Source organism: Marmota marmota, unplaced genomic scaffold (genome assembly GCF_001458135.2).
Source record: "Marmota marmota marmota unplaced genomic scaffold, marMar, whole genome shotgun sequence".
NCBI classification, from domain to species: domain Eukaryota; kingdom Metazoa; phylum Chordata; class Mammalia; order Rodentia; family Sciuridae; genus Marmota; species Marmota marmota.
In genome coordinates, this window is record NW_026000026.1 from 17,044,236 (window position 1) to 17,116,324 (window position 72,089).

A 72,089-nucleotide genomic window follows, 5' to 3' on the forward strand; every position below is an offset into this window, starting at 1 on the left:
CTGGAACGCTCACTTGCTTCCCAACTAATTATACCAACCAGGTCTGACTACTGATAACTTCTAGAAAGTTCTAAATAGATCCCCCTTGTTTCTGAGAAAGATCTCATTTTTCAGCCACATATATTCTTTACTATTATAAACTATGTCTCCTCTTGACTCCTTTCCCCTCCGGGCTGGATTTCTTCCATTCCTTCCACTGTTCTCCACGTAACAAAAGCACTTGTCCTATCCCAGGCCCTGCCATATTTATGTCCTGTAGGCTCCCAGCTGTGGGAATGATATCCCAGGTGTGATCCGACCAGCCCAGAGCAAAGGTGGCTTCCATTATCTTCTTCCAGAGAGCATCTTCAGGCCAGGAGCCCAACATCCACCACCTCCCAACCCATAGAAGCTGTCAACTAAAACAACCTTGATCACATCATTCATTCATTCAATAATGTTCCCTTGCATACTTACCATGAGTTGGACACTGTTCTAGATCCTGAGTGTAGACCTATAGATTCTAGAGCAAGAGCCAGCAAGCTATTCTAAATCTGGCCTGCGGCCCATTTTGGTAAATAAAGTTTTGTTAGAACACAGCCATGCTCATTGGCTTGCATACCTCTGGTCTGTTTTTACACAGAGTTGAGGTTGAGACTGCATGGCCCCTTGAGGCTAAAAATGTTTATTATCTCTCTCTCTTAATGGAAAAAGATTGCTGACCCCCAGTCTAGAGCACCAACTTGCATGCTTGATGGAGATAGAGCAGTGATGGAATGAAGCTCCTGCTCTCCTAGGGTTTGTATTCTAGAAACCCTACTATGTACTCAGGCAATGTGTGAGAGACTGAAGTTTCTGTGATGAGCAGTTCTAGCATCTTCCCTCATAGAATATTCCAGAGGGACTATGATGTGCCATGTTTCTGCAGATCCCTGATACAGACTTGAACCAGACAGATAAAATTCTTACCCCCGTGGACTTCCCAGTCTGGTAGGGTTAGGCAATAAATAAACAAAACAGCAAAAAGACACCTTTGGATGATAATAAATGCTATGAGAAAGATGAGCAGGAGACACTTCCATCCTCGTAGCGCAGCTGTTTTGGATACACATGGAGGCCTTGATACCAATGTAATCCTGTTAAATTCCATCTGGTTGGGCTGGGCTTTGAGTTCCTGGCTACTGAGATGTGAACAGGAACAGATTTCATCCATCATTCCAGCATGATATCCCCAGGGGACGGGCCCAAAGTCACCCCGGCCCCAGGGAGCTGGTACCTACAGATGCCCGATGCATCTTGTATATCCTCTTATCTCTTCCTTTCAAAGGGAGAGCAGAGAGACGGGCGTGTGGGCCTAACATTTTAAAGGAATCTTTACTGCTTCATTTAACTCAACTATTTTCCACCTAAGTTCCCCTGCTCAAGTATTCCTCCTAATTACCATTCTTCCTTTTACAGTGTGTTGTGTACTGGTACACAGAAGTAAGCTCATGGTGAGCAAGAGCCCCTGGGGTGGTGGGGAGAATAAGACCTGGCTATTAGGGGGCTCGGTGAAGCGGCAGCTTCTGCATCTTCCTGGCAGGGGGGAGAAACGGTCCAGAAACTGCACCATACCAGACCAGATCCAGCTCAGTAGGACCTGGCTCTGAGCTGGCTTAGTAGGATTGGGAAATACCATTGGCTTTTCAGGGGGTTGTGGAAGCTCCATCCAAAAGCCTGGGATGTTCTGGAAATTTTAAGTTACTCTGTGGATTAAGACACCACCAACTGTGCCACCGGGATCTGATTTCCTTACTCAGACTTTGTGCAGGGATATGTAAGGGATATTTCTTGTAAGGAATGTTTACAGCACTTAGGTGTGGAGAGCACGTGTGCCTGGGGGAGAACATGCACTCAGAAAAACAAATGATTGAATGCCCGGACACTGCCTGCTCTTATTCATTCATTCATTCATTTCATCTTCCAGCGGACATTGTCCAAGGGTCAGTGATGTCCTAGACTACTTTGCAAGATGAACAAGATGAGAAGGGACAGGACTTGTCCAAGAATGAGATGCAGGGTAAAGGTGAGGGAGGGGTGAAGGGTTGCTGGCTTGCATTCCTCGGAAGGATGGAGTTGTCATTCATTGAGACTGGAAACCAAGGATAGGTTGGATTGGGAAGGGTTGGATCAGGAGTTGGGTTGGGAGCACGGTGCTCAGAGCTGTGGGTGGATATCCCAGTACAGATGTTCACTGGGCAGTTGGGGCTCAGGTGGAAGCCTGGAGAAGCCTTGTGAGTCTGAGGCTATTGCGTGGGGCTACCTGATCATTTCTTTTCCCAGAGTAGGTCTGATTCTCAAAGGAAACCAGAGAGAGGTTGCTGGAGCCCTAGGGCAATCAGCACAGACTAGCTGTCAGAAGGCCATTGTTTGATTGGAAATCAAGAACAGTAATCAGCCTTGGGCTTCTGCCATCTGATGGACCACATTTTATCCTTCTATGTATACATCGATTTATGTAAAAATAAAGATATAGATACAGATATAGGTATAGCTCTCCAACATACTTAGTAGCCAGGCTCTGTCCCAAATGCCTCACAAATGTCAACTCGTATCCTTAGTGTGACCCCATGTTCAGCCATATTATTCATGTTACAGATAAGGAAAATGAGCAGATTGCTTTGCTCATGCTATCACAGCTATTAAGTGACAAAACTGGAATTCAAACCTGGGCAGTCTGGCTCTTAACTGCTGTCCTTTTGCTGGCCTCTGGCAACAGTGCTTCCCTGAACAGGCCTGGAGCAATAACCATAGCCTCCATTTCTAGAGCTGGAAGGGTTCCCAGGAGGATGCATGTCTTCTCTGCCAAGGCCACAGTCAGTCCCTTCCCTGGGGCTCCTGCCGTGTGCCCCTCTCCTCAGACAGGAACCAGCCCTGGCTTCCAGACTTTGATCCCCATCTTCTTGCTCACGTGCTGGGACCAAGGACAGTCCCAGGGCCCTGGCACAGGAGCAAGGACTGGAGTCTTGGCAACAGAAGGTTGGCTCCGACTGCTTCAGTGTGGGCCGCCTCCTCCAGCTTTATTAGCCGTCTTTTAAAATAGACTTTTCTATTTCAAACACCTCCACGCACCACTCGCTGCTCATCTTTCTGCACAGCCACTGTGTTTCCCTGTCATCGTAATACACTGCATGGAATATCACAGACAAGCCGACTTCCTGTGAAACAGCAGCCCCTTGAGACAGAGCTTCCTTTTCCTCTTTTAACGATTCCATCCTCCAGCGGGCCTTGTTCTTTCTGAAAGGCGAGTCTCCGATTACCAATGGCCCAATCATTAATTTCAACATTTTGATCACACTTTCCAGGTGAGGCAGGAAGTGTCTGCTGCTGATGGTGCATTTCCACCCTTTTGCTTTGCAAATGAAACAAGTGGGTCTCAGAGAGGGAGCTCGACTTGTCTGAGATCACAGGGTCTATAGGTGGCCCAGCTAGGGCTAAAGCATGAACCAGTTAGCACTGAGGTGTGAGGATTGAATAATCAGCCTTAATAATAATTCATTGTTGTTAAAGTTGACAAAGCTAAATCTTTAGTTCCCAGGTCTTTTATGGTTCCTGCAGCTGGTTCTCTTCTCTAAGCAGAGAGGAACTTCCTCTTCCACAGCCAGCTGTCCACTCTACCCACATCTGGAATTCCAAGTTCTCTCAACCTGTAGGAATCAAGTGCGCGCATTGATATTTGAGGCTCAGGCAAATGCAATGAGCACTTATTTGAGAGCCTCATATCAATGCCATCGTCTTTCCAGGGCTAACTAAGCGGCCAGACCCCTTCATCTCCCCAGACACCTCCTCTCCATCCTCCTACCAGTGTTTCCCTATGGGGTGGCAGGAGGGCACTAGGGTTTCCCCATCAAACAATAAAATGCCTCTCCAGTAAAGACTCAGCAATGATGAACCTCAACATTGGAAGATCAATAGAAATCATTTCATCCAACCCTCCTACTTTACAGACTGGGAAGCTGAGTCCCGGGATCGAAAAATAAGAAACAATGCCTGAATCAGCTATCTGTTGTCTCTTGTATTCTAGATCCTCAATACCAGCCTCTGGCTAAATGCTGCCTTGAGCTAGTCTTGTCTTATTGTCTTATTAAATACAAATCATCCATGGCGGGTAACAGTAAAATTGTGGGACACCAGCAGTTCACCCACCTCACCCTTCCATTACCAAGCTGTATGATTTTCAATCCTGCCTGTGAACCAGGATCCTCTGATGTGTTACAAATATTCAGATTCCAAAGCCCCACTTCGGATTAAACAGATCAACATCCCAGGGAGTAAGGCCCTGGCATCTGTGTAAAATTGACTGAAGATGCACAGGTGATTCTAACAGGAAGCAAGGGATAGGAAAGGTGGTCAAGAATCCTATCAGTGGATTTGGATCATTATGATTTAAATGGAATGTAACTAATTATATTTTTGAGCTTTAAAAGCTTGATTCTAATACAATTAAACTTGCCCTCCCAGGTGGTCTTTCCCTTTTTAGTTCTCCCTCATAAAATCCAATCTGACCCCAGATCAAATATGAAGTCCAAATCTCAAAGTGGAAGTTCTTTTGAAGGACAGTAGGTTCATTTAGAAGCTAGAAAGGCAGAAGGCAATGCATAAATAAAACAGGGGTCCCCATGAAATCTGCATCACTAGACTCTGGACTCCATCCCCCTCCCCCACATTCACCCTTGGTGCATGGCTGAATGGAGGCAAGGTTTAAGGAATCCAAGATCCTCCTGGAAACTGATAATTCCACCACAACAAAAACATGTTCTGCCTGATGAAAGAGTAGAAGCATTTCATCCTAGAACTGAAGAGGATTAATGAAAAGCAGGCATTTTCTCAGGTGTTTTAAGAAATACAAGACAATCGACGTTTAGATTTTCCCTGGAATGCAAAGAGCCGGCCACCTGTTCTGCCAGGGTGAGAAGAGAAGTAGAAACCAGCTCTGGTTGAGGGTTGAATGCTTTTCTGACTCTGTCTTCTGCTTGTTTCTTTCACATTCATCACCTGCTCCTGATTCAACCATCAGCCCAACTACATTGGTGAGTAGTTATAATCATACCCATTCAGAAAATGAGGAAAATGATCTTTGGAGGGGTCAAGAACCCTACCACCACCAAACCCCACAAGGTTAGGAGTTCACAAAGCTACATTTCAACTCATTCCCTTTTAAATGCAAGTAGGGGGAGATCAACAGAGCTCTGCTAGAACACAATGCAAATCTAAGAGAAATATAAGGGGAGCTTCCTTGATCATCTGTGTGGGAGCCATGGACATCCTTCCAGTGGGTTGTAATATTAAATTGGACCTCTCTCTGGCTATTATATCAGAAACAGGGATTTTAGTATCTCCTACTGATAGAATGGCGCTGTATTAAACATCCTTCCCATGATTTCCTTCTGCAATTATTTATCACTCTTATAGCAAATCCTCAGACTGTGGTTTCTGCTCTCCTTTGAGTTTTTTACCACCCTTCTTCCACGGGGAGCCAAGAGTTTCCCCCTTCCAATCTGCAAGTTCCATTTTCCACTCCTTGGGAAAGGCGCAAAGGGAGATATCTAACAAAAGGACAAGAGGCTGAACCCATTGTTTATGCTCCAAATTCTTGGCTACAAGTTTTGGCCATTATGCCCAGGCCTCAACTTTTTCGTTTTTTCCATTTCACAGAAGAGAGAGTTGAGGCTTTGGCCAATTAAGTAACTTGGTCAAGGTCATGAGTAAGTGTCAGAACTCAACTTGGAACCCAACACTAACCTGAAAGCCAGTGTCCTTCCCACAGCACCATGCATTTTCAAGAGCTAGGAAGGGGTGCCAAAGTGGTCTGCTTGGGATGGGAATAAAGTGGATGGGGGGCAGTTTATCTAAATATCAGAAATGGCTCAAACTAAAAGATCTCAGTGAGGGTCCTGATAGGCACACAATCTTAAGCTCAATTTGGGCAATTTAAGGACAATTTACTAAAGAGGCCATTTACAAAGATTAGGGCAAGATGTAGGAAAACCACAAAGAATAATGCAGAAACTTGGGGACGGTAACATGGGGCTGCTGGTGGCCAGCCTCGCCTATAATGAACAGGTGGAGGGACCCGTTACTGGAACCTGGAAAGAAAGCGCTGCATGGGGTGGGCTGACTTCCAGGAGCCCAGTCCCTGTGGAGACATGGAAGGCAGGTGGGGGAGTGCAGACCCCTCCTTCTCTTGCATCTCCTGCTGATGCTAGTCAGCTGAACCCAGATGGAAACCACATGGAAGGGAGCCCCCACACTGTCAGCCACCCAGGCAGAGCTTGGTAGGGAAGGGTAGAGGGGGAGAGTGGAGTCAGAGGAGCTCACAGAAGAAACCCACCCTGCTAGTTTCAAGAAGAAGCAAGAACCACAGAGATCTAGGGTCTCAGGCCTCAGGAGCTCATAAGGAGCCCCTGAGATGAGACCAGTTGCTAAGATGCTCCTTTCATGGGCTCAGCTCAGAGCGACTCTGTGGTCCTGCTTCAGCTGTCTTTAAAGACTCAATTCTTGACCAGCGTCTGCTACCTGCTCCTCCTCCTGTCCCGATCATGCTGCCTTCCAAGAACACAGTGCTCCCAGCAAAGGTTCTGAACTAGTTTCAAATCCTGCCTTCACTTCTCACCAGTTGTGTGATCTGAATGAAATGACTGAACACTTTCCTGCCCCAGTCTCCTCATTAATGAAATGGGTATAAGAATAGGGTCTCCCTTAAAGTTAATAGTAAAGTGATAATTATTATTTACTGAACAAAATACAAAATAATAATTCCTTTTAGTTTGCTACTTTTCTAAGTATTTCTTCTCGTGTAATGAGAGGAGAACTAACACGGGACTCCAAAAGTACTTATTAATTAGTAAATGTTGAATGAAAGGAGCTTAGTTAATTCTCCTAAGTTCTCTGAACCTCATTTCTTTATTCAATTATAAAATCAAGGTATCATATACTTTACCTTCCTCCCAAGGTTCATAGGGTTCATAAATGTGCTAAGTGTCAAAATCATGACAGTGAAACCTGCCATATTATTAAACAAATCAATCCATGCACGGCAGCAAGTGTCCCTTCAGTATGATATACACTCAATGAAGTTTAATGTGTTTGCCAAAGTAAAATAAAAAAAAACTGAAAAAGAGAATATGCCTCTCTTAATGGAGTGCTATGAAAAATGAATATGTCAGTGGTTAACACGGTACCTGGCACATACCAAGAGCTCAAAAATTATTAGCAATTATCATTATTATATTTAATCCTGCACAAATATTTATTAAGCTTCAGGCTGTGAATTAGAAGGAGAACCATCTGCAAAGCTCATGGGGCTCTGATAGATTCCTGCATGGGATGCGCCATTGACTCTGGCCAAATATAAGGAGATGTGCTAATGGACAAGTCTCAGGTGCCTCTCAAGAGGGAGTCCAAAGCTCCAGCCATAAATCAAAAGGAAGCCAGAGGCTGAGAATGGTGAGTTAAAGGCAGCAATTCAAACTATAGCTCAAATGATGTGAACTTGGGAGAAGCAGATAGCAAAGGATGGATCCCCAGTGCTCCTCAGCAGATATGGGTGAGGAATATGGATCAAACCCAAGAAGCACCATGGAGTTCAGACAACATTCCACCTAGAAACTTTTTGGTTTTTAGTTCTGCACCCTGGGGCCAAGCAGTCCTTCCCAGAGCAGTGAGAGAAAGTGATCCTGGGCATTTCACAGAAGCATCTTTGCAAACAGTATCAGCAGAGTCTATTTGCATAGAAGTTGCCACATTTGCATGAATCACCGAAGGAGCCAATGGAACAGAGGGAGCTAAAGCAATAAAAAGAAGTTGGCAGGACCTTAAAAGGCTAAACTGTAAGAACTGTGATCCCACAAGCTGAGAGGTCCTTGCGATCCGTTTATCAAGGTTCTGCTATAGAGAAACAGGTTGTCAATATCCCCACTGGACAAGAAAAATGCGGGGTGGGGGGGGGACACCTCTCTACCTGGAGAATCGTGTCCAGGCAGGTAGGGAGTAGGGGTGTTGTACTGTGGGTTAGCCTTTGAATCAGCCAACCAAAATAGGAGTAGAACCAGAAAGGAGCTGGGTCCAAACCACAAGGGCAACATATGGTCCAGAAGCGAATCTAAACAACATGCAGAGAAGGTACCAGACCCGAGACAGGCCAAGGACTGGAGCAATTTCTAAGCCAGAGACTAGGCCTCATGATCAATTTCCTCTAGATTCTCCAACCATGGACAGGGGCATGCTAGAAGATAAAGGGGCAGGAAGTGAACAGTGACCAGGCTGATGTGTTCTAGAATGGGCTGTTGCATGGGTTCATTTATTCCTTCAGCAAATATTTAATGTCACCTACACTGTGCCAGCTAGTGTTTTAGGCAAGGGATATACGGCCACAAAGAAAACCGACAAAATTCCCACCCTCACACAGTTTATATTCTAGTGATGAAGACAGATATGAGCCAATAAGTTAAGACTATCACTTCAAGTAAAGACAATTACTATGAAAAATAAATAAAGTGGTTTGTGGGGAGAGATTTTGGAGGAGTCAAGATGGGGAGACTCCTGGCTACCCACTTCTCCAATTGACTTGACCTGTACTCTGGGATGCGCTCTAAGGCACTGATTGAATCTCATCTTCCAGTGGGGGATTCACCTCATTTTAAAAGAAGATTTTTCTCTCGCTTTTTTCTCTCTTACCCAAGCAGCTGAAATAGCAAATAATCGGAGCCCAAGCTCTCAGTGCAGACCAACTGGCCTTCTCCTCTCCTTGCTACATTTGTGTGCCTAGCAGGGTTCTCTGCCAGGCAGGGCTTGCTCAGTCAGAACACGTCTGCCCATCTCCTGGTCTCTTCCGCCTCTTTCCTACACATAACCCCATGCAGAGAGATAAGAGGCTGAGGTCTGGGAGCAGAACAAGGTGCGTGGAGACTGAGGAGGGATTGGCAACCAGGGCAGCACTGATGGCTACTTCAATCTCACTCTGCTAGTTCAGGGTAAAAGGAGTTTCCACATGATCCATCCCAGTTCATAAGCAATTTCCTGCTTTTGCCCGGGGACCCAAGTGACATCAGTAAAATGGTGATTCTGCACCATTTTCCAGGTGTATCAGTCAGGTATCGTTGCCTGACAACCAAATCAATCCATAGCATAAAACTACAATAGGCATTTGCTCAGGTGCATGTGGTTCTGCTGATCTTGCCTGGCCTTGGCTGGGCTTGGACGGGATGGATGGGCAGATATAGTTCTGCTCCAGCATCTCCAGGGTCTCTCACCTTCCTCAGACTGGCTGACCCACCAGCATGGCCTTCCCATGATGACAGGAGAAGGACAAGAGGACAAACAAAGCATTCAAGGGAACTTATGGCTCTGGCCTGAAAATTAGCACATGGTTGTTCTGCTCCTAGTCCTCAGGAAGAAGTAAATCCCTCAGCCAAGTCTCATCTCAAAAAACAGGCACCTGCATCTACCTTTAATAGGACAACTGCTAAGGTACCTGGAAATAGGTGTGAGCACAGGGAGGGGTGGAGAAATTAAGCCAGCCATTCCCCATGCACACACCTCTCTGCAAAACATCCTGAAAAGTACAGCATGGCCACAGGAGAAAGGGACCCTCCCTTAGGCACCCACCTTGGATTTGACTGGAGTTTGCCAATAGGGAAGCAATGATTCTTTATTAGTGGCGAAAAGTCCAACACATATTGGTTACTTACTCTCTGCAAGGCATAATTATAGATGTTTTACATAAATAAATCCATCTTAACCCTCATAAAAACCATTTGAAGTGGGCTTCATGGTCTTTGCCATGTTTTTCAGATGAGTAAACTAAGTCACAAGGAGGTGAAGTAAATGGCTCAGGGTCACAGAGCTAGTGTGCACCAGCCAAGATGGGGACCCAGGCAGTTAGGCTGGAGCCTCCTAAACACCTTCTCCAAACAGAGGGGCCCGAGCTCACATGTCTCTGGTCTATTCTGTGTCCCTTCCACCATCTCAGTGGATGCTTTTGTATAGAAGAGGATTAGACATTGGGAGGGAGGGAGGAGGTCTGGGGGCGGCGCCCAACCTGACTTACAGAATTTGCCAGCTGCCGGCATCTCTAGGGTCTCCCACCTTCCTCAGGCTGACTGATTAACCAGTGTAGCCTTCTTATGATGACCACAGAAGGACAAGGCTAGTTAAGCTTGGGCCAGGGTGACAAGGGGAAGAATTAGAAAAATCCTCCCTAGGAAGCTGGAGAAGAGATGATGTTGGTAAGAGAAAAGCTGAGTGGACTCAATGGCTAGAATCAGGCCCTGGGGACAAAACAAAGACAGCTAAGCTCAGCATCCTTTGTCTCTCTAAATCAGCGGGACCTGGAGTTCCTTATCCAAGCCATACTAAGAGTGAGGGCACAGGGCAGGACCGGAGAGGGAGAGGGAGTGGGAGTAGCCTGGGGCCATCGTCCAAGTAGCCCAAGTATTTGAGTGCTAAGTAATGAGACAGGGAGTCCCCCAGAGGCATGTTGCTGGTTCATATCCAACTTGTCACTCAGTTTAGTCACTCTCCTTATTTTCTATTATGATAAACAATGACAACTGCTTAGCCAGTGAGCATTTTATGAGACATTCATTTTCAGGCTCGGGAGTTGCATTGAACACACATAACACAACACAGGAAGCAACTTATTTTAAACATAATGCTATCCGGGTTCAGAGAGGTTAGATGCCTGGTCTAATGCCATGAATCTGATTAGGAGGATTAGAATCAGCACCTCTATCTCTTACCCCTGCACCAACCTCATGTACTTCCCTGAAAGAGGGCACGCAGAATAAGCCAGGCATTGATTGATCTCTTAACAGAAGAAAGTACTGGAAGTCTGTATCAATCACTCACACTTTAGTATGATGTATTTCCAGGCTGGTCCTGAAGGTAAAGGAACACCTGGATGCACTAGGAAGGTGCAGCAAGGGCTCCCCCAAGGGGCCAAAGGGAGATGGTGAACGTCAAAATAACTTCACTCTTGTCACAATTTCTCCCTTCCTTGGAATTCAGTTGTTGAACCCAAGTTCATAGAGAGACTTGGGACAAGACAAAAGATGTAAAATGAAGAAACTCAAATGATAATTATTACTGACACATTTCCAGCTGCAAGGTGCTGTGTGAACACCTGCTCACACTCCAGGACATGGAGAGAGACAATGAAGATGTGCACAAATAAAAATGTGAAGTAGTAATGACCCCTATTAGTACAAAGACATGGCATGATGGGCAAAGAATTTCAAGAGTGGCAGAGTGTTGTTACCTCTGGGTTTGGAGGTCATGGGAAGGCCCCCTGAGAACATGACATTTGATGAGATTTGAAAGAGGTGCCATGTTCGCCCAGATCTGGTTGATGGAAGAACAGTGTCAAACAGGGACAGGACCCAAGGTGAAAAACAAAGTAAAATGAAAACATCGGTCGTAACAGTAGAATAGTAGTGGCTCATGCTCATCATGTAGCACTTATCATGTGACAGATATTGTTATAAATAATTGACACATATCATATATTTATATTCAGCAGATCTTATAAGGTTTTCCATTTTATCAACAAGGAAACTGAGGCATGAAGGTGAACTGGTTTTTCCAAGAGCAGATAGGAACCAGAAGGAGAGATGCTGGGTGGTTAATGATCAGTTCCCAGGATCCCAGCCATGAATTTCAAAAGACAAAGAACCCAGGTCTGAAATTGGAGGTAATGGGCAGCACTTTGCAGATCGAGGATCCAATTGAGCGGCAGCACAAAAATGATGATGTCATCAGATGAGAGGGCTTAACCTCTTCCCTATGGGTCCCCACTGAGGAAGACTTTGCATTGCACAGAGCACATGGGACGTCAGCACGACACCACCTACCACCTACCATCTCATCTGGGTTACAAATGACAGCTTTGAAAAAGAGATCCACATGCAGAGGGGGTGGTTTATTGATAAGCCCACTTCCTTGTCTTCTCACCCTATAAGAGTGATACAATAATCTGATCCCAAATTCAGATAGGTCAGGAAGTCAAATGGTTCATGTCAAAAGATCGTGCTGAAAGTGTCACCACCACAAAAATGACATGGTATTGGCACCCAAACAGACATATAGACCAATGAAATAGAAGACACAGAGACAAACACACATAAATATAGTTATCTATCCTAGACAAAGGTGCCATAAACATACATTGGAGAAAAGATAGGCTCTTCAACAAATGGTGCTGGGAAAACTGTAAATCCATATATAGTAGAATGAATTCTACTATATGCACAATCAACTCAAGTGGATCAAGGACCTACGCATTAGACCAGAGACCCTGCTCCTACTAGAAGAAAAAGTAGGCCCAACCCTAATTCATATCAGCTTAGGAACCAACTTCCTTGTTCAGACTCCTAAAGTGCAAGAAGTACAATCAAAACAAAAAAGCTTCTTCACTGCAAAGGAAACAATCAAGTATGTGAAGAGAGAGCCTACAGAATGGGAGAAAATCTTTACCACATGAACCTCAGAGCACTAATCTCTGGGTTATACAAAGAACCCCAAAAACTTGACACCAAAAAAAAATCTAATGAATAAATGAGCAAAGGAACTGAATAGGCACTTCACAGAAGAAGAAATACAAATGCTCAACAAATGTATAAAAAAAAATGTTCAACATCTCTAGCAATTAGAGAAAGGCAAATTAAAACTACACTGAGATTTTATATCCCTCTAGTCAGAATGGCAATCATCAAGAATAAAAGCAACAATAAACATTGGCAAGGATGTAGGGAGAAAGTTACCCTCATACATTGCTAGTGGGACTACAAATTGGTGCTACCACTATGGAAAGCAGTATGGAGATTCCTTAGAAGACTTGGAAAGGAACCACCATTGACCCAATTATTCCACCCCTTGGTATATACCCAAAGGACTTAAAATAAGCATACTACAGTGATGCAGCCACATCAATGTGGCTCAATTCACAGTAACCAAGTTATGGAACCAACCTAGGTGTCCTTCAATGGATGAATGGATAAAGAAAATGTGGCATATATACACACAATGGAATATTACTCAGCCATTGAAATTATGGCATTTGCCAGTAAATGGATAGAACTGGAAAACAGCATGCTAGTGAAACAAGCCAATCCCAAAAACCTAAGTTTAAATGTTGTCTCTGATATGTGGATGCTAACCTACAACAAGGGAGGGTGAGGACGGGAAGAATAGAAGTTCATTGGATTAGTCAAAGGGAAATGAAGGGAAGGGAGAGGGGAATAGGATGGATGGTAGAATTAATTCAACATAATTTTCCTGGCCTTGTATTTGAATACACAACCAGGGCAACTCTGCATTGTGTACAACCACAAGAAAAGGATCCTAAGTAGAATAATTATATTCCATGTATGTATAATGTGCCAAAATACATTCTACTGTCATCTATATGTAAAAACAACAAATAAAAAATAAGAAAGATGTGTTTGTTCTCCTAAAGACACCACTTTTCCTGCAGGCCTGGTCTCAGTTAAAGATGTCATCAATCAAGTCAGAGGCCGTTGTCCCCTGCCCCCCTGTTCCCAGGGTCTCTCCTGGTGTTTCCAGTCATGAATAGAGCACATGTCACATTATAGTGTTCCAGGACTTGAATAGGTATTTGGGGATAGGGAGGGAAGGAAAGAGAAGAAAAAAGAGGAGCGTGGAGGGTGTATATAAATCCAGGAGTGGGTAAACCAGAGCAGAGCAAAGGTCCAGGCTGAAAGGGAAGAAAAATATAACAAAACCTGCCCCCAAAAGCTCTTAGCTGGTGGGTAAATGGGCACATGGCAACAACTCAACACGGCACTCGGCTCAGAATACATCTGACCCCATGCAGCGGCAGCCCAGAGGCCAGCAACAGCTTCTACTGAGGAGGGCAGAAAAGCCCTTTGAGCTGAGTCCTGAAGGCAGGCTGGAGTTGGACACATAGAGGAGCCCATCAGACAAGTCTTGTCAGAGCTCTAGGTGCCACCAGGCTTCATTCTTCCCCCAAAGGCGGAATTCTAGCGCTGCTGATGGTGCCCACACCCTTCTGCTCCCTGCACCCACATGCTAGCCAGTTTTTCTGCCTTACAACATGTTCTAGCTTTGTCCCTGACCCTGGTCTCCACTGTCACCACTGCCACTTAGAGTCATCCATGCAAAGCCTCTGGGCCAAACCTTTGTTATTCCAGCATCCTAGACTCCCTTCCTCCTCGTTCTCCTCACTCCAATCTATCCATTCCCAATGACCACCACCACCACCCTCCACTCTGCCATTTCTGAGCCATTTTCAAAAAATCTACTTAGCTAATGATGACCCAAGGAATCTAAGACTCACTTCAGCTAGAACTCAAGGACCCACCAAAAGGCAACTTACAGAGGAGACTGACGTACAAAGGTCAGAGTCCTGAAGAACAGGGTCATAGCTATGCAGGCGATGGAGGCAGCATTCATCCACCCACTCAGCAATGGCATGGGCCAGTTAGTCCAAGTGAGTCTCCACACGGCATGCAGGGCCAAGAATGGCCCACAGACTAGACCCGCTGTCTCATGGAGTTTGGAGGGAGGATGTGGTGTTAATCAAATAATTATACCAACAAATAAATAGTTACAAATTGTAATATGCACACTGAGAAAAACCTGCATGATCACTGTGGTGGTGAGACAGTCAGGGATGTCCAAGGATGGGACAGCGGAGCTGAGATGCAGAACTGCACACCCAGCTCCTAATCAATAAAGGGGCTCTCTCCTGGTTCACCCCAAGTGGGACAGCCTCTCAGATGCCAGCAGAATTTGCAAAAAGTCCTCAATGTGGGTGATCCAAAATTGATAGTTACTGTTTATAACAGGTGATGAGAAGGGATAAAGCTGCAACAATCCCCTGAACCCTTAAGAGGCATTTTTCTTCAATATTTCATGGAGGCCACACCCATTCCTTCCTCAATCTTACCATCTCCTGCGCATAGAATGAAGGAACTGAGACTCAGAGCTATTGAAAAACTTATCCAAGGTCACACGGTGGGAAGTGTCATATTTATTATTTTCCATATTTTTATTGGCACATTATAGTCGTACATAATGGTGGGATTTGTTATATAATCGTACATGCACAAATATAACAATATAATATGACCAATATCATTCCCCAGTATTTTCCCTTGGGAAGCATCATATTTAAATCCAGGTTGTATGATTCCAAATTCCAGCCACACAGCCCATACTATCCCCCAACTATATTCTAAACACACAGCCAAAACTGTTCATGAACACTTGCAATTTATCCCAATTCTAAATGCACAAAAATGTAATGCTTTTAAAGATGCCCCACCTCTGAGACCAGAGGAGGAGGAGTGCGGTAGGTGCTGCCTTGGAGATGTATTTAGTCTGTGGCATGGCTCCTCTATACTTCCAGACACCTGGCAGTCCCGTCTGGGCTCTGTGGAGGATAATAGATAATACAGCTGAGGAGTCAAGGTTGAAGCTTTAGACCCTGGAAAACAGGCTTTCACTGTTTATTTCATAAGGTGTCCTTGGCTCCTCCAGGAACTAGGCCAGGGGCTGAGCAGGGATGCTGGGAACACAGTTGGTCCCCTGAGCAACCCATCAGTGTGTGTGCTTTTCTGTCGATGGTTAAAGGTGACTTCCTGAGTTCCAGTGTAGACTCTGTCTATGACCTGAGCAATTCATTTGGTCTTTCTATGCTTCAGTTTTACCACCTGGGAAATGGGAATAAGTGTCACCCAACCATCTTATCTGAGTCAGTTATTAATATGATGATGCTGGATAGCAAATGACCCCCAAATCTCAGTGACTTACCCCAATAAGGGTTTATTTATCATTCAAAGGCCTTCAGGTTGACAGGTCTACTTCAGGCTGCAGGCTAAGTTCAGGTCTTTTCCACTGTCTCTCACGTTGGGGTGAAAGGAGCCATGACCTGGAGGATGATCTTCCTATAACCAAGGAGCCCAAGAGGACTGGCCGAGCATGTGAGCATAGGTTTTGGTTGGATGTAGAATACATTGCATCTGCCCATATCCCAGTAGCCAAAATACATCACATGAACAAATTCCAAGCCTGTGAAGTGAATGTCCCACATGAAAGCCATGGGAAGATTAGGGAGCTGTTTCAGTTACTATTGATGTGTAAACCTTCATTCCAAAACTTAGCAGCACAAACCAACCTGATTCACTTGCATTTCATTGGTCAGGAATTTGGAAAAGGCTCAACACGTCAGTTCTCACTTGGGATCGTTCCTGTGACTATAGTCAGGTGGAAGCTGGGTTCCGGGCATCTGAAGGCTCCACTGGGCATGGCTGCCACTTAAGGCTGATAGTCAGCTGGGCTGTCAATCAAAATACCCAGCAGTGCAGTCTTAGGGAATCAGAGTCAGACTTCTGACATGGTGCCCCGCTTCACCCAGAGTAAACATCCCAAGAGACCCAGGCAGAAGCTACAAGACCTTTTCTGACTTTGCCTTTTAAGTTACATGGCATTAATTCCACTGCATTCTACTGCTTACAAGTAACTCAGGAAAGTTGACCCAAATTCAAGGGCAGCAGACACAAAACCCACCTCGCAAGTGTCAAAGACTTTGCAGGCGTGGGTCTAAACTATTACAAGAGGCAAATCAGGAAAATGAATAAGTAATATTATCTACCCGCTCCCTGTCAAAACTTGCTGCAGATATGTCTAAAGTACTTAGTACAGTGCATGGTGCAGAAGGCACTTAATAAATGGTAGCCATACAAGATCATAGGGTCTCTGAGTGGAGATTCCAGGTGAGCCACGTATCTAGCACATAACTCCGTCAAGGTAGCTGGTCTACCTTGCTGTGGCCAAAGGGAGCAGCAATGGGGCTATCACCTGCAGCTCACCTGCAGTGTGCCAAGCGCTGTGCAGAGACATCTTCATCCAGCGTCTGATGTAATCTCCACAGCAAGCTCGTGAGCTTGTGTCATTGTTATTATTCTTCTACTCTGAAAACTCTCACGTCCACCTGTCAAACGTTAGGCTGTTGCAGGAACACCACAGTGGGAGGGCGTACTTGGATGAGCAGCCAAGCATTCCCCCCACCACCGTCACCTCTCCTCCCTGTTCAACGGTCCGCATCATGAGAAAGCCCAAGCGACTGGCTTTTCCCTCTGTCGCAGCTGTAGTCCTACCTCATGTGTCACTCCGGTCTCTTTCATGTCACTGAGCGCTTCAGATCTCTCTGTGCATCCTGTGCCCAGGACAGAGCTTGGCCCAGAGGAACGTGGAGGCTTTCCCTTTGTGCTTCATGCCCCTCTCCACCTGGATGGGCCACATCTGTGGGCCTCCTGGACCTCTGCTTCTGGTGGGGTTTGACCAGAGGGGCATCCTGATGGAGGATCAGAGGAAGAGAGGAGGGTACAGTCAGGGCGTTTGTTACCCAGCTGCCTCTCTAAGAGGTCACGGGATCCAGCTGTGCCCCACAATGAGGGCCCACTCCCCTTCCCCAGCCTTCTCTCCATAACACTGGCCACCCAGGCTCCGTGGTTGGGACTTCCTCCTGCTGCCTTCCCGTGGACCTGGGGATCTGAGCCCAGTTTTGCCTTGAGTGTTTTAGGTTCAGTTGGCCTCCGCCGTGCTCAGGCCCTTGTAAGTAGTCTCGTGAACTCTTTCTGAATTGACCTAACTGGGGTGGGCTGGATGCAGCCCAATGACCTTGGCTGATCCAGAGCACTCAGGCAACAGTGGCCAGACACACATATTTCAGGCTGAAAGGCCCATGACCATGGACTCACCTCGACACACAGTCTAGGCCAGGAGACCCGTGACACCATGGAGGGGGGTAACCAGCCCTGTCAATGAGCCATTAAACTGTCCCTTGTTCCCACTTGGAGCTGTCAGGCTTCCATCTGAGGCTTCATTAGGGACAGAGCCTTTCTCTTCTGACATATCAGTGACAGAGAGGATTTCAATTAGAGCTGCAAGGGCCCTCGAGGCCCTGATACATCTCACGACTGACAGTCCCACAGCATCCTGAGGCCTGCCAGCCTGCCCCCCGTCCTGTCCCCCTCCCACGAGGCTGGGCGGGCACAGTGAGCCCTCCCCAGGCCTGCAGTCTTCCAGCTCACAGTCAGATGGATGCGACAGACTGCACACCAAGGGAACCTCCGGAAGCATCCCTTAGAGGGGTGCCGTTGACGCCAGGTCTCCTTATGGACACAGCCAAACCCCTCCTGCCCCTGCTCAGATCCCTCCAAAGCTCAAATGCTACCTGAGCCCTACCTGAGCTCCCCTCCCTGACCCCTAGACTGAGTCGGTGTCTCCTTTTCTACACTCCCAAAGCACCTTGCTTTCTCCCTCCTCGCCCTCATCACAAGTGGCTTCAGTCAGTCACTTGGATAATCATCTGCATTCTGTTCTCCAGTCAGATCACTCCTTGGCTCAGACTCTCAGCTGGCTTCCCATGTCACTCAAATAAAGCCAGTCTTCACAGTGGTCCCTGAGGACTACCCAATCAGGTTTCCATGAGCTCCTGCTTCTTCTTTTTCTTTTACACTACTCAGACTCCCTGGACTCTCTTCGGGGTCTGGAACACATCAAACACATCCCTGCCTCAGGGCCTTTGCATATGCTTGCTCCTTTGCCTAGACTGCTGCTACCGTAATTTTCCCTGCTTTTTCTTGGATGTTTTGGATGTGCCAGTTTTCTAGCTGTAAATTCTTTTAACTTTTGTTTATCATGGATGGTTTTTATTTCATCATCAAATCTAAAGCTTAATTTTACTTGATATAAGACTCTTGGTTGGCATCTATTTTCTTTCAGAGCTTGATATATGTTGTTCCAAGATCTTCTAGCTTTCAGGATCTGGGTTGAAAAATCTACCATTATCCTAATTGGTTCCCCCCTATATGTAATCTGATTCCTTTCTCTCGTGGCTTTTAATATTCTCTCCTTATTCTGAATGTTGGGCATTTTCATTATAATGTGGCTGGGTGTGGATCTGTTGTGATCTTGTACAATTGGCATCCTGTAGGCTTCTTGAATTTGATTTTCCAATTCATTCTTCCTGTTTGGAAGGTTTTCTGATATTATTTCACTAAAGAGATTGTTCATTCCTTTGGTTTGGAACTCATGATTTCCTCTATCCCAATAACTCTTAAATTTTTTTATGCTATCCCATAATTCTTGAATGTTCTGCTCATGGTTTCTTACCATTTTCACTGTGTGGTCTACATTCTTTTCAAGACTATATATTTTGTCTTCATTGTCAGATGTCCTGTCTTCCAAGTGGCCTACTCTGTTGGTGATGCTTTCAATTGAACTTTTAGTTTAGTTTATTGTTTTTTTCATTTCAAATATTTTTTTGGTATTTTTTTAGAACCTCTATCTCCCTTTTGAAGTGACTTCTACTTCCTGTATTTGTTTATGTAGCTCCTTGTCAAAATGATCTTTTGCTGCCTGTACTTCCTCTCTTCTATCATCCTTCAATTCACAGAACATTTTAATTATGTGCATCCTGAACTCCTTCTCTGTAATTTCTTCTGCTGTGGTTGCCATGGATTCTAATAATTGGTATCTTGATTTGTTTGGGGCACTTTCTTCGTGTGTCTTCCCTTCAAGTCTGTGGGTCCAGGGTGTTATCGTTTTTACCCTATAGGTTTGTAGTGCTCCTGTAGGGTTCCAATACCTCTCCTTTGTGGGAAAGGACAATGTTGACAGATCCCAATATCAACAGTATATCACCTATGATCAGCTCGTTGTTATTAAGGCATTTAAAGTTTAGTCATGATGTGCAGAATTGTTGAATTCAATTATTATCTATAATATAATCAGTAGGTTTGTAAAAGGGCTTACAGTTTCTGATGGTGGACAATGAACTGGGGGTGAGGCGTAGAATGACATGCTGAGGAGGTAGGATGTGAGGATATAGAGTTAATATGTCTTAGGAACTGTGAAGGAGAAATCTAATGAAGAGGGTTAGTAGCAAGATAATAGAGAGGAAGTAATTTGGGGTAGGCAAGTATGTGGGAAGACAGTGGAGTACATAAAACAAACCCACATATGTATTCGGAAAAGTAAAGCATGTTAAAATAGTGAAAATTGGAGGGTAAAAGAAAAGTAAAAGAAAAAAAGAAAAGAAAAGAAGGGCATATACAACACACCTGTAATATATTTTTCAGATGTCCCAGGCCTCAAAATCCTAATTCATGCAAAGTTCTTGGTTTCACGTATGGTGGGGATGTGAGGGCAGGAGAACAGAGGAGGAGAAGAAAAGGAGAAAAAAATTCTCGAAGGAAGAAACCAGGACTGTTGCTAGCTTTAGAGTTCAGTGTCTTTCCTGCTTCTCTTCTCATCCAATAGGTGGGGTTGTCTGTTGTTAGCTGGTGTCTCCGCCCTCAGGATGGTGAAGGTAACAGGGTGGGAAGGCAGGTCCTGATGCAGGACTCCTGGAAGTGGGGAGTGGCACCTGCCAGTCCCTGCAGGGAGACTGCAACTCAACAGTCTCTTTTTCCGTCTGCTCCTATGACTTGAGCGCCTGGTCCTCTCTCCCTCTCTTGCCTGAAGACTTCCCAGTTCCTGGTCTCTCTGTTAGTCTCCAAACTTTTGCCCCATTTCCCTCTCCCTTAGCAGTTCCCAACTGAGGCACCTCTCTCACTGGGGCTCCCGTGGGTGGTGCCCTGGTCACACTGCACACCCGCCCCACTGAGAGCTGTTCTGTGTTGGGCAGCTACTGAGCTGGGTTACCGCCACTGGGGAGAGGGGGGAGTTGGAAACCAGGTACCTGGCCAGCTGGAGTTCCAATCTGGGAGCTGCCCCCACCACCTACAGTGAGGAAGGTGAGCCAAGATGGCAACAGTCTGCTTCCAGCGCCGAGGTGTCAGGTGGGGTGGGGGTAGCCAGCGATGGCGTTGTGCCATGTGTTCAGAGATGAGCTCTGTGTCACTCAGTATTGTGGCTTTGGCTGTCTTCAGAGCCTGTGAGTTGCCCCCAGGTAGATACCGCCTAGGGGACTCTGGTAGTAGCTGTGGAGTTGAGTCGCAGGATGGAAGTGACCAGGGGAGCCCCTTGTCGGTGGTAGATGGGGGTCCACAGGGGAGTGGCAGCCTGAGTTCCTGTGGGGAGGTAGCAGCTGAGTGTCCTGCATTGGAGCAGAGTGGCATCTGGGAGTCCTGCAGTGGTGCTGATAGGTGATCCTGTTAAGGCACTGCGAGCCCTGCATGGGCTTGAACTTCAGGAGTGGGGTGTGGGGAGCGCAGAGTCCTCCTCCAGTGCTGAGCCCTGCGTTGGGGCACAGCACTGGTGATTTCTGCTGGAGAGCAGCTGTAGAGGGGTCCTCTATCACTCTCAGAGAAGCAGTATTGCCACTAGTTGAGACCCTGGTCACAGAGTGATACAGAATGCTTCCTCCCTCTGGCCCACCATCTTGGATTCCCATGTTTTTCATTTTGATGATGTTCAATGTGTCTAATTTTTCTTTTGTTGTTTGTGCTTTTGGCACCCTATTCCAAGAACCCATTGCTAAATCCAAGGTCATTCCATACAATGAAATGTTATTCGGCTATGAAAAGGAATGAAGTATGGACACATTCTGCAACATGGGTAAATATCCAAAGCAAGAGACGTCAAAAGATTTACCCTTATGTTTTCTTCTAAGAGTTTTATGGGTTTAGTCCTTATATTCAGGTAGTTGATCCATTTTTAGTTTATTTTTGCCCCAGAACTACTTGTTGAGGATGAAGACATGTTTCTCCATTGAATGGACTTGGCACTTTTATCAAAAATCAATCAGCCATAAGTTTCTGGGTTTCTTTCTGAACTTAACTGTTCTATCCCATTGGTCTCTATATGTCTATCCTTATATCAGCATTACACTGTTTTTATTACTTTAACTTTGAAATAAGTTTTTGAAATCAGGGAATACAAATTCTCCATGTATTTCCTTTTTAAGATTTCTCTATTCAGGATCTCTTATTATTTTACATAAATATGAGAATCAGTTTTTCCATTCCTGGAAAGAGAAGGCCATTAGAATTTTGATAGGATCTCCATTAAATCAATACATTGATTAATTATTCCAGTCCAAGAACATGGGATGTCTTTTCATTTATTTTGATTTTTGCTTTCTTTAATTTTTTCAGTAATATTTTGTATTTTTATTTTTGCTTTCTTTAATTTTTTCAATAATATTTTATATTTTTAACCATACTAGTATTTCACTTCCTTGTTTAAATTTATTGATATGCATTTAATTCTTCTGGATGCTACATAAATATAATTGTTTTCTAGTTTTCTTCTCAGATTTATAAAAGCATTTGGTTTTATGTTTGTTTTTTGTTTGTTTGTTTGGTAACTTTTTTTATTACCAAGTAAATATACAATTTTTAAATTTTTTTTAATTTGTTGTTTTTTGATATATATGACAATTTGTGTGTGTATTTTGACAAATTATACATACATGGGGTGCAACCCATTACAATTTTGATCCCATTCTTGTGGTTGAACATGATGTGAAGTTACACTGGTCATGTATTCATGTATGAACAGAAGAAAGTTATGTTCAGTTCATTCTCTGTCTTTCCTATTCCCATCTCTCCTCCCTTCCCTTCATTCTCCTTTGTCTAATCCAATGAACTTCTATAATTCCCCTTCCTACCCTCCCTTGTTATGGTTTCGCATCCATACATCAGAGAGAATATTTGACCTTTGGTTTCCCGGGGAATGGCTTATTTCATTTAGCATGATATTCTCTAGTTCTATGCATTTATGGGCAATTGCAATAGTTTCATTCTTCTTTGTAGCTGAGTAATATTCCATTGTATATATACATATTTTCTTTATTCATTCATCTGTTGAAGGGCACCTAGGTTGTTTCCTTAGCTTGGTGATTATTAATTGAGCTACTATAAGCATTGAGGTGGTCCTTTTCGTATATACCCAGGAGTGGAAAAAAATGGGTCAAACAGTGGTTCCAATCCAAGTTTTCTGAGGAATCTCCATTCTGCTTTCCAGTTGAGCTCCTATAAACACTGATGTGGCTGCATCACTGTAGTATGCTGATTTTAAGTCCTTTGGGTATAAGCCAAGGAGTGGGATAATTTGGTCAAATGGTGAGACTTCAAAGATTATATAGTAAATGGATCCATCTTTCAATGGGCTCTTAAGCAGTATACAACAAAGCATGTACTTTGAGCAACATCACTATAAGACAGTAACGTATTCTTTTTAGCTTTTACCTGTTGTAGTCCACTACAGTGTTTCCAAAACTTCTACACATTGTTCTTTACATATTATATAAGCATTCTTAAATGCTGCAGGTAGAAGACAAACTAATGCCTTTCTGAAATTTGTTTGGATAAATATTTTAAAATGTGTGTGTGATCTAATGTTCCAAATTTAAGAATTTATTCTAAAAAGATAACCTTAGAAGCACATGAAGATATTTAGGGGGGAAAGTTCCTTTATTTTTTAATTTCTGATTATTAAAATTTGAAATGATGGGGCATTCATATAATGAAATGAATACTGTTTAGGCATTTATACAATGATGGTGTAGAATTATTTAATTAAAATGGAAATATGATCACAATATGTTGTTACATTATTTTAAAAAACAGCATGTGCAGCTCATTGAGGTAAAATTATATATTGACGCACATGCCTCCAAAGATCTAATAAGATGTTCTGTCAAATGGTGGTCAGATTTGAGATTTTCTTGGACACTTTAAATACTTGAAAGGAAAGCTGAAACATAGTAAAAAATCAATCTTTTTCTAAGTCTATAAATTTCATTCATTCCCAATCAAAATAACTAAAGGTTTTTATTTTTAAAAGTATTTGACAAAATAACTTCAATGTTTGTCTAGGAGAATGAGTGTATAATAAAAACCAGAAATGTGCTTTTTTAATTTTATTATTATTATTTTGAAATTTTTTTAAAAGAAAAAATTGAGAGGAGTTTTGTCTTATCATATCTTAAATATATCAATGTACTACATGTGCTAATGGCCCTAGACTATGATTATTTTGCTAACAACATGAAGGGGACTTTCAATAAGCATCTGTAGAATAAAATGATGAATGAAAATGTATTTCTAGTTATCAGAGAAAAGCAATTTGAACTATGACTGTTAAATCAGCAAGAAAAATTATAATCCTTATTGTTGAGGCAGCTGTGTAAACAAAGCATTAAGCATTGATGACGGAAGTATAAATCGGCACATATTTGGTCCTGCAAATTAGTTACATTTTTATATATTAATGTATTGATGCAAAACTATTAATAACAGTGCATTTGAAAGCAATATTTTCCCAGCAATTGGAGATCGTTTAAATTTTTTATGATATATACACATGATAGAATACTATCAAGCCATTAAAATTATAACATAGATATACACTTCTTCACATGGAAGATGCTTATAATTTACTGTTAAATATGTTTTTTAAAAGAACAAAATTATAATCTACTATTTAATAAGTAGTTAAAGAGCCTTTAGATGGTCTGATGCTGATGAAAGACGAGCCAGAATTCCTTCCCTCATGAGGTTTACTGTCTAGTGGGGGGAAAGAATACTAAAAAAAGAAGACTGTGGGTTATGGCAGAAAAATGCAGGCTACTGAGGGATGTCAGACTGGGACACTTGATCTCAAGTGAAGATTTCCTGAGTAAGATTGTCCAGGACCAATAGGAGAAACAGGGGAGGAAAAGGGTGATCGAAGACTAGGCAGTGTTCTCTGAGGAGGTAGATGTGAGTGTGTGCAAGAAAGAAAAAAGGTAGACCTCATCAGAATAAGATAAAGTTTTAGAGCTTTATCCAAAATGTAATAGGGGAAGGTGACGAAGTAATTTAGGCAGGAGAGGGACATGATCAGTGTAGTGTTTTCAAAAGACCAGAGCCTGGTTGTGCTGTAGAGAACAGAGTGAATGCTCAAAAATCAATATTATTGCATTTTAAAAACACAAACTGTGTATATTATATACACTTACGCATATAATTAATACATCTATATATATCATATACAATTATACACAGTTTTTACACTATGTATATTATGCATAAGTATACTTAAATATATATATGTATACACATACACATCTATGAATAATATATATATATATATATATATATATATATATATAGTATACCTCTAATGGCTTTAAACACATAACTATGGGCATTCAATTTATATATTAACCCGTTTTATATATATATGTGTGCAAATATATATATATTTGTGCTTACTATATATAACTAGGTAGCATATAGATATAGAATATTTAACATATATTATACTGGTAAAATTAGATATATAATATATATCCAAGCATATAATATATAAGCTATATAGTCTATCTGTAACCTGTACATATAAAATTAACTATATATTTATATATGAAAAGTGTGCATATAGACCTACATAAATTATATATGTATTATATATGTGTGTGTGTCTATACTGTATGCCTATGTGTATTGTGTATGTTATTTGTATTATATATATACTTATGTGTATCCCTTATAATCTATTTATATTTTTAATATACCAGTGTATATTTTGTATATATGTGTGAGCTACATATTGTGTGTGTGTGTGTATGTGTGTGTTAGTCAGCTTTATAATCACTATGACTCAGAGTGGTCTATGAGTTCCTGGGCAGCTGAGCATAATAAAATGAATCCTGGGTATCAGCACTCTAGGCACCCCTGTGTGAACATGGTGTCCCCAAGTTCTCTGAAAAGAGTTTTCACTTCTGTACCATTGAGGCTGCAGTGGTCTTACTGATTCCCAAGATGCCCGCGATTTTCTATTGTCTCTGCACAAAGTGTTTAACTTCCCATTAGTGGCAGTAATCTCTTCAGCAACCACAACTTCTTGGCCCTGATTTTACAGGCACTTTTCTGGTCAAATTGAAAGTTTTTAAAATTTTTTTCTTCCACTTTTTCTTCTCAATTCTAACAAAAAAAAAAAATTGGCTAAAATCTTCCAGCAATACTCAGGGCCACCATCAGAATGTTGTGATACCTTGAAATTTCCTCTGCCAGAATAATTATTCCATCATCTTTAAATTCAGTCCCACAGAAAGCCTCAGGACATGGGCAAAATGTAAACAACTTCTTTGCTAGAATTTAACATAAATGGCCCCTAATCCAATTTCCAATAGAGTCCCCATTCCCCTTTGAAACCTCATGAGCACAGTCTTTACTGTCCACATTTCACTTGACATTCTCGCCTTCTCTGCTCCCACCAGAATCACACAGTAAGCTCTGCTTAAAACATTCTTAAGATATCTCCAGTCTGTATCTCCAAGTGTTTCCAAATTCCTCCTGCAAAGTAGTTCCAAAGGCTTATGGGCCACATGGTCAGGTACTGTGACAGCAATGACTCAACTTCTTGGTACCAATTTTTGTGTCTGTGCATTTAATCACTGATTAAAATACCTGACAAGAGCAACTTAGAGGAGGAAAAGCTTGTTTGGGCTCATGGTTTCCAAGGCTCAGTCCGTGGTTCATCAACTCTAGAACCAAGGTGAGGTAGAACATAATGGCAGAAGGACATGGTGGAGGAAAGCTGCTCAGCTCATGGTAGTCAGAAAGGCAAAAGAGAGAAAGAGCAGTCAGGGGGGCAAGATATAAACCCCAAGGCACACCCCCAATGGCTAAATTCATCTGATATGCATCTAACTGTCAACAGCTGTGCCGCAGTCTGGCTGGGCACAAAATCACAAGCCACTCAAGCAGGAACAAACTTTATTTCCAAAACTCCCGTGAACTCCGCGCACACGGCCTTCTCTCGGGACACACCACACCAACCAGCAATCCCTCCTCCGGAAATCCCTCCTACCGCACTTCCCCAACCAATGGGAACTCTCCGGGAGTCCCAGAGAGAGCTCCAAAGTACCAAGCTGAGGCGGACAGCAGGGGTCTAATATCCAATTGAATGCACATCTTAACATAATCATTATCATCTCAATGGCTTGCTGGCGTCACCTTTCAACCAAAAATGCCATGCGTCATTCCTACTCAGCTATGGCTCTCAGCACAGCTGGGTTATGAAATCATAGAAAATTACATCTCCCTCTTTTTGTTTTTTTAATTTTCTATCTTCTCTTGCATTGCCTTCTAGTGAACAGATATTATACATTTATTAAAATGAAGAAAGGAAAACTAAGGCACTTGGAAGTTAAAAGAGTACTCCATACACCTCATTCCTCCCCGTGGCCAGGACACAATGTCCCCTAGAAAGATCCTTGGGCACGCTGCCTTCACCTCCAGACTCCCCACTGAGGGCCACTCAGTAGGACCCCTGTGTTCTGGGAGGGCAGGTTCCCTCACAGCTCAGCCTCCAGCTCTGTTAGCAGCCTGACTGCCCCTCAAGCAGAGCAGCCCCAAGAGTCTCAGGAGTTAATGAAGTGGCCGCAGGAGCCCCAGCCTGCAGGCACAGCTGCAATGCTAAGCCAAGGGAAGGGCTCTCCATGGAGACAAAGTCCAAGTCACCAGACACAGGTGGGGAGCTTATGAGCCTCAAATCCAGAGGGGACCAACAAAACAAGACATCCCTATTCTCTCTGCAGACCAAGTTTTTGCTCTTGGGTTTTAAGTGGAGTCAGGAAGGTGCCAGCAGGTCCAGAATGAGGATGCAGCCCAGAGACAGCACTATGGTCCATTCACGCCAACCTCTGTGCTTATTTGACAACCCAGAAGCCCCAAGAAACAAAGAGATTTCTGTCTAGGTCTCAGAGAAGCAGAATTTTATGCACATATTTATTGCCCTCCTGGCAATTTTCAAATGCACTGTCAGTCGGAAACTGTTTCCTGGACACTAAGGCTAATCAAAAGCCTGTTCAGAATGCATTGTTGCGGGTACCTAACATAACCACATACATTAGTTTCTTATGGTTTTTAGATTCAACAGAAATTTATTGAGCACAGGCTCCATGCAAGACACTATGTCAGAGGCTGTGAGAGCACAGAGAAGATAATACACAGTCCCTGTTTGTCCCCAGCCCTCAGCAGGCCTGTTGGGGGTGAGTGTGTGGGTGAGGAGCAATTCACACTCCATGGATGGCTCTCTTGGAAGGGCCACTGCTCTAAGTTCCAAGACAGAGTCAGAGACAGCAGATTGAAGAGTGGGGGCTTATGGTTCATTCTGGCTGGGGGATCAGTGGTGGTTTAATTTACCTTTTCCTGAATATCACCTCTATTATCTCATCTAAGCCTCACAGCAATGGTACAGAATAGGTATTATTACTCTCCCCATTTTTCTGATGGGGAAACTGAGGCCAAAATCATCTGAGTAGATAATGCAATGACACACAGGTAATCAAATCTTTTTGACTGCATCATTTAATCTTTCTGAATAATACCAGTAGTCCTTCCCTCAGGACTATCCATCAGCATAAAAGAGATGTTTCAAAAAACATGTGTGCATAACCCACCCTAGATCTACTCATCAGTCTCTGAGGGTGAGTTCCAGAGGTGTGTTTTGAAAATGCTCTCTTCATGGCTCTGAGGTGTACCTTGACCTATACCACACTATGAAAATTTGAGTGGGGTTTCAACAGAAGAGGGTAGGGAAGAAGAAAGCATTCCAGGTGCATAGAACTAAATAAATAAAAGTGCAAAGCTAGGAAAGTGTAGCAAGTGGCAAGTAGTCCCAAACAGAGGAGTCAAAAGGAAAGGCAGGATCAGCCATGGTGTTTGGGAGTCCACCAGATCATCACTACCCTTCCTGACAGCTCCAACTTGTGCTCAGTACTCAGCCATGCCCTAGCCTCCGTGTTCAGGCAGCCCTCAGTGAGAGGAGCATGATCTGCTTATCTAATTGCACTGGGTTCAAAAGAAACCAGCTTCTGTTCAGAGGGAAATGAAGGCCTGTCTGACATTATTGAGCACCTACTAATTGCCAAGCATTGCATTGAGCCCTTTGCATGCATTATCTCATTGATTCTTCAGGTCAGCTCTGAAAGTTATGTACTTACTATCTGCATTGTTTAAAAGATTAATGAGATTTACAGAGTAATTTTCCCAAGGTCACAGTCAATAAGTGACCTTGCCGCCACTCAACCTCACGTCAGTCTGACTTTAATACTTATGCTCTAACCTCTAGGATCCAGTGCTTCCCAAAGATTGTGGAAATGAGATCAGAGAAGATGAAGGTGAGGTTGGGTCATGTGAGGAATGAGGATGCTATGGAAAGTGCCCCTGAATAATGATTGAAGGCAGTTGTTCAGTCTGAGTTTCCTTAAAAGCAGGGCCTGTGACAAGAATTTGGGCACAAGAAATTTATTTAGGAGGTGATTAAAGGAAGAAAGTACCAGGAAGGGGAAAGGAGACAGGGAAGAGAGGAAGCCAATAAAAGGTTAGGTTAGCACTATGGACAGCTTGGGCTCATTCCCACTGCAGATCCTCCAAAAGGCTGTGTGGAGTACACCTCAGAGCTGCCCCACTGAGGAGCAATGCTAAGAGCCACAGCCAAGTAATATGATGCATGTCATTTTTGGTTGAAAGGTGATGCCAGCAAGCCATTGAGATGATATGATTATGTTAAGATTTGCATTCATATGGATATTGGACTCCTGCTGTTCACCTGGACCTGCTACGGGACTCCTGGAGAGTTCCCATTGGTTGGGGAAGTGCGGTAGGAGGGAATTCCGGAGGAGGAACTTCCTCTTGGGATCCAGAGAACGCCGTGTGCGTCCATCGGCAATCTTCCCGGGAGCTTACGGGGCATTGGCGGCAGTTTCAAAAAATAAAGTTTGTTCCTGCTTGAGTGGCTCGTGATTTTGTGCCCAGCCAGATTGCGGCAGAGCAAGGGGCTGGGGTTCCTATGCCCTTTTGGGTTGGGGTGAATATGTACAGCATAACTTCCCAGAACTTCCATTCTGCCTTACTTAAAGGATGAATATAGTTCTGGGACACTTTAAGGCAGAAAGACTGTTGGAATCCTTTGATGTACATGGATCCTGTCTACAGGCAACTTCCAGAGCAGAGTAAGATGGGAGAGGTGGACATCACCAGCCTCTTCTGCCTTGACTATGTTGAATCCTTGAGGACTAGACCAATGCATTCTTCAAGAATTTGAAAAATAGAAAAATTAGATCTCCTTGTATAAAGTGATTCTAGAAAATTAATAGAGTCGGAATCAAAAGAACTGAGCATCCAGGAGAAGAGGAGATGACTCCCAGATCCACATGTCAAGTAGGTAATCTGAAAACACATGTGAAGATCTCAAAAGAAGCACTCATGGAATGGAACAGGGTGACCAACTGTAGGAACACAGCCCAAGGTGCTCCAGAGGTAGGAAGTTGACTGGGCCTCACCCAAGCCTGTCCACAGAAAAGACTCTTTGGTCGGGGGGTTGAAGACTACCAGTCTCACTAGCCAGACCAGCCCTACTACAAGATGAACATATCTGAACTTTGTACCCTTAGACATCATGAAACCATCCTCCCTGGTCTGTGACCAGATTTTCCATGTGAAACTTATCCCCAAGAAAACTTCTATAATAATGATTTTGCACAGAAAGATCATAGCTCAGTATCCTAACCCCAGTAAGTATGAATTTGCCAAAGGAATAGCTCCATTTCTCACCTAAACAGGCATCCAACTCTCCAGACCCCAAACTAAGCTTATTCTGAGTTGTCTTACAGAATCCAGCCCTCCAGCCCGCTCCAGACAACACCCCAAATCCCAGCAGTGCCACAGTACCACAGTATCTTTGTTTTTCTATTTAAGTTTCTATGTAAGTGACATATGGAGGCTTCAAGAAGACATTAGGAATACAGGCTTTTACTCATATTAACAATCACAAGCCTCAGTCACTTTTGCTCTGCTAAACATTCTCGCCGTGTGGTGTGTGTGTGTGTGTGTGTGTGTAGGTAAGTGCATATACATGGGCATGTATGTGTTTATCTGAAATATTTATGTGTGTGAATATATGCATGCGTATGTACTTGTATATATAGATATTTGCATAAATATATGCATGCAAGCAGCAGACATGAGCTCTGCAGTCACTTATTAGTTCTGTGGTCTTGAGCAAGTCATTAACAACCTCCCCTAGCATTACTTTCCGCATGTGCAAAATATGTATGATGGTAGTTCCGACTTCATAGAATAGTGTGGGGCGGGGGGTTAAATGAGGTAATGCTTATAAAGCGGCTGAGTGTGAGCCTGGGTGAGAATTCAGTGGATGCTGGCACTTGGCATTCTGGGCCACCATTTGAAGTGATTCTGTGTGCAGATGGTGGGCTTAGAGTTCCAGTGATATCGATCTGTTTGTGACTTTTTCTCCCTAAGTCCCCTGGCATGGTGTGGTCACCTGTGGGAGCAATGACAAGCTCAGGGGAAAATCTAGAACTTGACCATAAAACCAGCAGGATGTTCCTTAAGGCAGTGGTTACCAGAGGGGGTGAGAGCCAGAATGATGGACAGAGATGACAAGTCACAGAGAAGGATTCAGTCCTCGGGATGACACAAATCAGCATGTAATTCTAAAGACCCTTTATACCACATCCCACATCAGCAGCCTCAGCCAGCAGTGTCTGTGGGCACAGAATCCAAGCCCGTGACTTGTGTGCATCCAGATTGACACTTTCCACAGGACTGCAGTGAGACAGAAACATTCCCCCACCCCTACCCAAACACATCTAGGAAAAAAGATTTCAGAAATGCATGTCCCCCTCTCACCTATAGTGGGAGTCTGGATTTGGCTGTTTATCTCTAGTCTTGGGCCTCAGATGATTATTCTGATAAACTGGAATGAATCTTGCAGCAGAAGGAGAACTAGCAATAGCCCTGCTGATTTATCACCCTTCTCAACCTTGTTGGGTTCCAAGAGAATAAATCTTGCTTGCCTCTGGCTAGGTACCCACAATCATGCCACAGACCATGACTTTCATATCCCATTAACTCTGAATTACTCAGTCTGGGGCTGAGCTGAGAGGTAATTTAAAATGGCAAAAGGGGAAAAATGTTCTGATTTAGATCTGATAGAGACTGGATTAAGTCCTCCCATTTTTCAGAGTTTAAATGTGAGCTTTGTGGAGGGGGAACACCTGCAGGTTGCGGGGGCTCCTCTGAAGGACCCGAGCCACAGATTAAATGAAAGAAGTTCACACATATTCCAAAGGTCTGCGGTTCCACCTCGAACTCGACCACAAGGCGGATGCTGAGATTTTTCGGGGAACCGGTCTATTAAAAATCACTATTCTCTGCAGTGTAAATTATTACAACCATTTCGGATAGCAATTTGGCAGTTCCCATCAAAATGAGAAAGACCCATAACCTCTGACCCAGACATTTCACTAGAGAAACACTTGGCCATGTGTTCAGGGGACATGTGCGCAGTGTTCACTGTAGCCTTATTTATAATACCGAAAAACCAGAGAGAAACAGGATGACCCATTAGTAGGGGATGCCATGCGGAAGGGTGGAACACCCATTCTCTGGGAGGATGAGCTCCCATTAAAGAGAAAGAAGTAGAAGGAGGTTGGGGATATATTATTGTTGAGTGGGGGGAAAAAATCAACATGCAAAATAGTTTCATATAAAGTGTGATCCTGGGGGCTGAGGCTGGGGCTCTGTGGCAGAGCGATTGCCTAGCCTGTGTGAGGCACTGGGTTCGATCCTCAGCAACACATAAAAATAAACAAATAAAATCAAGGCATGCTGTCCATCTACAACTACAAAAATCAAATGAAATAAAATAAAGCATGATCCTATATTTCAATAATAACAACAATGAGATTACATTGAAACCACTGATTTTTTTAATTTGATATCTTAATATATAAGGCAACATCTCAGCAATCACACAGACTCTGCCATCTGAGCTACTTTGAACATCTAAAAATGCTTTCACATCCAGCCTGGCCTTATATCTAGTTTCTGTAATCAGGCCTTCTTGCCAGGACCATTTCCAGTACCCAACTAACGGTCTGAGACGGCTGCAAAGACCACTGAGTCAGAGGAAAAGAAGAGAAGGCTTTTCTCTGCAGCAATTGATCTGGTGCTCATCTTCCATCGTGTATGTAGAGAGGAGTGCTGAATTGAATCTCCTGCCACAACTGCGGGGATAAACTCTCGGGCTTCCCCACATGCCTAAACCTACTCTAGTCAAGTAGGTAGGAGGCATGCCTTCCATAGGCATGGAGCATTCTGCTCTGTAACAGCTAAAAGGTCTCAGCCTGGTGTTTGAGACCCAAGAAATCAAGGCATGCATTAGTCAGGATAGAGAAAGATATGCTACAGTAACAAATAAACCCCATTATCTCAGTGGCTTAACATATCAAGGATATATTTGTTTCTCATATAAAGTCTGGTCAATGAGTCTCTGTGATGCAGTGACTCAGAGATTCAGGCTGTCCCTGTCCTATGACTCAGCCATCTCCACAGGTGACCTCCATGGTCACTGCAACTAAGAAAGAACTGGAGAAGAAACAAGTGTTCTTAACTGCCTCAGCCCAGAATCTACCCCCACTCAGTCCAGCGGTCAGAATTGTCACACAGCCCCAACCTGGGAAATAGTGTCACTGTTTCCACTCCAGACCCCAGCCTACCTGTCCAGCTTTCTCATGCACTCCTCCCTCGCCTGCTACACTTGGGCTCCTCTCCACTCTGACCTCCTACCAGGGAGGGGAGGGGAGACTGGAGCCCCTGGTTGGAGAGAATTCTACGCACTCCGGGTTCCTGGGGGCTTTTGCTACCACTATTGATGCCCTCATCCATTCATCCTACAAACATTTAGCACATGGGCAATATCCAAGCACTAAACTAAGTCCTGAGAAAACTTCGAGTAAAGAACAGGAGAGGTACAGTGCCTACCCTCCCGAAGTTTACAATCCAGCAGCCCATTTCCACCATCTCTGGGCTCTGCTCAGCTAATATTCTGCCTCATTGCGTCTCGAGAGCTGTTGGGAGCATTCATTGGGTTAGTGCATGGAGGGCATAAGCCAGGCACAGGCAGAAGGCAAAATTCAAACACTGAGGTTTTCAATGGGGCGCCAGGACATCTCTGCCATCTGACCTTTCCTCTGTACCCCGTCCCTTGGTGGAATTCCAGTCCCTGTTCCTCACTCACTCTCGGGAAAGGATCCTGTCTATAAATTTAACATAAAGGCAACTGAACAGTTTCATAGGTATGGAAGCTTCTGTCAAAATTCTTTAAAAATTTCCCCCTTTGGACTTCAAGAGAAAACTGATCTCTTAAATATTGGGAGATCGGAGGCTGTTTGAAGGAGTCCAGTGGACTTATGCCAACTACCTATACACAACTAATCAAGAATGAAGAATAAAAAGCATGGTGAGACCTTGGGGACTCACTCTCTCTGGCTCTCTGCTCAGGCATCACCTCCCCCAATGTGGCCTTCCCAGACCTCCCTGCATAAGAGCATCATCTCCAGCATTCTCTATTCCTTCACCCTCTTCTCGTTTTCCTAATGCCATTTATCCCAACTATAAACAGTGAGCCTGTTCTGAGATTGGCATATCACCCAGGGCACTGGCGGGCTCTATATTCCTGAACTGGACTCCTGGGGGGACACAGAGTATGTGGGGTTGTCCTTGACACCCTCCTCAGGGACTGCAACTGGAAGCACACATGCTCCCTAAACACACTTCTTGACTGAATGCATTTTTAAAACCAGGATGGCAGGGAGATTATTAAGAAATATGTTCTGCCCCTCAACTTTTTAAATTATGTTAAACTTCAGAATTTCTGTAGGCGCCTGTTTATAAATATAATTAGATTCATCCAAAATTGAGTTATTCTTCATGGTTGGTTAGTTATTACTGGGAATTTAAAAGCACTTATTTGGATAATATCCAGGTCATTTGGAGTCGGCATCTTCAAAAAGTTGGCCCCATTACAGATAAACACCCATGCTGGGCTCCCGGCACAGAAAGTAACAAAATGGTTCATTTCCTAGAATATCAGATGGAAGGACAACTCCTCCCCCATCCTCTAAATATAGCCTTTCTCTAAACAAAATATTCAATACATAGCATGAGATAGCATTTGTGTCCCAACATGGGTTTCTGTTAACATACCTCACGCTGCTTTTAAAAATCAGATAGACTGGTTAAATCCTTTTAAGAAAATTAGGCAAGCAAAGATGCCATTAGTTTTAGAAACCCATCACATATATAATGGAGGCTCAGTAATTATTTTTAAGGCCATTCTTTTTTATAATGCTTGTCATTTCTGGGTATTAGCTCCAACAGCCCAAACTCAAAATCTCTTTAGGAGATGCCCTGAGTATCAAAGATAATATAACTTGTCACAAAATTTGCTGGTGGTTTTTGATCTTCCTTTCAACTCATTTGTCAGTTATATACAGGATGACAATATAATTTACTACCCGAAGACGTTTAGGAGGGTGAAAGGGCTCTATTAATATGAATAATGATGCCAGGACAACAAGCCAGGCATGCAGTGCCCCAGCTTGACATTCCACGAGCTTCTCTCACAAGCAACCTACAGAGCCAGGCTCTGCAGGGTGAATGTGATAAAATCCTCGGACTTGATCTTGGAAAGGAACACTGATCCCGAATCAGGAATCGCTAAACTTTTCTTAAAGGACCAGATAGTAAAGATTTAAGCCTTGTAGGCTGAGGCCAAATTGAAGATATCATATAGGCACTTACATAACCATTTAAAAATGTAAATAAACATCCTTCCTTAACCACAGACTGGATTGGGCCCCTGGGCTTTAGGAAGCCAAACTTGGAGATAGAGCATTAAAGACGTTGAACACTAAGCTAAGAAGCTGGGATTTAATTTCTGTGGCCATTAGTTTCCAAAAGTTTTTTTTTTATTATTTTATGATTTTTTTTTAGGAGAACAAATTTGTTCTCAAATGAAATCTTATGTGGAAGCCCAATATATATGCAAAACAGATAAAAACGGTGGCAGTGTTTGAAATGGGAATGACAGCGGCAATGAGCACAACCTCTCTCACCCTAGTCTCAGGCCCAGAGCCCAGGAGGGATCCTGCCAATCAAGACTTAAAAAACCACAGCCACAGTTGGTGGGCTGCTATTAAAGACTCCTGAGGAGAGGTGTAAAGGGATCACAGCTGTGTTTCACAACACTCCCTCAGGGCAGGCGCAGTGTGAAAGAAGCATGGGAAAGCAGAACCCTCCCAGGGACAGGGGCCAGCCTGGGAGAGCCAAGATTACCACCACTGGTTCTGAAGCCAACGTGGGGCACAGATGTGGGTTTGAGAGGAGTAAGACATTCACACAGGGGTGTCTTCCTGGGCAGGGGACCTGTGCAGCCCCCAAGGGTCCCATGTCAAGAGACCCACACTTGGTCTGATGCTTTGCCATCATCATCTGGAAAGCCTTTAAAATTTTTTAACCAGGGCCCTACATTTTTATTTTGCACTGGGTCCCGCAAATTATCTAGCCAGTCCTCCATCCAGGGATGACAGGACCCATCGGAGCCGAGCGCACACACCACCACCTCTTCCTCCCACCTCCCTGGCCAGGAGCATCTGAGTAATCTCTGGGGTTAAGTGCTTTTCATTAAAAAAAAAAACACCCTAAGTTTCATAGTTCTTTCTTGGAGTCTCTGACTATGTCTCCTCTATGCTGTTTTGCCCTCAAAAGCATCCAGAATGCCTACCCCACTTCCCCATAACTCCTGCATCTTAGAGACACCAGTCAGAGCCGATTGGCGACTGCTCCAAATCTCTGAGATTCAAATTCAGATTCAATATGCACAAACTGCCAGGTGCTCCCACTGGCCAGCAGATAGTCCTGAACTCCCTGGGGTCACTCAGCTTGGGCTCCACCAGGAACAGACTCCAATCAAGGATTCAGATACCAGTCATTTATGCATGTGATGTAATCCCAGGAAGCCTCAGGAGGGCTAGAGAGGAGATGAGACACAAGAGAAAAACAAGCCCCAAAGTGCAGGCTACCCCTGTGAGCAGCTGGGCCCAGTCCCTCCAGGGCCCCTGAGAGTCTGTGATCACACATAAAGGTGAGGCAGCCCCCTTTGATTGAGTTGTTCCTGAAGTCCCCAGAAATTCTGGCTGCTCCAAATGTGGGTCAAACATCCTCCTGAGATCAAAGAAAGAGACACAAAGCTGCCACCAGGTTCCAGAACGGCCCACAGGTGACCTCTGGGATAGCATGGGGGTGTGAACAACCATGGTTGTTCTATCCTCAGAGCCACTATAAGACAAATGATGTGGGGAAGAAAGCAGACTTCAGGCATTCCCAAAGTCTGAGAACACACCTGCCATGTTACCTGAAGTCACCAAAGCGCCTGTGAGAACCAGCTATGTGCCCAACACTACTTTAGGCAGAGCACTGTTCATGTTATAGAAAAGGAACCAGGGCTTCAAGTTTACAGCCAGGCCTTGTCCTGTACAAGGAGCAGATTTCAGGAAGGAGGCACAGAAGGACCCAACCACCTCACCCAAGTTTAACACATCAAACTCAGACTTCTTCCAGGATTTGTCTAAGGTCAGCAGGGGTGGGGACCTGCAACACCCAGAGAAGGAAAAGAAGCCAGCTCAGAAAGACTGGTTGAGAGAGAGAGAGTGACATGCTTTCAAATGATATCAGAATATTTATTCAGCAAAACATTTAGGATCTCTTTGTTAGCCAAGATTTTTAACTTCAAAAACACATAGTAGGCCAGGTATGGTAGCACACACTTGTAATCCTAGCTACTTGAGAGGCTGAGGCAGAAGCATCACAAGTTCAAGGCCATCTTGGGCTACTTAGCAAGATCCTATCTCAAAGTAAAAAGGGCTAAAGATGCAACTCAATGGTAGAGTGCACCTGGGTTTAAACCCCAGTACTAGGGGGAAAAGAAATCTAACATGGTCTTCATATACTGTTGGTAAGATTAAAAAATGGTGCAGCCACTTTGGAAAACAGTTTGCTGACTCAGAAATGGTTAAACATACAGTTACCATGTGGCCCAGCAATTCCACTCATAGGTGTATAGCCAAGAAAATAGAAAACACATGTTCACACGAAAACTTGTATCTGAATGTTCATAGCAAAATTGTTTAAATGGCCCCAAAGTGAAAACAACATAAATGTCTATGAACTAATGAATTAATAAATAAAATGTAGTATAGTCAAGCAACAGAATATTATTTGATCATAAAAAAGAACAGAATAGTGATATGTACAACAAAACGAATAAACCTAGAAAATGTATTGTATGACCCATATATAAGAAATGTTCTGAAAAAGGCAAATCTATAGAGACAGAAAAGAGATTAATGGCTGCCTAGGGCTGGGGGAGGAGGTCATAGAGAAATGAAAAGTAACTATTAATGGACACAGGGTTTATTTGGGGGGTGGTGAGAATGTTCTCAAATCGATTTGTGGTGATGGTGGCACAACTCTATGAACAAATGAAAGAACTGAAATTGTACACCTTAAATGGGAGTGTGAATTATACCTTAATAAAACTGCTTTATAGAAGATAGCATGAACTTTTATTGGGGATTGATTTGCACTCTTCACGGACATTTAGGATCTATCTGTGAACAGGTGACCAATATCACTATCCTCTGAGAGTCTGCATCCCCAGGAGAGCACAATGAATCCTAAATATGACAAGAAGTAAAGTATACAGTATGTTATTGTGAAAGATGATCAGCAGTGTATGGGGAGGAATAAAACAAAGTAAGGAGATAAGAAACCCAGGGTGGCAGGTAGAGCCATAGTTTTAAACACGGTAGTCAGAGGCTGGGGTTGTGGCTCAGTAGTAGAGTGCTCGCCTAGCACCTGTGAAGCACTGGGTTGGATCCTCAGCACCACATATAAATAAATAAAATAAAGGACTTGGAAAATAGCTTTTAAAAAAAAAAAAAGATATAATGGTCAGAGTAGACATTATTGAAAAGGTGACATTTGGGCAAGGTTTGCAGGAGCTGGCTACAAGGATGTCCAGGATGGAGCATCCAAGTAGAGGGCACCACTGCCGCAAAGACCCAGAGGCGGGAGCGTGCGGGTGCATTGGCGGAAGTCAGCAGGTCAGCTGAGCATCTGAGCAAGGAAAGATCAAGGTCAGAGGGAGGGTGATGAGGGCAGAGAGGTAACTAGGGGACTTGTTGGTACTGCAAGGGTCAGCAAAGGCAGAGCCATAAGGGTTCAGATCAGATGCACCTTCAAAGAGAAGCCATGTCACCAGATAGGATAAACGGGGACTCACCTCTCCTCCCATTGGTGGTTCACCCAGCTGGAGACCAGAGCTCCCACCGTTCTCCCCTGACCGAAGGAAGCAGGTAGCCCAAGCCCACCCAGACAAAGGAGGGGGTACCAGGTGGAGATTTGCTGAGCTCCAGCTCTAAAAAGCAAAAAATGAGAAGTCAAGAAGCAGCAGGTTGATGGGAAACTGCAATTTCACCATCCAATAACCCAGCATGTTTGTGATTTTCAGGTTCCAATTTTTGTATCGTCATGGTCAATTACAGGTCACAGATGATTTCCAAAGTGGGCTGCCCAGGGAGGAATTGTGCAAATCCATTTGCCACAGTCGCACACTCCTAGTCTGCTCAACCCCCCAAACATACTTTGAAGCACACCATGTCGGAGCCCACAGAGGCAGAGTGATGGGGAGGGACCCCTGGGCTGAGAGAAAAGAAATGGAACCAGCCTGGGAGTCTGGATGGTGTTTCCACCTCAGTTCTGCCACAGACCTGCTGTGTGACCTCACTCAGTCATCTTACCTCTCTGAGCCTTTTTTTTCATAAGAAAAAGCTGGCTAGGCCTGTCCTACCTCACTAGGAATGCTAGGAGACACCCCATCAAAGGGATACTGGGAAGCAACATATGTGCATGATCCTGAGCAGAACTCCATTCTTTTAATAGCTTAATTACAGTATAATTTACACACCATAAAATTGCACTCATATGAAGTGTGCAAGTTATTGCGTTTTAGCAAATTTAGAGGGGTATAACCACCACAATTCAGTTTTGGAATATCTTCATCACTCTAAAATGATATCTCTAGAACAATCCTTTGAGGTTACAGTTCTATACATAATAACATCAATTTAATGCTATATAAAAGAGAAAGAGAAAAATAGTGACTTATCTGGATGTACCCACACAAAATTGCCATTTTTTTATAGGTTAACATGTCCAAATATTGATAGTTTCACAGTTTAACCATTTAAAAGAGAACATTTATGAATACAGTACTATAAAATTTTAGCTGTATATCAATTGTATATTACCTATGATTGCCTGTGACTTACCTGTAATATGAATCTATACATTATATTTTTGTACAGATGGATGTTGGACATTGTGGGTAATTGAAGAAACCTGGATTTTTCAAGGGGGCAATTTGGTCTGTGCTGTTTTCACGTTGGGCACTGTCATCAGATACAAACCTCCACAGAGATGGCCCACTTTAAGCCTGCTCTAGCTAGGATCTTCAATTTGCAGTTGAGACAAATAAATCTTAGGCAGCATGGGTGGAACTATTCCTGCACTGCCAACACCATCTTGTCTCAAGAAATGTGAGACATTTCTTGAGACAAGCATTTTAAGGGAAATCACCTTGTATCTATAGCATAAAAACATCATGATTTTTAGAGTTTTGGGTTGTCTTTGATGGGGGATTTACGGGGAACTGTTACCAGGGATTGAGCTCAGGGGCATTTGACCACTGAGCCACATGTTCAGACCTATTTTTTATTTTATTTTATTTAGAGTCAAGGTCCTACTGAGTTGCTTAGTGCCTCGCTTTTGCTGAGGCTGTCTTTGAATTCAAGATCCTCCTGCCTCAGCCTCCTGAGTCACTGGGATTACAGGCATGTGCCACTGCACCTGAGTAGTTTTTTTATTATTATTTTGCATGCTTACTTTTTAAATTTTATCCCTACTTCTGACTAGTCTAAGATTCATGATGAAAGATCACAGGTCTTGTCTCTTTATACTCCCTACCCCTAGCTACAAAGCATCAAGTGTATGGTAGACACTCAATAAATAATGAATGAAATAAATTTGATGGGGACTCTGGTTCGCATGTGTAAGTACCCCCTGCCGTTCAACCACACATGTACACACAGGGCCTGAAATCATTAGTGCAGACTAGTGCAGACACAGAACAGTTTTGGGGTTGACTGCATGAATGGATCCTGATATAAAAGGCTTTTATGTCAGTGTACGCCAGATCCACTCTGAGCCAGCTCAAGCCTAGCAGAGACACTTCCTCCTTGAGAACACAGAATAACCTGCCCTCCAGCACCAGAGCCAGGAATGTGCATTCCCAAAACTGGGATGAAAAATAAAGGACAAGAGGAGGCATTGCAAAACTTCCCACCCTGTGGTGCCTGGGCACCTGAGGTCGTTAAAAGGTCAGAGGCCAGACTCTTGTCTGAAGAAGCATCTAGAAGGAAACTGCCCAGAGAAGCAAGGAGATTCCATGCTGGAGCTTGTGAAAATGCACCTGGCTAGGCTTTTGAGAGGGAGCTGCAGGGATGTAGGGAAGGTGCTCAGTATGCAGGGGTGGGAACAGTGCCACTATTCAAGGTCCAGGTTGATTCATACAATCCCACAGGGGGAAAAAAAAAAAACTTCCTCCAAAATATAGCTCTCCCCTGGTTCCCCTAAAAGGAAGAGATATCTGTGGCCCAAATAATAAAAACCTAAGACATCAATTGGACTTGGATGCAAATGGACTGCTTTAACACATGGGTGACGTGGGAGTCTTTGCTCCCTGCCTCCGAGAGAGAGGCAGACCAAACTTCTGCCAACGTCATATTTTGCTTAATGTCCTTTACACAAGCGCCGTTCCACACTCAGAAAGCACACACTACACATTTGCAGAATGAGGGCTTATTACCTCAGCAGCTCTACTAAAGACACAGCACCATCACCATTTTCACAGATGGGAAATACTGAGGCTCAGAGAGATGGTGGAAGAACAGATTCGCTGATGCCATTTCCAACCAAACTCTGCTCTGTTTCTATGGATTAAAGGAGAGAGGAGGAGGAGGAAGGTTAGGAGATAGGTCAGTAGTACTTAGCTCAAAGTAGAGAGGAGAAAGGATAAAAGATAGAAGGAAGAAGCTACCGGTAGCCAAGTGAACAGATTTGAATTCAGTTGCAAGAAAAAAGAAATACAATCCTGGTGGGTAAAGGTGCCTGCTGTCTACTGTCAAGAAATGGACATCCCATATCTTTTTGTTTTCTTTACCTGCCATGGCAACCAGAAAGCTTCGAATCAGATTTATTGCTTGAGTAACAATAATCTCCAGAGTCTAGAAGTACCTATTCCTTCTTCTTCCCCTCCCAGAGAAGCTCATTTTGGCTTTAAGTTTCTCTCTGCCCCGAGGGAACACCCAATCCTCACCTGACACCTCAACATCATGGCCAAGTATTCACATATTGCCTTTATTGGACTGCTCTCTGATTCCTGGTATTTCACCAGACCTACACTGATCATGGGAGTAATAGCAACTGTAATTAGGCATCATAAGGACAATGGTTTCATTAAAGCTTTTAATGGACCCGGACATGTACGAGGCAAGGTGTTATACAACACAGTCAAACATTTTATCACCTCGTGATAATTAGAGTTGCTGAATTACAGTAACAGAGCAACTGAAGGTAATTTCCTGTTTGGCCAAAGTCGTCTGACCTCCCCCAGGCCTCCAATTATCATATTTCTTCTTGGAATCAGATCTCCCTTCTACTCAGAAGCTGCTGTAAGCTCCAGGTTATTACGGCAGATGCTAAGCTTGCACGGGAGCTGTGAAGTTCTAATTTTCTCATTACACAACCTCATCTGTCAGCTATTTACTGGCAAGCCAGCCCTGTTCTTTGGTTCAGGTGATAAACAGGCATGAACCGCTTAGCGAGCAGAGAGGCAAATAAACATTTGAAAATGATCAGGCCTGAGAATCTTCCATCAGATAGCATTAGGGGTCAGAGCAAACCCAAGCACACCATGGAATGAAACACGGAGAAGAGGCTAAATCCAACTTGCCCTCTTTCACTCAGCATCACAGCGACAGAAAAAGGCAATTTTTCTGCCACATGGATAGCCTCCGATGGTTCTTTTATGCTGTCAAACTCAGCAGACTACATTGATAAGATACCATTTGTTGAATGCTAGTAGGTGTGCTACAGTGTGTGATGGCTTTAAATTATATTGGACCCAGTCAGAAATCAGGAGAACAGTGTACACTGTGTACTGTGACTCGCTGTAGGTCCATTAAGTGACATTGTAAAAGCCTGGCATATTGAAGCGCTCTACAAGTGTTAGTGACTGGCTTCTATTATTTAAGACAAATGGCTCAATGCCTATGATGGACCCAGAACCATGTCATACTTCCAAGGTGCAATTGTGAATGACACAGATACAGTCTCTGAGTTCAAGGTGCTTAGAGTCTAGCAGAGTATAGATACAAATAAATCAGCCTATGGGGAATGATATTGGCCAAATTATATCATTATATTGTGTGCATGTATGAATATGTAACAACAAATCCCATCATTATGTCTCACTATGATGCACAAATTAAGAAATGTGGAAAAAAATTAGTAGTCTGATTAACTACAAATACCAAAATTCTTGTTGTTGAAATGAATATAAATTACAGAGACCATAAGAAGATAGAGCAAGGGATCTGACTTACTCTGGTGTGGGAGGAGAGGTCAGTAAGGCAGTGGTCTTGAGATTAAGACTCCGAGGTTAGCCAGGGAAAGAGGTAGAAGAATATTTGAAAAAGAAAGAATAGAATGGATGGAAGCTCTTCTGCAGGAAGGAGCATGGCATAACAAACAGGAGAAGGATAGTTTTTCTACAGCTTCCTGGGGAATAACTGGACATTGGTAGATACAAGATTATACAGAACCAGAGCTTGGTAAAGGTGTGAATTTTATCTTTGAGCAATAGGCAGCTATTGAAGGCTGATGCGTGGTCAGTCAGGGACTGGCTCTGAATGAGCAACCAGCATGATTTATATGACTTCTGGATGGATTGACAAATAGCCAATCCATCCAGAAATGTTCCTATAGAAAATACTATACAAAAATTGTTTAGACTCTCATGGAAAAGGGGCAAGAAATTTCTTACCACTTCCAGTTCTTGAAAAAGAACAATTTAGTCAGAGCATAAGGTTCGGTATTAGAAGAGAGTAAGGTTGGAAACTTCACAACTTAAAATGTTAAGATAAGGAATCTAGGTTGGTTTTTTTTTTCCCTTTAAAGAGGAGAAAAGAAGAGGAAAAAACAGGGAGAAACTAACTCCTCATCTGCTAGACACTATGCTGGATATTTTGTACATAGATTATCTTGTTTGGTAATCAAACCTCTCCAAAATTAATTTAATGTAAGCATCTGCTCATTTACCCTCATATCATCAAATTTTTCAATTATGAACACTGGGACTTAGAGACCGTTGAGAAGTTATTCAAGCTGAGCTTAGGATGCCAATCATTGCCTTCCCCTGCTCACCCTCACCTAAGACATTTGGGTCCTCCCTACATGCTTGCTACCACGTAAGTCTCCCAGCCTCACATCTCTCCAGCTACCGCTGATCACCTCAAGGTGCCTGGCCCAGGGGATCTGTCCATAAAGTAGGGTGAAGAAATGAAGTTTCCCTACTGAGATTCTGAACTAAATGAACCAGAGTTGGGGTCAGTTAGGAGATGGCAGGAGTTCAAAACTGGAGCCGGAACCAAACAGGTCAAAGCTGAAGGTGTGGGAAGCAAAGGAACACTGAGCAACAAAAAGTTCATCCACAAAGAGCATGGGCCACAGGCAGTGTGCCCTCATCAGAAATGGAGGACATAATCTCAGCTTTTATTCCAAATCTATCTCTTCAACCCAGGTTCAGTTATCTTTCTCTATAACAAATCACTCCCAAACTGAGCAACCTGAAAGAAGGATAGCCATGCTATTCTTAGCTCCCACATTTCTGGGGTTGGCGGGGCTCAGGGAGGTGGTTCTTGTTGAGATCTGACCTGTAGATGCAGTCAAACAGTGGGTGGACCCACAGTCCCAGGTGGTGGGCTTACTTGCAGATTGAGGGCCTGGAGAGGGAAGAGATATAAGCAGGGAGAAATAGCTTGGGGTCCTCAGGCATACTTTTCAATCTCTCTGTGGTCTCCCCCATAGGGTCTCTCTTCCAAGGTGGCCTACAGAAGCCTGGAAATCTCCCAGACTTCTTACAAGGGTACTCAATTCTCCAAAGGCACATGTCTGCAGACAAGCCAGGCAAGAGCAGGCTCACCTTCTAGCCTAAGAAGCCATGAAGCATCATTTCTACTGCACTCTACCATTTAGCAGCAGTTGTGGAGGCCAGCTGAGTTAAGGAGAGGCAAAGGACACTCCATCTCCTGATAGAAGGGCTGTCAAATAATTTGCAGAAATTTTCTTTAATTACAACAATCTACCTTGACTGTCTTTGTTCCTTGTTCTTGGAGGCCTGAGAGATCCTCCTAATTCCTCTAAATCAAAACAGTTTTACCAGTGAGAACAGATTGTCTCATAATCAAGTGTATTGAACAAAACACAAGATAGTTAGTTATACTAGGAACCAGTGCTTATGGTCAGGTCCGTCTGATTCCCAAAGCCCATGTTTTTCTTATTGTACACAATGAGCTTCCAGACCTCCATGGGAACACTCTATGGATGCTACAATCAGCTGGATAAGCCACTGGAGTTCCAGTATGGACACTGCAGGATCTCACCCAGGAGTGGCAGTTAATTCTGTGGGGTGGATACACTCTCTGAAGGGCAATGTCTAAAAGGCAAAGAAAAGCAAGGAGAGGACAGAAATAGGGGAAAGAGATCACAGAAGCTATGGTAGCTTGCATATGTCCTCTAAAACTCATGTGCTTTATCTCCAATGCAGTGGTGTCAGGGAGTAAGTCCTAATGAGAAGTGGTTAGGTCATGAGGACTGTGCCCTCAGGAATACATTAAAGCTGTTACGGTGGTGGGTCAGGCATCATAGGAATGGGTTCCTGCTAGAAGAACAAGTTCAGCTCCCTCTTGTGCATTTGCTCTCCCTCTTACCCCACTTCTCCTCTCTCTCTCCCTTTCATAGCAATATTATTCACAACAGCCAAAAAGCGGAAATGACTCAATTGTTCATCTAGACATGGATGGATAAACATGAAGTTGCATATCAATGGAATATTGTTCATCCTCAAGAAGGAAACTCTAACATGTGTTACAACCTGGATGAACCTTGAGAACATCATGCTGAGTGAAATAAGCTGATCACAAGGACACGTACTGTATGTTCTCACCAATGTGAGATAACCAAATTAGTCATACTCATTGAGGCAGAAAGTAGAATGGTAGTTTTCCAAGGATGGGGGGAAGAGGAGGAAATAGGACTTACTGATTAATGGGTATAGAAAAGAATTTTGAAAAAGACTTTTGAAGATTGAATTCAAAACAATGCAAATGTACCTAAGAGTACTGAAATATATTTTTAAATGATTACTATAGTAAATTTCATATTTTTCATATACTTTACTGCTATTTAAAAACATTTTTTGAAAGAGTAAAGATATTTTTCTATTCTTTCACTGATAGAGCATGAATACATGGAACATAATAGGTGTTCAATAAATATTTGTTAAGTGAATAAACACCAGAAACTTCAAGGGAGCTCTTATAGGTACCAAGAAAATAGGACCAGATTGAAAGCAAGGTCTGAAGTTCTCACTCTCAAGAGTGATCCATCTGGAGAGAGAGTAGAAAAGTCAACGGAAAGGCTTAGGAGATAGTACTTTCAGCTCATCTTGATAAGTGGGGCTTTTTCCTATATAAGCAGGCAAAAAATTATTATGAATCTGTGTAATAAAGTGGGAAAATACAATGAAAAAAATTTTAATTCTTGGAGGAAAAGACAAAATTTCTATTGACAAAAGCATACAGTGATAAGAGAATTTTTAAAAATACTAGAAGCCTTCCCAGGATTTTTGAGAAAAAGGCAATGACACAAATATGATTAAGATAATAGAAGTGAGGGACAGAAAAAAATGGCCAAATGCAGCATACAAGTAATTCATTCATTTTCAAGAGAGACCACAATAGAACAGAAGCAATAATTAGTAAAACTAATAGAATACTTTCCCAGACTAAAGAAAAAAATCTGGAAGATTACAAGGATAACTACATTTCAGATTCCTGATTTTGAACATCAGTAAAAACAGATGAATACCTAGACACACTCTGGAAAAGTTTCTGACCCAAGAATTTTAGACCCATAAAAATTGTCCTTTGGAGTATAGAGGCAATACTAAAAATACTCTCAACCGAGACGTTAAAAAATATGCCACCGGGTATCTATCTAGAATTTAAAAAAAAAAAAATTTAAATGGGCTCCAGCCAGTCAAGACACGATACAAAGTTAGAAGCTCTGCTTTTACATGAAAAGACAGTGTGGCAAGTTCTGCAACCAGTTTAAAAGGAAGTAAGTCTAAGTTATACTTTCAAATCTGTTAATAAAATAATGTGATTGTCAAAAATTATTTGTAAGAAATAATAACCTGAAGCAATTCACTACACTGTGTGAATAAAATCCAGAAACTGGAGATAAGAGAATAAAAACATGCTCACGTTATGTATTCAGGACAAAAAAAAAAAAAAAAAAAAAACTTTAAAATGTGATTTGGGTTATAAAAAGTTAAAAAAAAAAAAAAAGTCTTTAGTTTCAGAATGTTTCTAAAAAATCTTACCCCAAACCATGACTTTGGTTAAAACGTATCTTCTAAAATAACATTTTAATTAAATGTAGTCCTATAGTAAAAAAATAATGAGGAAAAACAATGAGGCATAGACATTAAAAGCATCAAGATAAACTAAAGGAGCAATACCAGTTGGTTATAACTGTAAATGCCAATATGTCAAATTCCATGAGTAAAAGACAAAGATTCCCAAATTAAGTCCAAGACACAATCCAATTATAGAGTTTTCAAGAGACACAAGTGAAATGTCTTCTATGCTAAACATAAAAAAGCAAATGTATATTAGAAAAATGCAACCTTTAAAAGAATAAGCATAGCATTCATACCAGATAAAATCAAAACAAAAAAGAAAAACTTTAAACAGAATAGTACATAATTTTATACATTGTAAAGTTCTAGGTTTCATAATGAAGATTCAACTTTATATCTTAGTCTGTATTCTCCCAGAAGAACAGGAGACAAAGACTTAAGCACAAGGACACATGGAACATTAATTATAAAAATCGACCATATTCTGCATTAAAGCAAGAGTCAGCAAATTTCAAAAGGTTTAAATCATGCAAAGTTAAGGTCTTTGACTACAGTCGAATTAAACTCGAAAGCAGAAGCAAATAATAACAAGAAAATCCCCATATAGGTCAAAGAAGAAATCACTAAGGAAATAAGAAAACATTTTTAGATGAATCATAATGAAAACAAAGCATATCAAAATTTGAGGGTTATAACTGAATCCATGCAACCATTAGAAACAAAAATAAGTAATCAAAGCATTCAATCTCAAAAAAAAATGGGAAAGGAATAGCAAAAAGAACCTGGGGGAGTGGAGAAAATAGGAAAGTTAAGGTCAAAAACTAGAGAAATTGGAGAGTAGAATGCAGCAGAGAGTCACAAAGTAGAGAACTTCTTTTAATCATATACACAATTGCAAACTAAACAGGAAAAATTACATGGTAAATTGGATTATATTATAATTAAGAGCCATATCACCAAAAAATACTGTTAAGGTCATGAAAAGGGAAATCCAGAGAAATTCAAGCAAAATGTAACCACCCATAAAATTAAAAGAACTCTTATAAATCCATAAGAAAAAGGTAAACAGTCCAACAGAAGACTGGAGTAGGTATTTTCCAAAAGAGTAAATCCAAATGGGCCTCCTTCCATCAAAAAAGTAAAAATATGACCAATCTTACTAATGTAAATTCAAATAAGGAGCTACCATTACACACTGTAATGGCTAAAATACAAAGACTGTGCCAAAGTGCTGTCAAGTTGGCTGCACTGGGGGCCCTATTACACTGCTGGGGAAAGTGCTCATGAGTACAGCCACCTTGAAACAGCTTGCACTATATACTGCTGAAGTGAAGCATGCACACACCCTCTTACCCACCAATTTCACACTTCAGCAATGCACGCTCACAGGCATCCAGAAACACATAAAGTATGTTTGTAACAGCATTATTCATAAACATCAAAAACTGAAAACAAACCATTTAACCCCATTTCACCATTTATCCATTATCAACTCACTAATCCTAAAACTAGAGAGACCCATTAACCCAAACAATCCATTAGCAGTCAAATGAACAAATAAATGGTGGCATACTCCTGTAATAGGATAAAAAAATAAATAAATTGCAGTGTAGTCATATAATGAAATAAACAAAAATTTAAATAAGTGAACTATAGCTACACATCATAAATGAATTTCACAATAATATAAGGCCAAATAAGCTGGAGAATAAATTGTATTACTCCATTTATATGAAGTTTAAGAAACAGATCAAGGTAACCATAGTGTTTAGGTATACATATGTAGGCGGGGAAATTAAAAAGAAAAGAAAGGAAGTAATTAACAAAAATCAGAGAAGTGGTTCCTTTATGTGAAGAATAAAAGCAACTGAATAGAGGCACAAAGGCCACTTCTAAAATGTTAGTAATGATCTATTTCTGTTCTGGGTGGCAGACACCTAAGTGTCTTTGTAATAAATCATCAAACTGCAAAAACAAAAATTAGACATAAGAATAAATTTTTCAAAATTTCATATGGAATGTGATTAAAACCCTATTCAAGAGAAAAGTCATGTAATTAAATGTTTTGCTATTAAACAAAAAGGAGTATAAAATATTTGCTAGACCTAAAACTCAAATCTTAACTATAAAAATAAACTCCAACAAATCAGAGAAACCATGCAATAATCTATTCAATATACATCTCTTGATTGCCTATTATAGATCTGACATATACAAATTAATAAAAATACAAATGAAAAGTAATGAGGTAGAAAACTGAAAATGAGTAGAATTAATCAATACATCTTTTAAAATTGGGAGATAAAATAAGACAAATACACTTCTCACTAGTTTAATTATATGTACATAATTAATACAGAGACCTTTCCAGGTGGGTTTTCCACCATAAGCAAGATGTAACCACTTGACTAATGGGGGATAAGGTTTGTATTCCAAAGTATAGTAACATAATGTGCATTATGTGGCAGATTTTAAGAATTCCCAGAATTCTGTACCCTTCACTGCAGTCATGCACCTTGCAATGTGACTTTTTCACTCCTGCCATGAAAAGATTTAATCTTAGAATCTTAGAATCTTAGAATCTTAGAATTTAATCTTAGAATCAAGTCAAAAGAATGTGGCAGAGTTGATTTTGTAGAGCTCCAAGCCCAGGACCCAAGAAGCTTTATCTGTTTCCTCTCACTCTCTTGGAACACTGCCATCATCAGGTGCGCAAATTCAGGCCCACCTTCCAGAAAATGAGAGACCACAAGGACTAAAGATAAGCCAACTAAGCTGAGGCCACTGCTTGACCAAACATTCCCAGCAGACACGGCAACTGACTGCCCAGCTCAAACCAGAACAACTGCCCAGCTCAAACCAGAAGAATCACCCAGCTGAACCCAGCCCACATTGCTAAAGCACAAAATCATGTTGATTTTTTAAGGCACTGCATTTTGAAGTGGTTTGTTACACAGCAAAAGCTGACTGATACACATTATGGGGAACACTTTGGGTTCAGAACTTAAAAAGCTATAGTCTGAAAATAAGACTTAGCAGCCTTGTTTGGGTGATTGAATATTATCATAGGAACTTGTACTTATCTTCATATTCTGTGGTTCTTTTTGTACTGTTGACTCTTGTAAACTATGCTGCAAGTAGAAGTGTTAGGTCAAGTTCAAAGGTGAATGGGAGGTTCCTGCTGTGAGGACATAAAGGCAGGACAGGAGACATTTGAGTTTCTTTCAATACTTATAAATAAATTTTTCATTTTTAGTATTGACATTTCTGTAGGAAAAATAACAAATATGGGTCTGAAATTCTATAACTCCTAACACTCTTGTCACATTGAAACAACTTTTATCATAATATAATCTTTGAAATGAGATGTTTTGAATGATATGATTATCTCATACCAAAAAGATACTGTAAAAGAAATTAGAACAAATACTCAGGATTTATCTTTTTATTATCAATATTAACTCATATTAATTGTATAAATTAATGGGCTTCACTATGACATTTTCATACATTCATACATTATATTTTAATCATATTTTCCCTACCATCTCACATCAATGGGTGAATGAATTAAAATTTTTTAACTCCTCAGAAAAGCAAATTTTGTTAAATTTTATTTCCGTAAAGAATATTTGAGAGATTGGAGAACTCTAGCAAACCATTAATCAAGAAATATTTTTAAAAGAAACATAAGAAATAATTTTAAAAGAGAGAGAGAGAGAGAGAGAGAGAGAGAGAGAGAGAGAGGGAGAGCCCATACTCTTGGGATTAGACATCTCAGAAAAAAATTCAAACTGAGCTTGGCACAAAGAGAATTTATTGGGAGGATACTGTACCCAATGTAACAGAGAAATGAGAAACTCTTCCTAGATCTGTGTCAAGGACAGCAAAGCCAAATGCTTTCTCTCTACATTGTGTGGACTGCTTTTTCTGTATGCTTGGTTCATTCTGCCCTTCACTCAGCAAGGATTCAGTTAAGCTATAAATCCTGATTCTTCATCCCATGGCTCTTGCAATCAAAAAGGGACTTTCCTTAGGCCTCTTACTTCCAAGTCAAAAATTCCTAGAAGGGCTAGGGGAGTAGCTGAGTGGTAGAGCACTTGCCTAGCATGCAATAGGCCCTAGCATGCAATTCATCCCTAGGACCACAGGAAAAAAGAATATCCTAGAAAAGACTTAATCAGCGATAGCTGAGGGGGCAGACTCCCACAGAACACATACAGGTCCTGGGAGCCCACCAGAGTATGCTGGAGCCCTTCCTGAGCAAGGAAACTCTGTTATACAGTTTGAATTCACTGCCTGCATGAAAGGAAAAAACTCAAGCAGTTTCATAGTAGATTCTTTGAAATTTTCAAACAGCAGATATAATAAATACTTCCAGAGCACAGAAAAATAATATAAAAGACCACCAGCTCTATTTTTTCCAAGTTAGCAGAATGGAATACCAAAAATAGAAGAAATTAAAACTTCAGGTCAAATTCACATATTAGTACAGTAATATGTTAAATAGTAAAAGATAAGGAAATATTATCAAATATAATTTGAATTAAAAAGGTAAAAAACATGAAAGGTATTTCTATTTGGGATTGCAGCAGGATGCTCATGATTATTTTAACATTGTCCTAGAAGTGCTGGTGATGAAAGGAAAAGGAGAAAGAAGTAAAAAAGAAGAATATTGATAAAATGTACAAATGTATAATTATTATAAACAATGACAGTATCTACTCAGAAATCCCAAGAGAATCATCTTTAAAGTAGCAGAAGAACTAATAGAACAATTCAATAAATTTTATGATTGTAAAATAAATATAAAAGTGTGTAGCCCCCCACAAACACACCATAAGAAGTAGAGGAGAAGAAATCCTATTTCCAGCTACAACAAAAATACTGACTATCCAAGAATAAATTATCAGCAAGCAAAACTTTTATTAAAAAAAACATCAAAACTTTACTGAGGCCATAGAATAAGACCCCTTCCCTCTACAGAACAGAAAGTGACAGAAGGTTCCTGAGGGCAAGATCTCATCATATAAAAATGTAAAGTACTCCAAATCAATCGGAAATTTCAAGTAAGTGATAAAATTCTAAGAATAATTCTGAAGTTTAACTACTAGGGGAAAAAAATGAGAAAACCAAAAACGTTTGTATAAAGAGGAATTATTGGCTGGAAGTTTTATCCAGGAGATGTGAGAAATTGTCAAAAAGTAAAACATTATATACAGTTTCAATTATAAAACCACTTAAGTATTGCACAAGGTGAGACATACAGATCATTGAATACAATAAGAAGCTTCAATATAAATATTTAGCATGTGAAAATAGCAGCATTTTCAAATCAATAGGAAAAGACTGTGTTTAATAAGCATTGTTCAAGTTATTTAACTACTGGGAGAAGAAACAGTACTACCTGTACCGACCACATACCAAAATAAATTCCAGGTGTATTAAAGGTTAAGGAGTTTTAAATGTAGGCAAGGAAACTACTTAATTTAAAATATTAAATTTTAGATAGATGGACAGATAGATAGGTTTATATAAGCTTGAGCTTTAAGCAAGCAACCAAAAAAAAAAAAAGAATAAAGAAAACTTGATTGATCTAGTTATATAAAAATGTAATATTTCACTATGTCGAGAAACACCACAAAGAAAATTGGAGCCAAAAGATAAATGAGAAAAATAACTGCACTGTGCTCTCCAGACAAAGGGTTAATTTCCTTAATATTTAAAGACCTCTTATAAATTAGCAAGGAAAAGGAATGCACAGTAGAAAATTGGATAGAGAATGTGAATAGAAAATTCATGAAACAAGACAAATGACCAATAAATACATGAAAAAAAATGTTTACCCTCTCTAGTCGTCAAGTCAATGGAAATTCAAACGCTAATGTGACACCATTTTTCATTCAGTAAACTGACAAAAAGAAAAAAAAAAGTTTAAAGTCCAGTGCTGTGCAGAAGTCAGCCTGTAAGCACCGCCAGGCAGTACTGCTCAGGTACAGATCAATGCTACCTTGTAGCAGGCAACTGGGGAAGGCACGTTACGAGTTTTTAAATCTTCATATCGTATTCTCTCTTCTTCAGTAATGTGTTTGAGACTTTTATTAGGAATAATTTACTAAGTTTATGTGCTTTTACCTGGTCATTTTGCCTCTACAAATTTATCCAAAGGAAGTAATAAAGAATCTACATAAAGACATGTAGAGATTATGGATGATGGTGGTGGTGGTGATGGTGAAGATGGTGATGATAATAAGGATTTAAGATCAGATGCAGCTTTTGTTTCAAATACAAGAAATTTCTTTGACTTCTTATGTTCACATAATTGGTGACCCAAAATGATTGAATCAAGAATAACCCTGTGTAGTAGGCAGGGACCCTAAGAGTTTCCAATGCTCAGGTGATGTCAAGTTTTATTTGCATAATAAAATCAAAACTTCACATGTGCATTCTCCTTCAATATCCTGGAAATCTCTCCTAAAATTTAGCATCACAGAGAAATGAGAATTGGTATCAATATTCCCAAGATGATGCTACACAATAAAGTTCTCCTTGTCGATATCCTTCTCCCAAATACTGTGTCTTGCCTGTTCACAGTTCAGAGGGAAATAATAAAAATTGTGGTAATTGTAATAATAATAATAGTACCTTCTCCTTTGATGGCAGGGTAGAGGTTATGTGAATAGAGAATTTTCTTTTCACATTCCCAAATCCCAGACCCTGTGGCTCTGGTTTAACACAGCAAAGCCCTAAGCCACTAAAGTTCACCTTATTTACATTTGCCTAGATTTCTTGTTGGGGGGAAAAAAACTTGATATTAACGAAGATCCCCAAGTTCATGGGCTAATACACAACAAAGAAAAATTGCTTATTCAAAATGGCAAATGAGGGACTGACTGGAACTGTAGCTCAGTGGCAGAGTGCTTGCCTACCACACATGAGGCACAGGGTTTGATCCTCAGCATCACATAAAAGTAAAAAAATAAAACAAAGGCATTCTGTCCAACTTCAAAAAAAAAAATTAAACAACAACAAAAAAAAGTGGCAAATGAGCCCCTGCAACAGAATGAAAGTTCACAAACCATAAAATAAGAATGTGGCCAGTTTGACCAGACTGATGCACAACTGTTCCTGGCCAAGAGGAAATTTTAGAAATGTTTAATATCATTAGAAGGTTTTGTTCTTTTTCTAAGAAAAGGTCAAAATTAGTGGGACTTTACAGAAATTAATATCATCTGAGAAAACCTTTTGGGAGAAAACTTGTCCCAAAAGAACCATGTCTATCTTCTGGACTCACTCCACCTTGCCTCACATCCAGGAGCTTGGATGGATGATTCTGGGACAGTCTTTATATGCAAACAAATCCAGCCACTGTGTAGATTTGCCCATGATCAAACTTCTGGGTTTTCATCAGAGTGGACTATGTAACCACCCTGCACTCTAAACCAGCTGATTTGCCTCCAGGGCAAGCAGCCAGACTATGTAAGATGGTTCAAATTAAATGATTTCTGGCCTTCTAGAAAGTCTGAGAAAAATATAGAAGCCCTTGGAGAGGTGTCCTAACAGGGTCATTTTGGATTCCTTTCAAGAATGACTGGCAACTGCAGGATGGGATTGGTACCCCAACACAAGGGATGGAATACCAGATGGCCAGCCAAAAGGAAGGACAATTCCATCAAGGAAAGCAAGATTCAGCTTTGAACACCTGCCAAGCCCAGAGAAGAGTGACACCAGCTCATGATAGGACTAGCCAAGTTAAACCTTTCCTGCTCTTTAATCCAAGCTGTGCAGAAGCCAGAGATTGTTACTGGTGAAGAAAGAAGGAAAGAAAGGAGCCACATGTGGACTCCTCATCTGCTGCAGGTTTCTAACTGAAGTAAGCAACAAGCTTTGATTTCTCGCCTTGTTGTAACTGAGATGCTGCGCATGCCCTACTCTCAGTCAGAGAGATGCTCCACTAGGATTCTGACAGATGCAGGGATGCAGATACAGTATGAATTCATGGCAGCAGCAACCAGGAGCCGTGTCTCAGCCAGAATGTTCCCATGTTTCCTGCTGCCTGGTTCTCAGCCATCCAAACACTTTCATGAGCTATACCCAACATCCTACCAATGAATTCCTTTCCTACTTCCAAGAGCCAGAATCCTTTTTTCTAGTACTTGCAACTGAAACCACCTCTTACACACTGAACTGGATTTTTTTTATCTCTTGCTGACTCCTACCTGCTAATGCAGAAGAAAACCATTCATGGAGCCAAAGTAACCACGGGGATCCACAACAAGTCATTCTTGTGATCTCACAGGAAGAACTTCAAATGAGTCACACAGAGTACAGACAGGAGTTTTTTAGAAAAAGTGAGAGTAGAAGTGCCCAGTGTGGGCACTGAGCAGAAGTGACTTTGGGAGGATGGTGTAGCTCTTACAGGGTTGGGGGTTATTAAGGGATTTGGGTTCCTTTGATCTTACTTTAGTTTCTCATTTCCACTTATGTGGTTTATTGGGCTTTGTCTAGCCTTAGCAAATTTTCTCTGTGAGGTCACGATAACCAGGTCACAAGGGTGATTGTGACATGGTTTCAGTGATGGCCTGGTCACAAGGGATAGATGTAACATGGTCTTGAAACAATAGTTCCCTTAGGGATTATAATAAACTATGGCCAGGGGAAGTTTCATATACGCTCAGCTCTGAACACATAAGATGCTTGTCTGCTTTGATAAAGTTCCCTGTGATTCCCAATCCTGTGACCTACGGATTCTCTTTGATGTATATGTCTGATGTCCTCCCTGTGAGTTACCCCCCACCAACCTGCTCATGGCTGTCTATCTGCCCATCACCTGCCAGGTATGATACCACCATCTTCCAAAAGCCGCAGAGCAACTTGAGACTACAAGAGTCAAGAGTCCCAGCATGAATCCCAGATGTACTCCTATGGGGACAACAGGGGGAGGCTCTAAAAAAAGGGACCATTTACAAAGTCATGGGCAGGTTATAGGGAAGTTTCGAGAGATGGTTCAGAGACCTCACTTACCATTTTCAATAAGCAAATTTTCTTTGCTAAATTTTAGGAGAAATTCCCAGAATTAGTAACAGCATGGTTATTACCCTTTCTAGGCTCAAACTTAGGAGAAATCAGATACCAGAACAAAAGGAAAGTCACACCAAGTGGCCATCTACGGAGGGACAGTGACCTTCAGTTGAGGACACAGCCAATCTCAGGCAATTCCAGGGGAATACATGCCCTCCCCACTCTGATCTCCTGCTGTGGGTCCTTCCCACCTGCTTATGCAACCTGCTAGAGTCAGCCTCCAGGGAAGAGAACTGAGTGGTGAAGAGGCCCTTGGAAGGCATTTAGCACAAACACCTAAGTAAAAAGATCCCCACAAGCCCGCGGGGTATTCATCCAATCCCAGCCCATTGCCCAGCTTTCCCCCAGACAACTCAAGCCCAGAACTCCATCAGGACCCCAGAACGGGCTTCCAAAGTGGGGGGTGCTTAGCTCAGCTTCCTCCTCTGACCCTGGACTGCCTGTCATCTCCATTCCTCCCTCCAATCTTCCCCCACCACAGCCCCCACTCCTTCCTCCACACCAGACTCCTCCAAAGCCAGCTGAGACTTTTTTTCAGTTGAGGACAAATCTACCAGTTACCGTTTCTGCCAAAAAGCCAGGGGCTATAAAACCACAGTGAAACCCAGATGCAGCCGAGAGACAGAAACCTCAGATCACAGGACGCTCAGATCCAAGAAACAAAACAGCAGCAATGACATAGCCATTTGCCATTTGTACAAGCAACTGTCTGTAGGCATTTGTCTAAGAATATTAGAGGAACATAGATCTGCTAAAACATAGTTCAGAAATAGTTTCTACTTGATTGTATAAAGGCTATAAGCAATTATAAATGCAGAGACTGCAAATACTTTGAAACTACAGAAGCATGAAAGGCCTTGATACAGGGATGTAATCCTTATGACAGACAATCATGAGGTCTAGAGGCAGATCAATGAAAAACGCTGACCGAGGATTTATTTATTTCGACCTTCCACAAATATTTATTGAACACTTACTGTGTTCTGGCCACTGGGCTATAAAAGAAGTCAAAAAGAGCTAGAACAGAATGTTTTCCTTCAGTTGAATCTAATTAAGCTTTTCCCTGTTTCCCTAAGGAAGAGAGATTAGAAAAACAATAGCTGCCATTGTCCGGGCATTCACAATGTGCCAGGTATTCCAAGAAGTGTGTCCCATCTACAATTTTGCAGATCTAATAGATAAACAAAGACTGTTCTTATCCCCATTTTACAGTTTAAAGGGCAATAAGTCACCAAGAAAGAGAGGGGACGGAAAAATACCTGAAACAGGACCACAGGATATAGTATTTCACTGGAGTACCACACTTTCCAGGGTAGGAGTTTTGCATGGGACAGTATGGGGTCATGAGGGAAAGGGGAAACCCACGCTCCCCATAGACTAAACTTTCCGTCTCATTGATTCCCCCTTCTAAAGTTGTTTTCTTCATTCTCAGGTCCTCTGCCACAAGACAGTGCACTGACAATGTTTTGTCAGAGAATATTGATGCTTGGACATTTAAATCAATTAATGCATCCGTTTCAATTACCTGATCTGTCAGTAACACCAAGTTCTCTTGCCAAATAAGTACAGAAGTGGAGGATGAGGGCAGGAAGAAAGAGTATATTTGGAGAAGTATTTATGATTATATAAAAAAAGAGAACTAGTTATGCTTTCTTAAGATAAAAGCACTGATTAACTAATATTTTTAATCTAAAAAGACAATCAGGGAAGTACAGTAGGGACTCATGCATTCAGACTGCCAGCATTCACCTCCCAGGACCAGCTCTTCCTACCTCACGTGATTTTGAGAGGAGTCCTGAACCTTTCTGAAGTTCATAGAGATCAAAATTGATTGGGTTAAGAGCTCAGCCATTTGTCATTTAGCCATCTTTGTCCATTCTCTGTTAGGATGTGCTGCCCAGAGCCCACAGCACTAGAATGTTCGGGGGCTAGAAAGCTACTCTGTAATACACCCGTTCACTTCTGCATTTAATAGCTATTTTTTTGCATTGCTTCCAAGCCTGCTTGTGCCATTTATGTTTATTACTACAATCGCAGATTTAATTAAAATTGTATACAAGCCAGTGTGTTGATGAAAACTGCATCTGAATATTTTGCACAAGGCAAGTCACTTATTAAAAAATTCTAGAGACTAGGAGTTGAAAAAAAAAAAAGTCTAGGGAAAAAAATTTCTAGAAGGATTCTCTGCCCTCGCATCCTTCACACCTTAAATTTTTGTCAACTTCAAAGAAAGCCAAACTAGATATCATAAAATATGTCTAAACTTAAAGTAAGAAAGAGATAAGAAAATTGATACTCAGGGAAAAGACCTTGGCCTCCACGTGGTGAATGAATGCACACACATGCATGTTTAGGTGTGTGTTCATCCACTTTCAACACTGTGACCAAAATACCTGACAGGAACAACTAGGAAAAGTTCATTTTGGCTCATCATTTCAGAGGCCTCAGTCCACAGTCGGCCAACTCCATTGTTCTGGGCCCAAGATGAAGCAGAATACTGAGTCTGAAAAGAATGACAGAGATAAATTCTCAACTCATGACAGCCTGAAAGCAGATACAGAGAGAGAAAACAAGGAGCCAAATACAAAATATATAATCCCCCAGGCATGCCCCTAGTGACCCACTTCCTCTAGCCATGCCCCACCTTCCTACCACTCAGTAATCCCATTCAAATGACCCATCCATCAAATGGATCAATCCACTGATTAGGTTATGGCTCTCATTATCTCCTCCTTTCACCTCCTGCGCTAACACAGGAGCTTTGGAGGGACACCATATATCCAAACCACAATGAGGTTCCAATTAAATGTTTAAGGTTATATATTTCATACAATTTCTTGACTTAATTGACTTTCGATTTTCTGGTCAAACATCCATCGCAGATAAGAGTGAGGTCCTGGAGCTGAAGCCATAGTTCAGTGTTAGACTGTGTGCTTACTGTGCATGAAGCCCTAAATTCAATCCCTAGCACCACAAGAAAAGAAAAGAACTGGACTCTTCTGTACCTACCTCAAAGGGATATGGTGAAAATTAAACAGAAAAACTCAGAGGCCAATGACCGGCACATGGTAAGCTCTCTTTATAGTAACTCCAAGGCAGTGACCTCAGTAGGCACACAGCTAATGTTAGCTATTAACCTAGAAGGAGTAATAGTAGTCTGGTAATGCCACTAATTAGTGGGACACTCACCAAGTCATTTTGCCTCTTGTCAACAATAAATGGAAGCATTTGGACTAGAATCAGCAATGCTCAAATTTTAGTGCGCATATAAACCACCAGGGGATCATCCTAAGCTACAGGCTCTGATTCAGTAAGTCTGGGTGTGACCTGAGAAGTTGCCTTGGAAACAAGTTCCCACACAATGCTGATGCTTCCCATCTGTGAGCTACACTTTGAGTATCAAGGGCCTAGCAAGTAATTCTCAAACTCAGGCATACATTGGAATCACCTGGAGGGAGTGTAGAAACAAAAATTCTGTGGGTAGGGACCGAAGAATTTGCCTTTCTAACAAGTTTCCAAGTGATGCTGATGCCAAGAGTCTACCTTCCACATTTTGAAAATTACTGTCTGAGAGGATCTCTAAGCAGTTCTTTTCTGAAAAATATTTTTATTGGTGAATGATATTTATACATAATAGTAGGCTTCATTGTGACATGTCTGCACCTGTACCTAACACAATACGGTTTATTTCATTCCCCTTCTGTTCATCCTCCCCTGATCTACTTGTTTCTATTCTAGTTTCCTGGGATCCCTGTTTCCCCCTTTTTCTTCTAGCTTCCAAATATGAAAGAAAACATAAAACCCTTGACTTTCTGAATCTGGCTTCATTCACTTAGTTTGAGCTTCTCCGGTCCTATCCATTTTCCTGAAAATGACATAATTTCTTCCTTCTTAATGGCTGAGTAAAATTTCATTGTGTTTTTTTATACCTTTATCTTACTTATTTTTTTTAATATGGTGCTGAGGCAAGCGCTCTATCACTGAGCCACAACCCCAGTCCTCCATTGTATTTTATAGATAAACATAAAGGTGTAAAAATATAAAAAATTTTAAAAATGAAAATATTTTTTAAAATAAAAAGTATAAATAAATAGCAGTAAGAACAGTACAGTAGAGGAAATAAAACAAGGGGAGGGAGAAAGAAAGTATAAGAGAATGAAACGAACAAATTATATTTTATGCAAGTATGGTTATGTCAAAATGAACCTAATATTATGTATAACTATAATGCACTAATGAAAACATTAAAACTTCATTGTGTATATTTACTACATTTTCTTTATCCATTCATCTATAAACAGGCACCGAGGCTGGTTCCATAACTTGACTATTGTGAACTGCACTACTATACGCATGTAGCACTGTGTATACTGACTGTTATTCCTGAGGATAAATACTAAGGAGTGATATAGCTTCTCAGAATGGGGGTTCTATGCCTAGTCTTTTGAGGAACCTCCACACTGATTTCCATATTGGTTGTACTAATTTACAACTCCACCAACATTGTGTGAGTGTCCCTCTTTCCCCACATCCTCCCCCACACGTTATTAATTGTATTCTTGGTGATTGCCATTCTAACTGGAGTGAGATGACATCTCAGTATCATTTTTATTTGCATTTCTGATTGCTGAAGATGTTGAACATCTTTTTTTTTCATACATTTGTTGGCTATGGTATTTCTTCTTTTCAGAAATGTCTGTTTAGCTCCTTGAGTCATTTATTGATTGGGTTTTTTTGATTCTTTTTTATTATTATTAATTTTTTTATTTGTTTTAATTAGTTGTACATGACAGTAGAATCATTTATGCACTTTGCTATATCATACATAGATAGGATATAATTTCTCATTTTTCTGAGCGTACATGTTATAGAATCATATTGGTCATACAGTCACATTTATACATAAATAATGTCTGTTTCATTCTACTGTCTTTCCTATCCCCACATCCCCTGGTTTTTTGGTTCTTTTTTGGTGTTAAGTTGTCCTGTTTTGCTTTTTAATTTTTTATTTCTTCTGGATGTTGATCCTCTTACAACTTGACTCAGAGACTCAGAATGTACTTGATCATTTCAATCTGAGCAAAGTGCTGTTGTGTTATAGATGAGGGAGGCCAGGTGGGCTCTCAGCCTTTCTAATCATCAGAGGTCCTACCTGGAATCAGAACGATAAAGTGACAAAATTGTAGCCCTCCGTCCCTATGCAGCTCCACCTCTGAAACACCACTTCCCCATCACACGATGAGATTGCTTTATCTGTTTCCTTTCCCCCCTGTTCTTTCTTTCTCATCAAGAAGCCCATAAGGAAAGCTTCTATCGGGGGTGGGAACAGAATTTCAGCTCTAATCCCAGTGTCTTGACAAGCCCAAAGATGCAAACATCACTTAACGTGACAAGCAAACCGCAACTACCGTGAGGAAACACTGTGAGTCAGGTAAAGAGATAATGTGCACAGAGCACGCTGAGCAAATAACAGCCCTTTGTGAGTCAGTATTAGCATAATTACTGAACATCAGTAATTGCTGAAATTATGTTCACCAGGATCGTTTATAATTCTAAGTGAGAGGCTTCTTCCACGTCTTCTCCCAGCAGGGAGGTGAGGATGGCTCACCAGCTGGTGCCAGACACTCAAAAAAGCACTAGCCATCTCCTGAAGGGCTTCTCAAGCATGGACTTTAGATGGATTGTCCCTGTCAGGTAGCCTGCAAACTCTGTTGGAAATTTCTCCACATCTCTGTCTCTACTGTACTTTTCCTCTAGAACTTCCCCCCCCTCTTCGTTCAGTTCATCAGTAAGACATGGTGATATCGTGAAATGTGGAGGGAAATGTTTGGATCATGGTGAGAAGAAAGTGCAATGGAAGCTGGATCACCTGTCCAGGTGGGACCTTCTTAAAGTCAGATTTCAACCAGGGAGCTGCCTCATGCTGCCAGATGCAGGGCAGGATATGAGAACTCCCATCCCTGCCAAAGGGCAATGAGTTTAATTGGTTGTGAACAGCACCTTGCAGAGTATAATAAGGGAGAAGAAACCTTAAAGCCCAGCACCATGTGGATCTACGTCAGAGATGGTACTGTGCAGGTGGAGGGAAGGGGTTCATCAGAGAGTAACTTTGAGCTCATTAATCCAGACACTGAGAATTGGCTCCCATTAGTCCCCGGCCCTAGGATGCAGATGATGGAACAACACAGAATTCACAAGAGAACCAGAAGAGGATCCAGAGCCTTGCAAAGGAGAAGAACTAAAGTAATCAAGGCAAGATGATGCCCCTTAGCAACTGGTGACTAAGGGTCTCAAAATCGCATCATGAAGCAAACATCACTCCATCCCCTAAGGCAGGAAACCTGAGAATCGGCCTCATTACTCCCTCTCCTTCCTCTGCATTCCACTTCCCACCACTGCTTGAGCTACATAAGCACATTTCTGCTTGTTTTGTTTATTGCCATACCCCAGAGCCTAGAAGAGTTGAATTAATGAACTGAATGAATACTTCAGCAAATCCTGACAGCCCTACCCCCCAAAAAAAGACCTTGCACCTATTTGCTTTTGTTTATCCCTAATGCTAACGTCCTAACCCAAATCCTCACCATTTCTCCTCTGGCCAAATGCATAAGTCTCAACCTGGGCTCATGCCTCAACCCTGATGCCCTCTGAGCTGCACTGCTTACAGAGCCAAGCAGTTGCTAACACTCAGACACCCTGCCCAGTCCTGATGGTCCAGATACCTCCCAAAGTGTAAAACAGTATGCCAGAATCCCCCTTTATTAAATAAAGGCCTGTACTAAGCTTATACTTCTGTATAATACATCCAGGCAACCCGGGCATGGCGAGGCATGCCTGTAATCCCAGCAGCTCTGGAGGCTGAGACAGGAGCATTGAGAGTTCAAAGCCAGCCTCAGCAACAGTGAGGTGCTAAGCAACTAGGTGAGAACCTGTCTCTAAATAAAATACAAAAACGAGGAGGACTGGTGGGGTTCAGTGGTTGAGTGGCCCTGAGTTCAATCCCCGGTACCCAAATAAATAAATACTATGTCCAAGGAGTCTTCTATGAACTTTCCAGAGCCCACTCCTTCAGGAACCCAGTTCCATCCCACTTTGTCTGCGAGGTCTTTTGTGACAATGCCTGCCCAATCAATCCCTCCTGATGCTGAACCATTCTCTGTCTACACATTTGGCATTGAGCATTTGCCACCCAATTTCACAGAATGGCCTTTCGCAGGTATTATAGCATTATAAATCCATGTGCTGTGCATTCCTAGTCTCAGAGGGTTCCTCTAACTAGAAACACAAAACAAGTTTGCTTGTCCATCTCTGTGATTTTCATTCCCATTTTACAGATGAAACTGAATTCCAGGGAAATTGCTCAAAAGCATATAACTAATGAAGGCAGAGCTGAGATTCAAACCCAGGAACTCAGACTCTAGCCTCCATATTTCCATATATCCCTTGCTCCATTTGCCTGGCCTTACCCAGTGAGACTTATTTATGACCTTCTATGCCTAGAAAAGTGATATGTAAATAATGCATGATGAATATTTATTATGTACTTATTGTCCACATCTTATATGTCATTTACAGGGCTTATCATTTAATTGTCACAACTCTATGAAGCATATCCTATTATCTCTCATGCTAAAGTGAAAGATGAGACTTCTGAGGCTCAGAGAAGTTAAATAACTTTTCCCAAAGGCACACAGCAGACAATAACAGGGCCGGGATTTAAAATCAGGCAGTTCAGCTCCCGAGCCTGCACCCTCAGCCACCATGCTCTCCCATCTTCCTCTCTAGTCAGCTCCCTGAGAATATCTGTAGGTTGATTGGTGACCTCATAGACCATCAGAGCCAGGAGAAGGGCCTTGGCGAGATCAACCATCTACACCATCCATAAAATATCTGTCTTGGAGTGACAGTTGGCAGTTGATAAGGTTTGACATTTTCAAATCAATTTCTATTGATTTCTTTCTCCTGAAAAAAGGACAAGAAATTTGATGGATAAAGCCAGCATTCGGTGTGCTTGGGAACGGTGGGGAAAGTAGGCCACATGCTAGCTCTGCAGAGGGTGGCAGGAAGGCAGAGCAGCTGCTGGTTAGCAGGACCCGTGTGTGTGGCAGAGGCCTGCACCGAGCATGGGGCAGTGTCAGGTGGATCACACAGGCTCCCTTCTGTCATCACACGTGTCTTCTCCCGGCAAAAACCGTGGTCTGCGCTTGGGCACAGCCATGAAGTTATGAATATTTATGTGGTCAATGCATACCATCTCATTTGAACAAATACCATTTTGATGGATTTAACAAGTTAATCTAAGCGATTTCCATATTCTGGTGGATGCCTGCAAAAGATGAATGGATGGCATTTCTGTAAATTCTACTGAGCGAGGAAACACTGGAAACAGATGTGTGCATAAATCCACGTTGATCTGGTAAACATATTATTCTGCGATTCAGTCTTGAGCCTGTGTTATGTGCCTAACGATGTGCTGAATTCCCCGGCCACTCCGTGAGATCCTATCCCCACTAGGTCAGCCAGGATCTGAGTGGCAGCAGGATTTAAGGGGAGAGGCACACCTCAATGGGGCAGAACTTGGGAGTGTGTGAGGACAGCTGACACAGGGCTGAGCCCCAGCCTATTGAGGCTGGAGAGCTTGCCACCCCGGGCAGGCTGGCTTGGGCAGGACAGAGGCTCCTGGACCATTCAACTCGAACTCCTCACTTCCCCAGCTTGTTGACTGCTGGAGACCACGGCTCCCATCAGCTCCTTCCTCAACCTGGGCTCCTGTGCAGGTGTCCCACTTCAGCTAACAGAGCTTCTTTACCTGCTTGATCACAATTGACCCTCCCAATAAATAATTGCACTCTTGTCTTTATTTCATAGCAGAGGGAAATGAAGTTCAGTATGCTTCAGGGGTTTCACCCCAAACATGTGGTTAGAAAGTTCCAGGCTGGTCAGGGACATGAATACAGATCTTTTCATTCTACATCATGTACAATTGCTCCCAAACCTGCTCCTTACCCTTAGAGTCCTCTACTCTGGGACTTGTTCTGTGGGCTGCCCCCACCCAATGCTTTTCCACCTGAGGTAGATTGGATTGCTGTCTCTAGTGCTCTCCTCCTTCTTTGTATCAGAACTATGCCTCCAAGCCCTTAGCTACATATCTTCAATAGTTCCTACCACTACCAGGTGGAACATATTGCCCCAGCCTCTTGATGTTGGCCTTGGCCATATGATTTGCTTTGGCCAATGGAGCTCTGAAATAACACAAACTGAGGTCATAAACATGCTCACAGGGAGTGGGTTGGCCATTGGCATGCCTAGGATCCATCGGGAGAAGAGCAAGACCCAGGTGGTTACTAGTTCAAGGAGACCAGAACCCAACCCATACCCTCTAGTCAAGATGAGCTTGCCCTTCAGACCTCCAAGCCAGAAAATCAATGTTTATTATAAGCCCTTGTTGTATAGCAAACACTGATACACTATTAAACAAGGGCAGAGAGCCCTTCAGAAAGCATGCTCTTAAATCATCTCTTCTCCATCAAAAGAAAAGTTTTCCACAATTATGCACTGGTGCAAACTGCTATAACACAAGTTTACCTTACCAGATAGGATGTTTTGCAACTACTATAATTTGACAGATTTCAACTCATTACATGGATGGAACGCACGTTAAATACAGAACGGGACAAACCGCGGTGGAGATAGGAGAAATCTGACTCAGTTCTCACAGGTGCACAGTCTCATGGCAGAGAGTAGCAGGAACACAGTCCTCAAGAAGTAAGTTCTGTAACAGGAGACAAAATGGTATCCAAAGACGACTCTTGAGGTGATCCTTAAAGGCCAGATGGGATTCCCAAAGGCTTTGATGGAAGGAGAGGTAATCCAGGGAAAGAATACAACTGAGCAAAAGCCAGAACACTGTGGTTAGGAATATCTTTTTTCACGATCAGCCAGAGCCAAGGGTATCCAAAATGGGTTTTAGGAGATAGAGTAATATCATGGAGAACCTTTGATGTTAGACCATGGGGTTTGCACAAGATGTGATGGGCAGTAGGGAGCCATGGAAGTTTCAGGAGGGAGCACTGTGTGGGAGCTATATCTTAGAAGATCATTATGGCCAAGGCTAGGTGAAAGGATCCAGGGAGTCAAGAATGGAGTGAGGACACCAGGTAAAGAGCCTGTTGCCATTGCCCAGCTTTGAGGATTGGGACTAGAACATCAGACACATTAGCAAGGACTTGGCATCCGATTGATCACCTTGGACAGGGCCATAGCAGGAGTCTGTAGTTCGCTCCAGTTTACACCCACACCCTTCCTCCTTCTCCCTTCCTCCAGTTTTCTATTCCTGTTCCTCTTTTTCTTGGGAGCCTGCAGGGTTATGTCTGCCACATATTCTATCACTCCAGCAAAGCATTAGCAAAGCCATCCATCCGTCTGCTGACTCCACAGAAATCGGTGAGTACCAGATCCAGGGACAGGGGAGGAGGCAGGAGGGAGGGGACACTCTCCTGATTACAATATTTTATCCTCAAGCTTTTGCCACCATCCATCAATTTTGCTAACACGGCAAAAATTCTGGAACTGAATGATGGGGAGAGGAGAGAAGGCTCATCTCCCAAAGGACCTAATATAGCTCCCCCAGAAGTCTGGGATTTGGGGAGCTAGATGTCAGATTGACAGGCCCAGAGGAGGCAGATTTAGGGGCCTGGGTCTCCAGGGTGCAGTGGGGAAGAGGAGTGGGAAGAGGGACAGGGAGCCAGCAGCCCCAGTAGACTTAGTAGATTCACTTTATTTTAATAATCACTCAAAGACACAGTGTATTTTAAAAGGGGAAGAATCAGAACAAATCACACAGAGGCTCATACTTCCAGGGAAAACGTCCTCCTCACTCCAAGTGAGGGACAGCTTCTCATGCCCACCCAAGCCCTAGGAATTGCTCCCTCTGCCTCCCTCCTGCCTGCCCCCCCCCGCCCACCCCCCAGCCTCTCAGGCTTCACTTTGGTTTTCTGTGAGCCAGGAACTACGACATGTGTGACTTGTGTCCTTTATCTTCATCACCTGAAGCAGGGTCTACCACTACCTAAGTGCTCAGGGATGTGTGTCGCTGAGGGCCAGCAGAGGCAGCCACTGTCAAGTGTCCTCCCCAGAGCCACCCTTCAAGCCAGCTGACCCAGCCCACGCAGCTGAAGTGAGGAGGCAGCATGCAGTGCTGGGTTATGTGGCCTCATACTGGGCTATTCAGTGCCATCTGGCCTCTGGCTCTCTTTCCTGCCACTCCACACGTTGGTCTCAAGCTCCTGGATTTTGTGACTCTGTACAGCTTCTCTGCCAGAGACCTTGACTCCTGAATGTCCTATGGGTCACCTCCTATTTAGAAAGCTCTGGGTAGTACCTACCCCACCCGGCCTGGGCCTCAGACCGCCAGCCCTCAACACACATACACACACACAGGGCACATACACACACACAGGGCACACATGTACACACTACACACATCTACAGCCCATGCACAGCATGTACCTACACAGACAGCAATGTTTATACACCCACACATATGCATCACGTAGAGCATGCACACATATCACACACACACACACACCACAAGCATGCACAGAGGCACAAACACAATATGCACACAAGGTATACGTGGACTATGTAAGCCACCCCACACATGCGTACATTGTGTACACCCAGCCCACACACATATACATACTATGTATACCATATCCGTACACACATATGTACACGCAGCATTCAAACCCCACACATACATTCTACACACAGCTTACACACCATGTACGGCACACAAGTGTACACTCACACACAAGCACACACAGAAGATTCACCGTGACTATAATTCCTCCAAAGTGGCAACTTCTTGTCCAGCCCAACCAGAGGTGATTGGAAAGTCTCTAGAAACCTCATTTCTGTGGCTCTTTTTAAAACCGAACGCAAGACTTTATTTTGTATGTATAAATGTGGGGCTTTTCGGCTGTCAGATAAAGAGAAGGGCCATGCTGAGCCTAAGCAGGGAAGGCAGCAGGTAGGAGCCTAGCCCACGCTGACATCTTCCAGGCAGTGGTGGGAGGCAGCAGATGGGAGGCTGTGCCGGGGCCAGAAAAGAGGTCAGCAACTGTGAGAGTCATGGTCCTTTTCCCACCAGGGCTGCAGCTGACCTGGCCAGGGTCCATCAAGAAGCCAGCAGAGATGGCAGTTTCCATAGCTCTGATGCCAGAACTGAACCCAAGAAAACAGCAAGAGAGGCAGACCAGCCCTGAACACAGGCAAGCCAAGGTACAGAGGCCCAGTGGCACACAGATAAAGGCCAGGATCTGGGGCCCGAGGCAGAATCCAGGTCCTGCTCCGAGAGAAGGGCCCAGAGCCAAACAGTTCTGGAGCAAACAAGGACAAGGGTGCCCTTTTCTCAGCCTCCTGGACCAGCAAGCATACAGGATGGAGCAAGGCAGGCTGTCTTAAAAAATCAGGGTGGAACAGTTGGAAAGTTACTGTGGAGAATAGCGGCCCTTTTTAGGGTGGTCATTTCATTCATTCATTTTCTCGGTGACTATTTACTGAGCTGCTACTCTGCGACTGGCACCAACACAGTGGCAATAGGTAGACTCCTGCGATTATGGAGTTTACCAATTTATTACACGGTCATGTGCTGCTTAATGACAGTGACCCACTCTGAGAACTGCATCATTAGGTGATTTCATCATTATGCAAACATCACAGAAGATGCTTACATAAACCTAGATGATGGCGCCCACTGTGCCATCACTGCTCCTGAGACCACGATGAACAAAACAGCAAGAGACAAAGATCACACACAGGAACACACAATGCAGTCGGGAGATGTAGGAAACTTGGGATGCATGAAGCGGCTGCCAGTGGAAGAGAGCGTGCTCTCCTACGGTAAGATTTTTTAAGTAAGAGTATATTGTAAAATCATGATAAAAAGTGTAGAAGAGTGAACACATAAACCATTTATTATCAGTATCCTGTATTGGGAATTCTACATCTTGTATGTGCTGTACTTTTATATGATTAGCAGTGCAGTAGGTTTTCTTACAACAGCATGTCCACAAACACAGTAATGCCGTGTGCCCTGAGGTTGTAGCAGCTCTGACATCACTAGGTGATGGGAATTTTTCAGCTCCTTTGTAACCTTATGGGACCCCCTTCATTTGTGTGCCATCATGGACCAAAACAACATTAAACAGAATGTGACTGTATTTAAAAACCACACTGAGGGCTTTACATGGGTTTAATTCTGCCAAGTGGCTTTCTGGCAAGAGCCACTGTTAACCTCTAAACCTAACGCATTCTGACTTTAATGTTCAGCGGCACCATGTACAAACCCCCAAATCACCCTCTTAACACACACCCTCTCTCAGACTTGCTCTTTTTTTCCCACCAGCATGCCAATCTTGTTCCTAATTTAGCCCTTAGAATAAGCCAGGTTGTCAGTTTGCTATTCCCTAATCCCCTCTCACCATGGCAATTGAAACTGATGATTGTAATATTGCTGAGTGCCTCGTTCCGCCATCTATTGTGCACAGAGCGTGGGTAATCGTGGCCACAGACAGTTTATGAGAGCTCACAGAGCCAACACCAAACAAACAGCACCTCATGCCTCTGACCAGGTCCATCTATTTCAACAAACCCCTGTGGGGTCCTTATGATAGCAGACCAGCCAGCCCTACTCTCTGGGGGCATAGCCCAGTGGAAAAGGCAAACCCTGGTCAATCAACGGGTACTGAGCATGGCGGACAAGCCGGAGCATCTTCCTGGAGAAGAAATTACATGAACCAAATCTTGAAGAAAGAGTGGGAGGAAGTGAATGCCCAAAGATGTGGCAGGAAGAGGGATCATACAAGCCAGAGAGAAGGTGGGAGACAGCAGCAGCACAGTGACCCAGATTATAGCCACTTGGGAGCTGCTGGAGTCCATACAAGAGGCCAAGTAGGGAGAGAGAGGAAGCCTGGGACCAGCCCCTAGAGAACCTTGTGATGGGACAAGAGCCTGAGTGGATTCAGGAGCTGATGGAAAGTCACTGAGGGGTGCTTTGCAGAGAAGGCTATCACACCAGTTCTAGGGTGGACTGGGGAGAGGATAACTTCACCAAGTCACCCAGATGCAAGTTACCTAGGGCATCACTAATTTGCTGAGACTGGTTTTGAACCTGTAAACCACTGGGATTACAGGTGTGTGAAACTAAATGTATCTTTTTAATAAGCTGACCCTGCTTTTAAAGTTTAAGGGCCACTGAACAAGGCAAAACAATCCATAAGAAGGTGCTCACCATTGTGCCATGAAGTTTATATACCCAGGTTTCCTGGAGGCTCACATGCAACTTGAGTATATTCTTAAGAAAATCCTTAAAAGAGCAACAACTGAAGATTTTAATCTCAGGCATCACAGCAAAGAACATGCCTTTCTAGCAAAGCCTTCTGTTCCCTGTTAAAACCCATCACGTTGACTGGTTCATCACTGTGGCGGGCAGCCCCTTAGTTCATTTGTCAGCCCAACCAGAGTTTAAGCAGAAAGGAGGAAAGAACATGAGAACCTGGGTAACAGATGCTGGCTGCTTACCAGCCACTAATGATTGGGCAAGTTACTCATCCCAGATCTTGGTTTTCCTAGAACTTTCCACTGAAATTCCTGTGTTCCAGAAAACCCCTCCATCCTGGGCTGGCAGATGGTTCATTACTGTCTTTTGGTTCTCTGATTTGTCAAATAAAAATGTCAATATCTGCCTGCAGGGACACTGTGAGGTTTGAAGAAGACCCAGGATCTTCTTCAGTATCTGAAATATGTGGTCCAAAATGCCAGTTCCCTGTTTTGTATATCTTCTGTCACTCGGGCTTCCCCCCTCCAGGTTGCAAATAAAAGCATCACACCCCACTTGATTGGAAAGAGCAGTCCAGCTCAACAAGCACTTTCCTAGGTCTGACTTCATTTTGCTTCTCACAATCCTGCATTGGAAACAGAGCAGAAAATTTGCACCCACTTGATAGATGGGGAATTGGAAAATCAGACAAGTTAAATAGCTCAGTGGGAAACATCCCTCTCAACCCTTTAAGTTCTGCCCACACCCTAAGGAAGGAAACTGCTACCCACACTTTCAGGCCCCTCGGGAGGAGGAACGGCTAATGGGATCGGTCAGGGCGTGACATTTACTGAGCTACATTGCACTGACGGGCCATGTACCAGGTACATACACTCTTTTCAGCCAAGTTGTTTGTTTTTTCTGTACAGTTATAGATTTGTTTGTTTAAAAAAATAAAACTCAGATTTAAACAAAAGTGACTTGAAAACAAGAA

The 72,089-nt window shown here is 42.6% G+C and overlaps 1 long non-coding RNA gene across 1 annotated transcript; it reads right to left on the reverse strand.

The window, feature by feature from the left end:
* Positions 1–15,108: 15,108 nt before the first annotated feature.
* Positions 15,109–56,078, reverse strand: LOC125618984. The gene is made up of 3 exons (XR_007350436.1): positions 55,914–56,078; positions 17,157–17,353; positions 15,109–16,336 (listed from the first exon to the last, which is right to left on the reverse strand). It is a non-coding gene; the product is annotated as an uncharacterized LOC125618984 (long non-coding RNA).
* Positions 56,079–72,089: the final 16,011 nt, after the last annotated feature.